This window comes from Ctenocephalides felis, unplaced genomic scaffold (genome assembly GCF_003426905.1).
Source record: "Ctenocephalides felis isolate EL2017-DRISC unplaced genomic scaffold, ASM342690v1 CF-g0.4_SCAFFOLD_01170, whole genome shotgun sequence".
Classification (NCBI taxonomy): Eukaryota; Metazoa; Arthropoda; class Insecta; order Siphonaptera; family Pulicidae; genus Ctenocephalides; species Ctenocephalides felis.
The window spans coordinates 28,397,092-28,469,105 of NW_020537324.1; the positions used below are offsets into that span (position 1 = coordinate 28,397,092).

Sequence of the window (72,014 nt, forward strand, 5' to 3'; positions counted from 1 at the left end):
TACCAAGATTTTTAATTACGGTACGGGAAGTTCCAGCAATTTGAATTAAGGCACGATGCACTCCACTAGTTTTGCTATATTATTGAACTTAATATTATGAAACATGTTTGGATTAATTCTTGGAACACACATTGCTCCTTTTATCTAAAGTATCCAATAAATTATTAAAACAAAAATAATAGGTGGAGGTGTTAGGCATAGACCTTGACCTTGCGTCTGAGAATTCTGTCGGAATTAAAAAAAACCCTCACAGAGTCTCGTTATAAGAAGTAGTTCATAACAACTAAAAGTTTCTAAATAATAATAGAAATGAATAAAACTAATCGACGGCAAAAATCTTGCCGAATTCAATTTTTTCGTTTTAAATAATTAATGTCAAATTTTGTGTCAGACATAGGTAGGTGTCAGTGACCGCCATGTTCCCGCGCTTCAGGGGGGTAATAACTAATAATATTAAAATTAATATTAATATTATAATTAGTAATTTTTGTCATCATTTCTTTAGAAATAAATCTGATTGACTCATACTGTAATTTAACTATAATTCGGTGAATGTAATTGAATGTTTCCTTAGCTGGGAAAAATGGGGGCCTTGCAAGCCCTAATTTCGTTGACAAGTTGTCTAGCGCCGCCATTAGTTATTATTGAATATAAGTAAATAACTAATATTAGTAACTAATATATATTAGATTTGTGGAAGATATGGATCTGTATGCTAATTGCAATTCATTTTTTCTATTGTTTATATAAACAATGAATTCTTATATACTTTCTAATCTCACAAATAGAATAAAAACATAAAGTTTAGATATTTACCAAATTGATGATGCATGATTTGCATCAAGACTATCAATTTAAGGTTATACCGGCGGGATATTGACTAATAAATACATTTTTGAAGATAATATAATTATTTTTTGTGCAAACGTAATCAGTAAATATGTTAAAATTCAAATAGATGTTATCTTGCATATACCGAGTACGTCACTGATAAGTAATACATACCTTTAGCAAGAATCGAGGCGAGGCACGACAAAACCAGTAGGAACGAAGCGAAACGTTCCATTTTTATTACGGGAACTTTTATTCCATATAAGAGCATTAAGATATCCTCGTACTACACTTTCTCATGTTTCAAAAAATAGCACACACAGTCCACAATTTATTTATTGTTAAGTACATAATTCAACAGAAACACATTTAAATCTAACAACACAGAGTCACGTTTACCTGGCGCTGGTACCTCGTATGACACGTAACTTTGAGCGGTTAAGATTGATTTTCAGGTAACCCGCATTGGAAAATTAACTCAATTTGCATTAAAGTAATACGTTAGTTTAATTAATAATAACGAGATCAAATGAAGAAGTCTTTTCCACTAAAACATACTACACTATAAGGCACACAACACAACACGTTCGCGTTTCTCGAGCGATATCAAGCAATCAACAAGTGTACTAGCGGCCGAAGTTTGCGACGCCAATGAGAAAGGTTCGGCCGTTTCCGTGACGAGGTTCGGCTCAGGTGCGTACAATAGTACAGTCCCACCGAGAACAAACAATCGACATGCATTGCTAAACACCGAAAGCGGGGGAATCATGAGGGAGCGTGCTTTTGAGAATAATACAATTTATTCGAGGGTTCTCACGTTAATATGTTATTTCACCTTTTTTACTTAAATACTGCTCTTTGCGAACTGTGCAAAGCTGATTGTAATATTTCAAAATTTAATTTATCAATCAATAGAAAGTAGCAAGCAAAAAATTGAAAATTCAATTTTAATTATTTTGAAACAGGACATAAAGCAACAAACAATTATGTATAAATTTAAGTTATTAATATTATTTTTTAACTTCCCTTAGGGTAAGTTATTGTAATGGGCCGAAAATCGAAATTGAAAATTTTTACATTTCTCGACGTTTTGAAGGTTTCTGAACATTTTGGCATACCTCAGAAAAAATGGATGTGTGTGTGTGTAGGTATGTATGGATACAATTTTACACAGATCAACCGATTTGAATGGTTCAAAAAACATTCGATTCTATTGATAGGGAGATGTGCTGATTAGTTTTTGGCAAAGGCAGGTCCAGCAGTTACGGAGATAAAGAGCAAAGAGTGCAGAAAATAGAAATCGAGTTTTTGAGAGAACGGAGCATTCGATTTGAATGATCTAAAAAACATTCAATTAGTAATGATTGGGAGAAGTGGTTATTAGTTTTTGGCAAAGGCAGGCCTAGCCATTTCGGAGATACAGAGCTAAACGTGCAAAAAATGGCAGTTTTTGAGAGAACTAAGCGTCCGATTTGAATGATTCAAAAAACTTTCTGCTTGTTTTAATAAAATAATCAATTTTGGAAAAAAATTTTTGTTTCAAAATTTTTTTTCAAAAAACATTTATTTTTTTATATCGAAAATAATCCAAATTTTAATCGTAATTCTGACTAAAGTTCTAATGTACTTTAAACAAATATGTTTAACTTTGCAATTCAGTTTATATAATTCTTTTAAATATTAGACAATGTTACAGTATTTATAATAATCAATTTGAAAACATTCAATATTTCTCGAACATTTCGTTATGGTACGGTAAGTTCCAGCAATTTGCCTTGAGGCGTTAATTTTTAATTATATTAGTTTTCTCCTGTTTAGTATTTATTCTACCTTGAAATTTGTAATTTGGTATTAAATAATGTAATTTTTTTAGCTGAATTATGGGACACATCTAGTCTCGAAACGTATAAACCAAAATAAATATTACATTTTATTTCAATAAGTTTCAAAAAAAAAACTTTATAATGTTATATAAATTAAAATATGTATATTAGATCGGGTCGATTTGTATTGGTCAAAAAAATTGCTTAGGCAAATATAATTTTCGGACAATAGGGATCAAAATAAAATACTTCGCTGAAGAAACCATATTTTTAAAATGAATTCTGATGTCCCGTGCGCTGACCCAAAAATAAAGATTAAGATTTGAAAAAAATCCATTTTGACCCATTTAGAGTGCCTCAAATCGCGCCTAAATGTATGACCGACCCCACTAAATTTGGAATGCCCATAGTTCATCCCCTGAGAGGTTTTTCAAATTTTAACCCTTATCTTTTGGTCAATGCACAGGACATCAGAATTAGTTTTAGAAGTATGGTTTCTTCAGCAAAGTATATTATTTTGATCCCTAGAATCCAAAAATCATTTGTGTAAGTGACCTTAATATCGACCCTAATTAGTCAAATTATAGTATAATATAATATTATTTATATTGTACTATTATACTTTATACGTCCAACCTCCAAATTAATTTTAATTTTTAAGTTACATTTTGCATTCCGAAACTATATAGTAGAAAAAAATGTATATAGTATACTATATTTAGTATAGTATATATTTAGCTTGAGATTTTTTTAAACAATGACAAAAAATATTTATAACTGAGAATTATAAACTTTGCCGATTTCTACCAGAAACTGATTGAAACGTTTTCTCTCAAACGACCGAATTTGTTTGTTTGAATTATTATTTTCAGAGAGCATATGGGAAAATAATGCCTGAAGACTTCAGGCTAAAGCAGATTTTCATATACCACTAATGAATTAACAATGTGTAATTGAAAACTGTCGAATGTTCCAGAATTTTTAGAAATCTCAAAACAATTGTAGTCACTTGCAAAGAAAACGTCCTAAATTATTTTTTTTCAAAAAACTAATCTGTACGATTATGAACTCGTAGTGCTTGAATATTCAGATTTACAAAAAAAAAAAAAATAATAAACTCCATTATCACACTATGCTTTCAAAATTTTCATCAAAAGGCAAAATTAGCGTTTACAAATATATTTCGATTTTATTGCTAAAATTCATAAATTTTAATATGTTAAATTAACCGAGACGTTACATTGTTAACTATTAATATTATAACTACTGTTTAAGACATAATTCCAGTTTCCATTACGTTTTCTCACAAAATAGTTTGTAGCCCTCTGTTGAAATTAACAATTAATAATAATGGTAACAATATTACAAACTCCAATAATGTTTTGTTGATAAATTAGACTAATTTTTAAAAATCCGGATGGTCAGACAAATGCCACATTCACCTTGTTTATAGTAAAAAATCTTTAAGTAGATCATCCAACACCGCAGACAAGTTTACATAAAACCTATTTCTCGGGCAAAGAAGAAATGCAAATTTACACAAGACTCTCCCGGGCTTCAAGATTTTTTAGTCTTCTGACAATGAGGCAAAACAAGTTATCAAGCGTTCACGTCCAGCAGATGGTGAGTATGAGTACTCCGCCGTCTCAAGAACCAACGTAGAGATGGAAGAAATTGAGGAAAAGTTCGATGTTATCTTTTACAGTAGTATTGGCCATTGATTAATTGAATCATTTGCTAATATCAAATAAAGTTTCACGTACAAGGCGTTTTTATGCTCATTTTTCTAAAATTAAAATAACTATTTAATTGCAAAAAAATTATCACCCATGACATACTTGTTCTACATATAGATATATCTTAATATACAAATTTTGCCGCCCTGGGCTCTAGCCCCGACTTTAAATCAAGCTCTGCATAATGTAGTAATTAATTTAAAGATATATATACACAATATAATATTTAAATATTTAAATATTTTCCATCTATCCGATATTCCATCATAAATAATTAAGTAACGATATTTGTTATTTAATTTTATTGTAGATAAATTATCTAATTAAATATGTTTTTAAAGCCCTAATATCCTAAATAAAAAACAGCACAGACTCAGAAAAATAAAAGTGAACGATTTGTGAGCCAACCTATTCTTTTCGATCTGTAAAATTTTACAACCATTATCATATCAACAAAAATTTAAAACATTTTCGTGTTTTTTGAGTTCAGAAGGCTTTATTTCAGAAAAATAAAATCTTTTTTATTTTAGTCGGTGATAAATATAATGATAAAACAAAATACTTCTTAAAAATAGCATCCACCCCGATAAAAAAAGAACAAACTAGTGGTGTATGGCATAGTGACTTAAGACAAATTGCTGGAACTTCTCGTACCGTAACGAAATATGTTCGAGAAATATTAAATGTTTTCATATAGATTATTATAAATACTGTAACGTTGTCTAATATTTATAAGAGTTATATAAACTGAATTACAAAGTTAAAATTATTTATTTGAAGTATACAAGTGAGCTTTAGAACTTTAGCCAGAATTAAAATTGAAATCTGAATCGATATGCAAAAACAATTATTTTTTTGAGCAAACAAAATTTGAAATAATTTTTTTCCCAAAGCAATTATTTTGTCAAAACAAGCAGAAAGTTTTTTGAATCATTCAAATCAGATGCTTAGTTCACTCAAAAACTGACATTTTTTGCACATCTAACTCGGTATCTCCGAAACAGCTGGACCTGCCTTTGCCGAAAACTATTCAGCACATCTTCCTATCGATATAGGAATAGAACGTTTTTTGAACCATTCAAATCGGTTGATCCGTGCGCCCGAAAACGAAAAATTGAATTCATACATACATACATACATACATACACACACACACATACACACACATCCATTTTTTCTGAGGTATGCCAAAATTTCAGAAACCTCTGAAACGTGAAAATATGCAAAAAAATTCAATTTCGATTTTCGACGCATTACTATAACTTACTCTACGGGAAGTTAATAAATAATTATTAACTTCCCGTAGGGTAAGTTATTGTTAATAAATAAATATTAACTTCCCGTAGGGTAAGTTATTGTAATCGTCCAAAAATCGAAATTGAAAATTTTTGCATTTCTCGACGTTTTGAAGGTTTCTGAACATTTTGGCATACTTCAGAAAAAATGGATGTGTGTGTGTGTTTTGTGTGTCCGCATTTTTTCGTTCACGTTTTCGGACGCACAGATCAACCGATTTGAATGGTTCAAAAAACATTCAATTCCTTTTGATAGGTAGATGTGCTGATTAGTTTTTGGCAAAGGCAGGTCCAGCAGTTACGAAGATAAAGAGCAAAGAGTGCAGAAAATAGAAATCGAGTTTTTGAGAGAACGGCGCATCCGATTTGAATGATCTAAAAAACATTCAATTAATAATGATTGGGAGAAGTGATTATTAGTTTTTGGCAAAGGCAGGCCCAGCCATTTCAAAGATACGGAGCTAAATGTGCAAAAATGGCAGTTTTTGAGAGAACTAAGCGTCCGATTTGAATGATTTAAGAGCTTGTTTCAACAAAATAATTTATTTTGGAAAAAAAAAAATTTTGTTTCAAAATTTTTTTTTTCAAAAAAAAAAAATTTGTATATCGAAAATAATTCAGATTTTAGTTATAATTCTGACTAAAGTTCTGATATACTTCAAACAAATAATTTCAACTTTGCAATTCAGTTTATATAATTCTTATAAATATTAAACGATATCACAGAATTTATAATAATCTATTTGAAAACATTCAGTATTCCAGCAATTTGCCTTAAAGCACGATGCCATGCGCCCCACTAGTTTTATTTCATCCTTATGCTTTATAGAATGTTTTTTGGTTTGTGTAATTTATAAACCTTATATTAGTTTTACTTTGTATTATAATATTATATTTTTGTTATTATTTTGATAGATTTAACTTTTTTATATTATTTCTAAATACTCAATCTTCGACTCGAAAGGTATGAAAAATTAAAATTATTTTTAGAAACATAATTTAGTTTTCTCTTAAATTTTATTATCTGGTCGCCTGTTCAAGAAGTATTTTGTTTCATCAACACACACACACATATATATATTTGGCACCCATGGCCTTATATTGAAAATTCAACGAGAATGCTTAAAATAAAAACTTCGAATGCAATTTTTCTTCAAAGTTATTTCTTATTTTTCGATATAAGATGCTCAATTCGATGTGCACCTGTCATCTCTAATATCAAGTCTAGTAGCTGAGCAGGTCAAAGAAAACGATGAGAGTCACGAAGAGTGAGAAGGTTCAATGCCATCGCAGTCTTATCGCGAACCGTACGCAAGCCAGGTGTGTTCCGACAAAAAAATCTAAGATCAAAGTTAATCACCTCCTAATTGCACCATGAAGTATCTTATATTCTGTGCTTGTATCCTGGTTTATGTTGCAGCGCGCCCGGACACCTTCACTTACGACAGGCATCAGGAAAATTCTAAAGTAAATGTGCAAGCAGATTTTGATAATATAATGGTGTTGTTTGGATCTTTAGATGATAAAACTCCAAAACCACCGCAGCAGTCCTTAGGAAGCATTCCAACCTTACCGGCCAGCCCATTCGAGTGGCTTTTAACAAAAGCGGGATTTCCGCTTCCGGATCAGAAAAAGGACCTGACCAAATCAGCAAAGGATTCAAGCAACGAAATTGAAGATAGGGAATCACCTTATAGAGTTGATATAACACAAGAAAATTTGAAAAAGGTTTCATTATAACTTACACAACAAGTTTGGAAATATTTGTTATTAAATATGTTTTTGTTAATTGTGTATTTAGAGAAATTAAACTAATATTTTCTAACATAGATTTAAATATGATAAACATTCCAAACGTATTGAACTAAATAAAATTTTCGAAAAATTACAATATAGTCAACAATTTGGCAACAAAGTTCTCCTAGTCTACTATGCAAAATTCCATCTAGGATGTATCAGCTTCCTAATGGAATTGTCACGTGAATCTTCGGTCCTGCTGGATTCTATGCAATGAGATACCGTCAAATAATCCGTAAATTATTGTGAAATTACCAATAACTGAAGAAGAAACTGTATCCAACTATCAAATGGTGTCAATTTATACTTTTTATAACTAAAACGAGTTTTTTCCATGTCAACAGGCAGACAGCGCTCGCTATAGCAAAGTTCAATGCCACATTATACAGTTTCCTCTTGAGCGAAATACACGAGAAGTATATTGAGGACGAACAAATATATTAAATATTAATTTGATTAATTAATTATGGCAAAGTTTAATGCAATATGCATGGTTTGTGCGTGTATTTTTCTATTATCATCGGAGGTTCGAAGTGGTAAAATGATATACGATCGACACCAGGAAGGCGACGTGAACGTGCAAGCGGATCTGCGTAATATTTTGGTAGTTTTTGTACCAACGGCTGCAACTCAGCAATCTTTACCAGGACCTTACACAACTGCTTTATTGTCAATGTTATTGAAAAAATCAAGCAAAAAATCAGCAGATTCAGATATTATAGAAGACAGATCATCTCCATATAGGGTCGACATAACGCAAGAAAGATTGAATAGAGAGCAACAGTGATTTTGAATTAGTTAGTTATATATAAATGGAAACTGTTTTAGTTGTCTAATCATTACTTTCATATACTGTTTGATTATTTATTGTTATATTTATACAACTATATTTATTGGTTTCATGTGTTGATAACTTGGTTAAGATTATTTATTTTGTTAATTTTTTGTATTTGTTTAAAAGTATATTATTTAATAAAAATTTAATAAAAGTTATTTCAAATGTTTCTTTATGTGTAAAAACTAACAAACTGAATTAACGTAATTTATGTCGATTTTTTTTCTCATTGATTGCTGATTCAGCTAAATAAGGCTGTTATCAAGTAATATTGTTGAATAATTAATTATATTAACGTATTTATGTAAATATTAATGGGACATGACACAGTTATTGCAAACCGTTATTCAAGCCACGTTCATAATCAAGAAATGAGGTTTTTCAATGAAAGTTCAAATACATTTACAGTGAAAGATCAAACAACGAAATGGACAGAAGCGACTTATTACGACCACGCGTTTAAGAAATATTTACAAGTGAGTATAATTACCGGTTGCCGCCTATAAGGGGGCAACGTAATAGTAAAAAAAGTGGGAAATCACGTGGAGCAATAAGCAGAGAAACGTACTCGACACCTGCGACAATATTACATATTTTGTCTTTATGCTTCTCCGAAATGGCTTTACCGATTTATATGAAATTGTTTGTTCACATTCTATAGATGAGCGATAAGAATCTGCAATATATCCCTAAGTAGTTGGGTTTTGTACAATCCTTAGATTCATTAAGATTTTTATCTTATTTTATTAAATTTCCAAATTAACAAAAAAAAGAATAAATATTTCTGCTGGAAATTTTCTGTCGTCAATCCGAATCGTTTGAGACCAAATTTGAAGAGCATGCGTACGTGTGTGTGTGTGAGCCAAAATTTTATTGTTCGTCGACGTTTTCTCAAAAAGCGGCTGCACCAAGTTAAAAAAATTAAGAGCTGTTTATTTATAATTAGCAAAAATTTTTCGTCCAACTTTTAGTCAAAAATCCTGAACCAATTTCAAAAATTTAAAAGCCATTCGAAAGATATCAGTTGAGAATCATATGCATATTATTAGTTAAAAGGTAAGAAGTAGTTTCGGCAATTTTACTGAAACATAACATAACAATGAAGTTCTTAGTCTTAACAAATATCCTAAAATATTATAGTCCCACAAAGTGATCTAATTATAAAAATGAATTAAAGTTTGGAAAAGTAACATAGAACATACAGACACGTTTTCGTGCTTTAATATTATTAGTATTAGTTATTAGAATTCTGTTTAAAAATTTTCAACTGAAAATCGTATTACACTTTAGTATTATAATTCAAATTTTTATCTTAATAGCTAAATCTCAATTTATTCATTAAGCCGATTAATTACATGTGCTGGAAAGTTTATGCAACTTCCTTTAAAGAAAAATTACCCTTACTGCTGTTTTTTTTTTATAATGTGGCATAAAAAAATACAGCACCCCTAAATTTTCAATCTTAAACCACAAACCCATAGCTTTCAATAGTTAATTTAGTAATTGAATCATTTCTAAAAAATAAAAAGTGGAATTGGAGAATATATATATATATATATATATATATATATATATATATATATATATACATACATACATACATAATCATTCAAATTGTTTCACTTATCCTCTTGAGATAGTGATGGAAAAGTAGCATTCAAACCTTCAAAGATACAAATTTTGTATATGCGTTTTTACATTTTTTTAGATCTTTTTCAAAATTTGCCCCAATGAATAGAATGCCCAAAAACATATGAGAATAATTTCCACTTAAGTTGAAAACGCACACATCCAATGAAATAAAGTATTTAATAAAATAATATAATAACATTTGTACATTAAAAACTAGTTTAAAAATAAATTGATCACAAAAATTATCAGCCTACTTTTTGAATCAATACATCACATAACTGCAACAATTCTGCATTTTCCTGCTTTTTCTTTTCCACTGCTTCTTCTAGAGAAGTTTTTTGTAGTTCGGCTTTCTTTATTAGAGCAGTCCATCGTATCATTTCAACTTTGTGCTGGTGTTCCGTATTTTCATAATCTGCTTTAGCACTGAAATATTTGTACACTTATATTAAATGCAATATAACAAAATTGTATGTAAACAAAATATATTACTAAGTTACAGTATGACTAAGCATTGCATTACTAATCTATATAATGAGTTTTATTTTGAAATAATAAATCATTATGAAAATGATAAGCTACTTACGTTTCAATTTGTTTAGTCGCATGTTCCTGCAGTGCTGACAAATTTAAATCTTGTTCCCTTGCAATCTCCCTTAATTGTGAATTCAAATTTTGTAGTACAGTTTGATTTGATTTCATAGTTTCAATTGCTTTCTTGCATTGCTCATATTTTCTATATTTTAAAATAGAAATTAAATTTTAAATTATTATTTAGAATTTACTAAAATTATCTTATTTGCACTTACTTATGAAGTGTGGAAAAGGCATTTTCAATAGTTGATAAATTGGTTTGAGAAGAGTCACGTTCCACTTTAATCTGTTCTAATTGTTCTTTACTATTAAGCAAAAGTTGTTCATTTTCTACTCTCATTTCTGTAATACGTTTTTCAAAACCAGTAATAGCCTGTTCTGAAATCTTCTCATTTTCAGACAAGATTTCTAATTCCTTTTCCAGCTTTTTCGTATTCTCTTCTAAATCGGTAGCAGTTTTTTGTTGATCATTTATTTCTTGTTTAATTGATTCTATTTTTTTCTCATTTTCTTTTGCTAGATTTCTTAGTTGCTCAAGCTCTGCTAATAATTCACTATTTTCATCATTTCCTCCACGGGACTAATATGTGGAATAAATAAGATACAGAATATTTCATTGTTGGCATAAAACTATGAAACTATTTTTGAAATTCCTATTACCTTTGACAGAATATGAAGCATTTTTAAATATTATACTAAAAATTTAAAGATCATGTCATAATATCAATCAAAATTTTGTAAAATTATAAAAATATAAAAAGTTAATAAATTTAAAATTTTAAAGTAAAAACAAAAGACGAGTTCATCATTGCTTAGATTTATAACAAGTAAATGATGAGATCAGTCAAAAGTTTAATAATTCTATAAATAAAAATTCAATAATTCAATAAATTTAAAGTATTAAATTTCTATATTAAAAATAATTAATATTAAAAATTAATGAAACAAATCAAAACATTGGTAAAAACATTTACCAGCTCGTTTGCGCTCTGGCACATAAACTCACCTCATTAAATGGTTCAGAAGTTGTTGACACACTCATAAACTCAGCTATAGGTGTTTCATCAGAAAGACATGCAAATTCTCCATCTGTTTTAGAATCATTTATGAAGGACTTCTGTGTTACTGTATTATTTTTATTATCCGAGGAAACAGATACATTATCTTCAACTGCAGGCGGAACATCTTGAGTTATGCCTTTGCCAGGACTAAGTAAGTTTCCAATCCATTTGAATATGCTTGTAGTGCTTGCTTTAGGTGATTTATTCGCTTCTTTTATTGGGGCTATGGTTTCTTCTGAATTGTTGCTAATTGTAGTTGATTCAAAAAATTCATTTTTACAAAAAGTGTTAGGGCTTCCAATTATAGCAGAGGTGTTTCCCATATTAATAGAATCATCTGTAACTGATTCATCAATCTTAACTAATATATTATCACACTTGCTTTCTTGTTCTTTCTGAATGGCAGTCATTGGTTTATTTTGTAGACTTCTTAATTGCATGAGAAAACTATCATCACAATCCATTTTTGATCCATTATTTTCTCCAATATCTTCAAATAGTTTTAAAGTATCTTTAGACATATTGAATTGTAGGTCAGCATAATTTTCAGGTGTTGTATCTAGAATACTTCTTATTGGAGCTTTATCAGAAATATTTTCATTTATTGTATCGTTTATCATAATGGTAATATTTTTATCAACATTTACATCCTTCTTTAATACCTGTGTTTCATTTAAATCAAATTCTTCAGAATCAACTGTCTTGACTTCTGTATCATCATTTATAGTGACAGTTTCATTCAAATTAATAATTCCTTCTTGTGGTGTTTGGAGATTTTCAATTGTAACTGTATCATTCAAGTTTGATCCAGTTTCCATATTATAAATTTCATTTTCATCACGAGGCAAAGGAGAATTTATTATTAATTGATCAGTTGCCTTAAGTATTTCTTTATTCTTTTCATTAGAGTTTTCAATCAAAGTATCGCAAGATATTTGGCTGCTTTCTACCACACTGGTCAATTCTTGTTTAATAATATTGTCCAATGAAGCTTGTTCTGTTTGTAAAAATTCAATACTTAAATTATCATAATTAGGATTATTTTGTATGAAATCTTTGTTCATATCAGAATTATTAGAAATTGCACATTCAGAATTAGCAGACTCTACTAGAACATTCAGTGTTAATTTGTTTTCAATTGTTTGTGAATTTTGTTCTGTTTGTTCAGATATATTATTTGTATTTTTATTTTCGCCATCCATTACATCATTTGATAGCAATTCATTGGTGGTTTTAAAAGTTTCATCATGTGTTTTATTAGTAGTAATAGTATCAATTTGATTTTCTATTACTTTAGATACAATATCAGAACTAATCTTACTTACACTAGCAGCTTCAACAGTATCACAAAAAGTTTTATCTGAAGCCTCAGGCTCATGCAATAATATATTTTGATCTTTATTGTGCATGTCGATTACATTTTTATTTTCTTCATTTATATTAAAAGTATCATGGATTGTGTTTTCAATATTACATGTATTTTCAGGTATATTTTCATCAATATTGCCCATTTTATGATCTAAAGAATCTAGTATTGAACAGCTAATACCCTGTTGCATCATTGTACTTTCTTCAGGATATTTACTTAAAGTAGAATTGTTTAAATTGTCAGTGATATGTGTGTTCACAGGCAAAGGATTTGTGAAGATTTTGGAATCACTTTCTATATTAGAGCCATCCCAAGTTCTATTTAAATCTGAATTAATTGTATGTTCATTTTTGTCAGTTATATCTGTTTCAATAAGTTTGATTGACTCAATTTTATTATTACTTAATTCAGATTGAAGATTAATTGCTATATTCTCCTGAATAATACTACCTTCAAAGGTTTTGTTTAGAGAATTCTCAGTATTTAAATTACTTACACATTTCTTGTCTGAATCTGCAATGTTCCTAGAAGAAATATTTATTTCATGATCAATCACTTTCGATTCTGTAAATGCTTCATTGTTTAATTCACTTTGAGTGTTAAAAGTTGTGCTCAATTGATCAATCTTAATTTCTTCATCAACATCAAAGCATTTCAATGTTTTTTCAGTTGTCGAATTTATAGCATTTTCTGATGTATCCACTGATTTAGCTGCTAAATCACTGTTTGAATATTCAATATTCAGAGTCAAATTATTTTTTGCTAAATCATCCAAGACTGGATTTTCATTTTCTTTATTAATATCTTCATCCCATGTCTCATTTAAATTATATGCTTTCTTGATCTGACCTGCAGATTTAACTTTTGTTTGTATTACATTTTCCTTAATCGTATCAATACCATCCGTGGCTATGTTTGTGAATGCTTCATTGCTGGAATCATTTAATAAAGATGCATATGATTCATCAGCATCCTCAAATTCACTTTTCTTTGGGTTGTTCTGATCTGACCAAATATGATTAGCAATTGTGCATTCATGAGCCAATTGTTGTGATAAGTTTGGATCAATAGTTTTAGTTATATTAAAAGTTTTATGCAATTGAGTTTTCAATTTTTTCGCTGTAAAGGAAATAAAAATTTCTTACCCAATTTTATACTTATATTAAAACAACTAGTTTGTAACAAAAAAACCCAACAGAGTGATTTTCCAAAAACATTAACATATGCTTAAAGAAATATTTGTGATAATATTTTTATAACATATTTCAAAAAATCATTATCATTTTATTATTGAGAAATGACCATTGCTCGCAATTAATAGTACTACATAAAATTATTGAATAATTGAATTAATTTAAGTCTATATCCTGAATATACATAAAAGAATATTAAACAATCTCGAGTGTACCACAAGGGTCGCATATAGGTAAAAATTTCAAATTCGATTACTTGCTATATGCAGACGATTTGAAGATTTACAAAAAGATTACAAGTGAAAACGACGTAATAACTCTACAAGAAGATATCGTGAGATTAAATACATGGTGCCAAAATAACAAGTTAAAATTGAATTCAATCAAATGTGCCGTAATACAATAAAATCTATACAAATATGTGCAATTAATTATTAGATGTTACCAAAGTATTATGCATAAAGTGTACATATATTTTTTATGTTATATGTTAGTATTCAAATTCAATATTAGTAGATTTTTAAGTTATAAAATTATTATTGTGATGTATAAATCTACTGTACATTGTGGATTGGCGTATATAAATATAATTAGTAAAAATAACTGAACAAATAAAAAATCTGCTATATATACTACATACCTTTTGGAGTTAATATATGCACTTTACTAAAACCATTTATTATGGAATCCAGTTTAGAATTGAACTCAACATCATCTTCTTCAGCACTTCGATAATCTTCTGACGAGCTGGATTCGTAACCATCTACAAAAGAATGTTGTTAAGCATAATTCCACACAATTATTTTCTTTTGTATCAATTAAATAGATATATACCTTGCAAATTCTGTGTTTGTCGTTGACCTTCAGCTTTTATTCCAAAAACATTTATATGTGGGGTATTCTGCAATAGAAATATATATTCTTTTATACTCTCTGACATATAGAAATGCATTTCAATCAATAGATATACAATATGAACATGCTTAAATGATTTTTAAATCAGGCTTAGTATTTTATTTAAAGAAGATAGACATTAAAAATAACGCCAAAAACCTTTCAAATTTGGCTGTTAAATCTACACAAGAATTGTCCAAACGTAAAACAATTTATTTATCTAATATCACGCAGTAGTCTTTAAATCAAACGTACCATGTTTTGCTGACTATTCACATCCTTGAGAACACTACGATATTTGTGATCCATTTTTAACCATACAAAAATAGATTCATTAACAAAAATAGAAAACTGATTTAACGTTTCAGGATTACTTGGGACACAAAACAATCATACTTTTAGTATTGCCATATGTCAAAGTTTTCAATTTGAAGCCATTGCTGCCAACATTATCATATAACCTTTGTATACAGCACACTTTTGTTTGAGGTTATCCCACTACTTGTTATTTGACTTTTATATCAATGTATTGTACATGTGCTTAATAGTATTTTTACCTTAAACAATTATCATTTTTGATCAAAAAGCCCCACAAGAAGGTAGTTCATCACGTGCTTCAATAGAAAGAGTGCATAAAATATTGTTTGATCATATTTCGATAATTGAAGGTATTTTGTACTAAAATGGTTTATTTTACCTGTAATAATTGTGGAGACTCTCTACAAAAGCCGAAAGTTCAAAAACACTACCAAACCGCATGTTCAAGAAATCCTATTAATCTCACCTGTGTTGATTGTCACAAGGATTTTGGGTAAGTCCGAATTAATACATTATCTTTTCATTGATGGTAATTTTTCATATTTAATGATTTTATTATCTTTTCATTGATGGTAATTTTTCATATTTAATGATTTCTATAGGGAAAAGGAATATGTAGCTCATGTTAAATGTGTAACAGAAATGGAAAGATACTCTGACAAAAGCTACGTTGCTAAAACCAATAAAGGTGAAGCCAAACAATCTTCTTGGATCGATGCTATTCAGTCTGTCATTAATGAATCGAACGCCAGGCCAGCCGTGAAGGAGGTTTTACAAAAACTAGCAACTTTTGAGAATGTTCCTAGAAAAAAAGCTAAATTTTTTAACTTTATGAAGAACTGTGCTGTAAGTCGAACGAAAGATGATGTACTGGAGGAAGTTTGGTCTCTTTTGGAGAAACAGAAAGATAAAATAAAGAAAGAACCTGAAACAAATAATAAAAATAGTAATGAAGAAGTATCAGAAAAATTAAATGGCTGCGAAGGAGAAAAAATAATAAAAGAAAGTTAGAAAATGATGACTCTGACCATGTTAGCAAAGTGCATAAAATAGAAGAGAATGATACACCTACTAATGTAGATAATAAACTTGAGACTCCTGAAGAAAATTTAGTAGGTGATCAAAATGGCGATACTAAATCAAATGTGAAGTTTGAATGGAAGAAGGAAATTACTAATTGCTTGAATTCTAATGACAACGAGATCAGTATGAAATCATTACGTAAAAAGCTTGTTGAAAGCTATTTATTGACGGTAGATTTTGACAAATATTTTATGAAAAAACTTAACAAAATAAAGGGTGTGACAATTGAAAATAACATTGTGAAACTAAATAAATAATAAATAGGATAATAAAAACTGATAAAACTTTTTATTATTCAGTATTTTGCGTTAGTGAGCAAAAATAAAATTAGTTTTGTAAATAACACTTTAAAAATAATATATTTGTTAATACAGATTTACAAAATTTTATCATACTACCTACCACTCATTCAAATCTTCTTCTACAACTTCAATACATAAATATAAATATGATTGATGCATGATAATCTTGGCAACAACCAAATAATGATTTAAAACAATGTCATATTACATAATATATGTTTTCATATAAAGTCCTATAGTTAAGTCTGATATCACAAAGTGAATTAATTAGTTTTTTATATCTATTTCTTTAGTCGTATTTCTTCTACAGCAGAGTATGATGTACTCCATTGCCCATGCCATGCCACACAGTATTATTAAAAATGTTTGCGAGTGCACACACCATGGGTAACTGCCCGTCATATCTCGAATAACACCTATAAAATAATAAAAAAGTCTTAGTTACAACACTCTTGGCTATAAATATTCACATTTTTTATAGTTTTACTCAAATCATTATTTAATTTTTCATCCAAAAACTTTCATTTCAACAATTTATATTTCATCACAATAAATTTCAAACTCTGGTCAAATTTTCAAAAACCATTTGTGCAGCTGAGTATGTATTAAGAAATTATTTGGATTAAAACTCAGTGTTTATTTACTATCTTGTGCAATTTTTTAGGAGTTAACCATATCTTAGTTATTAAAATCTGAATACAAATAATTATAATTTAATTTAAGCTAATACGCACCTAATAATGGTCCCAAAGCTACAACAAATAAACCCTTAGCCACCATGTGTAGTCCAAAAGCTGCAGGCAGCTTTTCCAATGAACAATGCTCTGATATAGTAAGTGTAAAGTTGCTTAAAGCCGCACCTCTGAAAAACCCGGATACTGATAACCAGGCCATGATTGGAATCCAAGCTGTTTGTTCTGCTAAAACTGTAAGATATGTCTTATTAGCGATATGCCTTGAGATAGTGCTTCATAAAAATATCTAGCATTTATTAAGTGACAAAAAAAAGATTGTATTTTATGATGTCCTGAACAAAGAGTCTCGAAGGACATGCAGAAGTGTTCGCACAAGATTTAATGTACGCTCACTCGCGATTTTTGTTAAATTGATTGCAAAAATAATCTATATACTTAACCATATAAATATTAAATCAAGTTTTGATTTTGAACTGATTTTATGTTGTACATTAATTGAATAAAATATTTGATTTTACTTGTTCGAGATCTGCTTTGTTTATAGCCTAAAGATAATTTATTGTTTAAAAAATAAAAAAAATGGCTAAATTCTGCTTTTGTATTCCGCGACGATAAACAAGCTGCTTCGTTAATAGAGAAGCAAACTTTCTCAACGTAACACTTAATTTCTATATCTAATTAACAATAAATGATGTAGTACTAACTTGTTCTGATAAGTCCTAGTCCCAAGGATGAAATTAGGAAAACAAGTCGCCTGGACACGTTCAGCTTATCGAATATGGGTGGCAATGCAACTCGCGCTAATATATCAGATATAGCGGTCATAGATAGGCAATAGGCAACATCATTCTTATCGTAACCCAGGCTGTGCAGAAAGAACGGGGTAACCATTTTGAAGTTCTGCTCTGCGACGTAGAACAAGGATAGTCCCAGCAATATATTAAGAAAAACCCCATCTCTCAGCAGATTAAGATCCATCATTGACATGACCTTCTGCCAGACAGTGATCTGGTTGAGCGACTCTTGTGGTGGTTTAGTGGGCTGTTTTGTGATCACAGGTCGTGTTATCGTTTTCGGGTTGAAATAATTCACCGGTAGCCGCTGGTCTGACATATTTCGTTTGATGGAGGGCTGCTCTTTGGACATGGTCGTTAGGTGGCCTGCATGACTATAGACTCGGCGCATGATTTGGATTCCTTGATCGTCGTCATCGCTTTCGTTCACCTGAGAATTGCAAGGCGCCAATCGTTTCATGTTTTTCTCAGCGCTAACGAACGTGTGTTAGATGTACTAAATGCTTTTATAAGCCCGATTATTTATTTATATAAGATTCCTATTGAGATATCATAGTAGAAAAATTAGAAATATGGTGATAATAAATACGTTTTGGCTACGTTCTCACCTCGGACGTGATGTGCAGTGAGCTTCCAGTAAAATCCATGTGCGCGCTCAAGTTGGACATGACGGACGCTTTGCGGCGGCGAGGGGGCACATTTCCTGCTATAGAAATCGCCGTTGGAATATTTCGCAGACCTCGTGATTCAGCTGAATGCGGCAACAGTGGAGATTGTAACGGTTTGTTCAGATCTTGTCCGGGGCTTAATGCCTGATCGCAGGATTCGTCGTCACTTTCTCTGATGGTGCACATCTCCTGATGTACAATAGAAATAAATCTGATTATCTTAACAATAAAATAAGTACTTTTTCATGACTTCAATAATCGTTAATTGAGAAATTTGTACTACCAATAACATTGGGCCAAATGCTTAACAGCAACAATTTAACTCTTACCTGAGCTCTAGCTTCTGGGTCTACTGGAGCGATTTTTAAATATCTTTTAACAGGCTGCAAAAGAGCGGACCCTACAACTGCGTGAAGCGCTACTCCACCCAAAATCAGAAGCGCTCCGCTAAAACCATAGGCTTCTAGAAGTAATCTCACTGCCTAATAGAAAAATTATGTTTTAGTATGCATATACAATTAAGAACACGATCAATCATTTGATCACTTGTGCAGAATCAAAACAAAGGTAAATGGGGAAAGAACTTGGGATCTTCTATTTTCTAGATTCATAATATTACACCATTTTGTTCCAACCTATCAATATTTTGAAACTACTATTGTAATATAATACCTGTGGCATAGCCAACATTCCAACAGCCGCGCCAGCCATCGACAATCCTACAGCTTGTCCTCGTTTCTTTTGAAAGTAATGATTTAAAGCTACAAAAGTGGCAGATGAAGATAAACCAACACCTAGTCCTAAAATAAAACAAATATATAATTTTTTTCTGCTGTTATGAAGTTTTATAATATTTTGCTGCTCAAGACATTAGGTGCTTAAAACAATGGATGAGAAAATCAGCAAGAAGACAAACAACAGTACAAAGCTGATAATATAAGATAATCAAGCTTCGTCTATATTTATGTAGATCTATTAATTACTCACCTCCAATAATACTGTATGTGGTAAGTATGTGTCCCATACTGGCGGCCGGCGCCGTTGCCATCAGTCCCAGAGCATAGAGAGCAGATCCCACAAGAGACACTTTTCGGAAGGAAAAACTCTGAATAAGTGGACCAACAAATATTCCAGAAAAATTGACGATAGAATCCAAAGTGCTGTTGATGATCGCAGCACCCGTTGTCTCAACGTTAAGGCGTTCTAGTAGATCACCAAATAGAAGACCGAATGAAGGCTCCAGTGCTCTGGTCGCTAGCTATAAAATGATAAAATTCTCTCAATGTTTTATTTTTGTCAAGAACTCTTCGTACAATAATCTACTAGAATGGTAGTAACACTCATAAAGCAACAATCGAGTAATCTTTTAAATTCTGTACCTGCCAACATAAATCTCAGCAAAATTGAAATTATCATTAACTTGTGACAATGATGTATCATTATTTTTTTATATAAACAAATTATGACTAGAATACATGATGCTTAAAATAGGGTATTTTTTGCAATTAGCATTAAAGAAATATTAATACAGCTAGTGGGGTATGGCATCGTGCCTCAAGGCAAATTGCTGGAACTTCCCGTACCAAAAATAATTTTTTTTTAAGAAAGATTAAACTTGTTCTAAACTTTGAAAAAATTAGATTTTTGAGAAATTTTAAATTTTTGAAAAATAATGACTTTTTTGGAAAAAAATGTTTTTTTATTTTGATATATTTTGGCAATTTTGAACTTTTGTTAGAAACGCTCTTAAAAGTTGAGTTACCGTTTTTAGAACTTTTTGCCCCGTATCATCGAAACGGCTAGACCTGCCTATGCCAAAATCTAATCAGCACATCTCCTTATTAATAGGAATCGAATGTTTTTTGAATAATTGAAATCGGTTGAACCGTGTTTCCGAAATCGTCGACGAAAATTTGTATCCGCACACACACACATACACCCATTTTTTCTAAAAATAAGGTATGCCAAAATATTCAGAAATTCTGAAGCGTAAAGATATATAAAAACTTTTATTTTCGATTTTTTTGCGATTACTATAACTTTTGCCCTACGTGAAGTTAAAAATGTTAATTCGATATAATATTAAAATATTTTTATAAACTTTTGTCAGAAAATCTGACCTTATTGAGAAAGCATGATGAAACTAATTTGGAACTGAGATAACAAAACTCTCAATGATATGTTAAAGATGATTATTATTAAAATATTAATTAAATCAATATTTATTAGAAAAAAATTGAATATGCCTTCAAGTTTGTCTCAAAATTCGTTTTTCTCGAAACTATAGCACGACTCCGGAATCAAAAAATTCTTGACCATTTTGAAAGAACAAAAAATTGTATTGTGACACTAAGCTTTTATTACTTAATTCTCTTTGTATTTTTATTGCAACTCTCTTTCATTATTTATTAGTTTGAATTTGTCAAAAGAATTGAACAGCAAGCGAGCGAACTAGTAGGTAAGAGTTGCTCAATAGCTTTCCAGATAATTAATCAAATTATTTATTATCTATAGTATTTCAAAATACCTATAATGGATTTTTTATCAGAACACATGCTGACAATGACTTATAAAGTACTTATCTTAAAATATTTACTACTCATCGATATCTATACAAACTGACACGATTCTACAAGGTCATTATTTATTACAAATATGGATTTTTCTACATTTGCAGTGATAACACGTTCGACATTTACCGGCAACTCAACAATAAAACAAACTAAAAATTTGCTTCAAACATCAATGATTCTCGAAAGAAGAAAGTGTGCAATATACGTCGGAATACAATTCAAAGTATATATTACCATGCCAATCCAGTTTGAAAGCTAAATTTGCTTACATGACTAATAAATAAATCTGACATTTACTAAAATAGGTCGATAACCTCATTACCTTGGACTTGTGATAGATTTATTTATCATTTATTATTTAGTGAAGAAAAATCAATAGAAGAAAAAATACAGAAAATAGAAAGTGATTACCATTTCCATGGTCCCATAATTATTTATTATTGCTCATTTCGTGAACTTCTCAATATTTCTGTACATGAATTTAAACTTTTCTTTTTAAGAAAGGTTCATTAGCTGATTCGACAAATTAGAAAATCTCCATAAAACCCATCAATATGTATATCGATTTACATTTATAGTATGATTATTAATCAATGTTATTCATAAAATTTTATATATTTTTATTCAAGTAATAATTATTGAAAACTAACGGTGTATTTAATTATATCTCAAGATATAAGTCAAATATTCACAAACGAATTTAAACCACAAAGCTTATTTACAATAATATTATTTGTATTGATATATTTTTTTATTTAGAAATTTTTTTAAGCTAATTCACATTTTTAAATTTAGATTTTGAACTCATCCTCAAATCTTAAACACTAACAATAAGATAGAAAATTCAATAAGAAAATTTTTTATAATCGGAAGGAAATTGAAACAAATAAATAAATTAATATAACTTGAAAAATGCAATGCAAATACAAATAGATAACACCGTTCATTTACATATTATATTTTAGCTAATTCTTTCTACATATTTGTACTATAGAATTATTACAAACTTTTATGCCTATTATAGAAAAACTGATTTTTATAAATATTTCTTCCTCAAATTACTTGAAGTTGAAAGTCACTAGTTGAAGGTTAAGAAATCTGCATTTTCTACTAATTCTAAAGAAACGACACGACCGATCGTCGTAAAAATCTAGCAATGCAAGTCTTCCTCGACTCTACATTGAATAACTTTTAAATTTTTATAATAATATTTACCCCGCCTATGGGGTAAAAATTTTGTAACCACCGGTTACAAAATTTTATACAAAACAATTATACTATGATGAATTAGCAGAGATTTTTTCTGAACATGGTCAGATAGTGGTTTGTTCGTTATGTGTTATTTGCTGGTTTGGTTTGGTTTTCGCAATATAATCGCTCAAAGTCAAATTGGGCCTTTGTGCCCCGCTCTACTCTACCTACTAAATCTAAAAATGTTTTTTAACTTCCCGTAGGGCAAGTTATAGTAATCGCAAAAAAAAATCACAAAAAAATTGTTATATATCTTTACGTTTCAAAGGTTTCTGAATATTTTGGCATACCTTAAAAAAATTGATGTACGTGTGTGTGTGTGCGCGCGGATACAAATTTTCGTTGACGATATCGGGAACACCGATCAACGGATTTGAATAATTCAAAAAACATCCGATTCATATTGATAAGGAGGTGATTAGTTTTTGGCAAAGGCTGGTCTAGCCATTCCGAACATACGGGGCAACAAGTGCCAGAAGTGGTAACTCAGTTTTTAAGAGAACGGAGCGTCCGATTTTAATAATTCAAAAAACATTTTACTTGTATTGACAAGATAAAGAACTGATTGAATTTTTGGAAAAGCAGGTCTAGCGGTTTCGGATATCTAGTAAAAAAAGTGAAAAAATGCCATTTGGCGGTCAAAAATGATCATAGACATATGCACATAAAATTATCAGATATTTTATGGATATTTTAATAATGTGTATCAATTTTGTTTATATTTCTATGGGAAACATCGTTTGTCCGTTAGACAGCGACGCGGCGCTTACGCGCTTCGATATTTCGTCTGCATGCAGGTAAAGCAGTGCTATTGCTTTGTTAAACAGTTCAAAATAAAAAAAAACATTTTTTGTACAAAAAAATTTAATCTTTTTTTAAAAAAAATAATTTTTGGCCCGAACAGTTTCTGCAATTTGCCTTTAGGCACGATGCCATACAGCCCTAGTTAGTTTAGTCTTCTGATAGTTATCACCTACATCAGTGGCTTGGCCAGATTATTATTTTAATTGTGAAAATTCTTACCGTGACCATGGCCGATCCTAGGACCACCATCCAGCCCCAGCCGCCGTCGGGTGCGACCGGCTTGCGCGCCTTTGTATTGCTCACAGATTTCATGTTGGATTTGTGTCACGCTGTTATTCTGAAAACAAAGAAAGTCAACTTCGTGAGCAAATAACTTGATTAAAGATATAGTAAAACATTAAGCATGTAGCACAAGAACTTCTATAATATTATATCTACAACAACAATCAAAATGCCTGGGTAGTACCCTGAGGTGTTTGTGAGCCGGAAAACGCGCCGGAACTAGAGATGATTTTTTTTTGTTTTCATATATTTGCACCTATTACATAATAAAATATAAGCAAATTTTTTGATAATCCTTTGTAGAATGTCTAAATCGAATGCCAATCAATTAATTGTACATCCGGGTAATGATGGTAACGTATTTGCTGTTATAGGTCTGAGAGTGGTCTTTTCCTTTCATTCCTGTGGACCATCAAAAGGTGTTTTTACGCATAAATTTGGGTGGTTTACAAGTCTGTTTTTATAATTGTTGCTATGGATCTGGAATGTACTTATTAATGTTGAAGTCTTTATGTATGAGCCAATTTGATACATATTTTAGGGGCATTTACTATTTCTTTCAGGTGTTTATTTTGGAATCTTCGGATGATTGTGATGTTTGATTTCTTTAAAGATGATTTTTATTTATTTATTTATTTTTTTACTGTTTCAACTCTTCCAATTTTACTCTTCTTCAACTCTGCAATCAGAACTCTTACATCATATGTTCTATAAGCTGTTTTGTTTAAGACTTATGACCTAAGCTATACTTATGAGAGGCAACCCATTGGTTTACCAATCTCCTATGTGAGGGGTTTATATATTAGCTCTTACTTCTAATAGTTTACATATGATTGAATGATGCAATTATATTTTGATCTATAATCCCAAGTGGAAATTTGACATCAAAGTTACTTAATGCCAGGCTTGGCGGTAGCGGGAATCGAACCAGCGAACCTGGGACTAGTTGGTTCTAGCCCACGCTCTAACCGATATCGCCACCGCTAGCCCAAAGATGATTTTTGATATCAAAAATTGGCTGAAGTACTGATTTTTTTGTAAATTGCTGAATATTTTTTTTTAGTTTTTAACTTATTTGTATATGTATTATTATAAACAAGGGTTTGATCCAAACCGAAACAGGGACGAACCGGCTTGTTTTTTCGAACCATAAACCGGAGTCTGAAACGTTTTTTTTTTTAACGAACCGAAATAAATACAAAATCCGGTTTTTGAATCGGTTTTTTAATTTTAGCGTTCTGGTAAAATAATATTAGCACAACACCAGTGGCAGTACCTAAAAGTAAGAAACGTTATTTGGAAGGACAATATTTCCATTTCATACTAAAGCGCTCAATAATATTTTGATCATTTCGTGCGACGCTAATAATGTACACGAGGTCAAAAATAGTACACAAAAGTATTTTGTACACTTGTTATTTTTCTTGGTTGAAAATTATTTTTTCAAATATTATTGAATCTACACAAAATTCTTGAACGACATATAACATTAATTTCTAAAGAAAGGCTAAATATTAAAAGCATTTTACGTCGTATAACATTTTTAGCATTAATGAGCTTTTAAACTAGTCACATGAATACATTTTTGTGCTTTAAAAATATATTGTTCAGTTTTATGACTAGTTTATTTATTAAATGCACATATATATTTTACATATATTCAGACACGTGTCTAAATGGTTGACATTTTTATCATTTTAATTTTAAAGTGATAAATTATTATTGTTAATAACAATTTGTTACAATAACAATCTATAACAATTTGTTATAGAATATAAACTGCAGTAGCAATATTTTATGATTATATTATTTTAACTATAAGTGAATCATAAAATCAATAACTGGAAGCATTAAATATAATTCATTTCGTGACATAAAACGTAATATAAATTTGATTTCTTAGAAACTAATTATAAGTATAGATTCAAGTGCAGCAAATGCATGTAATTATAATCATAAATTTTCATTTGATTAGTATGAAAAATTAAAAACCACAAATTAAATTTCGTAACCTATCATTTAATCTTAATCGTAAATCAATTTAAATTTTAAAGCCTATTTAATTTAAAAAATAAAACAGAATAAGTGAAGTGATTGGAATAGACTTGGAACATCTATTACCAAAAACTCTATGTATAATTATTTTGAGCCGTTGAAAAATAGAATAACAAATGCCTAAAATTTACCTTGTGCATAAAAATTAATTAATTAATTAATATAAATATACAATATCATAATATTATATATTAAAAAATTACGGCAAAGGCGTAATAATCATAAATGAATACTAATAATAAAGGTATATCTTGTAGACCAAGAAACAAAAACGGATTTTAACACAATTTCAAATTAATAAGAAAACTATTGGGATGCATGGCATCGTGCCTTAAGGCAAATTGCTGGAACTTCCCGTACCGTAATTAAAAATCTAGGTACGGAACCCAAAAAAAAAAAATACACAAAATGTGTACACATTATGAAAATCTCTATAAAATATCTGATAATTTGATGTACATATGTCCAATAAAACATTTTTGACTGCTAAATGACATTTTTTAAAATTATTTTTATTGAGAGTCCATAACCGCAGAACCTGCCTCCCAAAAAATTAATCAGTTCTTCATCTTGTCAATACAAATAATGTTTTTAAATTATTAAAATCGGACGCTCTGTTCCCTTAGAAACTGAATTACCGTTTTTGGCATTTTTTGCCCCTTATCTTCGGAACGTCTAGGCCTGCCTTCGCCAAAAACTAATTAGCACGTCTCCTTATAAATACGAATGTTTTTTGAATTATTCAATTCGGTTGATCCGTGTTCCCGAAATCGTCGACAAATTTTGTATCCGCACACACAGACATACACGCACACACACATCATCCATTTTTTCTGAAGTATGCCAAAATGTTCAAAATTCTTTGAAACGTGGAACGGGAAGTTAATATTATTCAAATCAAATCTAACGTAAAAGTACGTTTTATATAAGTTCGAATAACATAAAAATTAAAATAAATGATTATTAAAAATGATTTTAAATATTTTTATATAGATATGAATGATACCACATGTCAATACTTCCCACTTCCTCCCTTGAAGTTAATAAATTAATTAATGTTATATTAATATATTTAATATGTTATATTAAAATTATCTTATAAAAGCATCAACAATAACTGGCACGAATTTACTGTTATCAATCTAGTCAAATTAATAACCATAAAAAATAACAATTAAATATTAATTCTAAATATTTCAAAAAGGCAGACATTTTTCAGTCTCATGCTTCTGTTATTTTTTGTCTAAATTATTGATTGTTTTCACTTTTGTTTAATTACATCTTAGCTCTATATATTTAATCATCCGAAAATAAAGAAATTCTGAATAGTTCCTGCAGAAAGCTGCATAAAAAACATAAATAAATATTTTTTTGAAAAAGGCTTGAGTTAAAAAAAAATTAATTATAAACATCAACTTTAATTGATTAGCTTTTATACCCATAGGCATCAGTTACCAGTGACTCTTTTCTTAAAACCGATTTAATGTGGAGCGAACAAAAAATGTTTACAGTTGATTCATTCAAGGAATTTGACTTTTGATTATGGTTACAAAGCAAAGAATGAATGTAAACATAAGCAAATTCTGATTACTCATAAGTTAATGACAAGGAAAAGAATGCGGTTTGGTGATAACGAAGCATGTCCTGTCGATCTATCTGACGAATGAATCATTACACCAGAAGAGAAATAGGGCCAGACATTTCCTTATCTATGGGGCCAGATATAATTTTAACAATTCGGCTCAGTTTACTCAGTTGTTTGTACTAATTTTGGTTTTTACTCATTTTGTAAATTAGGAGTTGACTTTTATATATATATTAGAACAACAGTCAGAAGTATGCGTTCTATAAGCCTAAAACTTCTGGAAGGCACCCCAGTGGCTGACCATTTTCATTCTGATGAGAATATATTAGATATATTTACAACAGCTATATTGCACTATTGCTTCAGGATATTTTCACTTATCATATTTCAGATCTACAACCTTAAGTAAAAATCAGATATCACTACTGCTTGATTTCAAGCTGATTATGGAAGATATTGACTTTTAGAGTAGTACATTGATCTACAGGGCGAATCGAACTCATTCCCGAAGAAGCTGCCTCATCATAATAATATTGGTAATAAAGTGTCGCTTTTATTTTATTGGCTTAGTAACTTCCCGTAAGGTAAATTATAGTGATAGCAAAAAGATCTAAAATGAAAATTTTTGCATATCTTCAGGTTTTGAAGGTATGCAAACCTCTTGGCATACCTTAGAAAAAATTATGTATGTGTGTGTATATGTTTGGATACAATTATTCATCCACGATTTCGGGCGCACGAATCAACCGATTTGAATGATTCAAAAAACATTGAATTTCTATTGATGACAATTCCACCGTTTCAAAGATACTAGGCAAAAAGTGCCAAAAACGGTAATTCAGTTTTTGAGGGAACGGAGTACCAGATTTGAATGATTCAAAAAACATTTTATTTGTATTAAAATGAAGAATTGGTGAAATTTTTGGTAAGAGAGGTCTAGCGGTTTCAGAAGAGAAAGTAAAAACAATTGATATTTGGCGCTCAAAAATGATCATTATACATATGTAAATCAAATTATCAGATATTTGATAAAATTTTTAAATATGAATATTAATTTTGTTGGTTTCCGTACCAAGATTGTTAATTTTTAAAGTTTACTTAAAAGCAAATTTCAAAATTTTCAGAAATGTTTTTTTTTAAATTATTGATTACTGTTTTTTTCCTCGAATATTGAATTCTGGTACGGGAAGTTCCAGCAATTTGCCTTAAGGCACGACTAGTTTTGTAAATGGTTAATTCTCATTTACTTTATATTTTTATAAATGAGGCTTTATTATGGAAAGTGATTATGGTACGTTTCTTCACATATTTTACAGAATTTTATAATTATTATCTCGCAAACATTGCTATTTGAGGACTTGCAAGTATTTTAATCCGATAATCTCTAATATTTCAAACTTCGACAGCTAAGTAATTAGTTCAAGTATTGATTATTGTAATAACAAATAATTAGATATATTGATTTCTTTTTAAAAAATGTCTGATGATTTTTGAATCGTCATTATATATCTGACAACATTTAAATTTCTAATGTTAGAGTTGTGAAACACCAAAAAGTCAAATTGGTGGACGATTCCTCCAAACTTTTTGAAGTGAGATTTTAAAAAAAATATTTCCAAACAATGTTAAGTGGATGTCCACAATCGATAAAGTTTAGAAAAATATCATTATATTACAGATCTTTACTATCAATAAAATATTTATATTTATATTTTTCATACATTTATGGTGGTGCTAGAATGAGTACATTATTTTATGATGTGTAGTATGTTAAGAAAAAACCAATGAAAAGAGCTTTATCCAATTTTTACACATCATAAAAATATTATAATAATAAAAAGGTATTATGTTTATAGATATATCGATACTATATCTAACATCAATACAGTAAGTAGGTGGACATCAATCAATAATTATATAATTAGTATCTTAGATGTTCTTACAAGATTAGTCATCATAATTAACAGTCGCGGAAAAGTACTCGGCTAAAATGAAATTAGCACAAACTGCATAAGCAAAACTAATAAAAACAAAGTTCAAGGATTAAAAAGCATGAATCATTATTGATATCACAAACTATAAAAGCTATATATTTAAAAATATAGCTGTATATTTAAAATCAATTCAAAAACTAGTGGTGTATGGCATCATTCCTTAAGGCATATTGTTGAAACTTCCCGTACCTTAATGAAATATTCGAGTATTATTAAATGTTTTCAAATTGATTATTATAATTATTTGAATTATTACATATAAGTGATGTTTAGAACTTTAGCTAGAATTAGAATTAGAAACCGAAAAATTTTTCGATATTAAAAAAAACATTTTTTTTGTAAATTAACAAAAAGTTAAAAGCAGTCGTTTCGTCAACACAAGCTTTTCAAATCATTCAAATCCGATTTTCAGTTCTCTCAAAAACTGCAATTTTTTTACACATTCAGCTCCGTATCTCCAAAACAGCTGGACCTGCCTTTTCCAAAATCCAATCACCACTTCTCCCCATCCTTACAAATCGAATGATTTTTGGATCATTTAAATCGGTTGATCCGTTCTCTTTTCAGCACTTTCCAAAACCGCTAGACCAAAAACTAATCAGCACATCTCCTTATCAATAGAAATCGATTGCTTTTTGAAATTTTCAAATCGGTTCATCCATTCGCCTACACAAAATTTTCTCCACACACACATCAATTTTTTCTGAGGTATGCCAAAATGTTCAGAAACCGCTCAAATGTGAAGATATGCAAAAATTTTCATTTTCGATTTTTGGCCCATTGATTTTTATATAATACACATGAGTTATTATTTCATAATACAAACTAAGCATTTCACCGCAAATTGAACATTTTTTGTTAAAATTGATAAGTGGATATATTATAATGGACTCAATCCATATTTTCAAGTTACATTGTTCGAGTTAATGGATCTGAATATTGCTTGTTAATAGAAAAGATAAACAGTTTTGCGGAATTTAAATAACGTGTAAATTAAATATTTGTAATTAGTATTTACTTTTAAAGATAAAATTATTTAAATGGTAAACAGGAAGTAGTATGAAGTTTGAATAAAAAAAATTGTCCGTGTGTAATTGTTTAAAAAACCTAGAATAATAAATTTTAAAATTAGTAATTACTTTTAAAAAACTAAAAACATAAAACAATAAATTTGGTGGATAGTCGCTGGTTCCGGGTTCTGGGTTTGATAACCACTTAGGCTATCTCACTATCAAGCTGTAGTGATATCAGATTTTGATTTGAGATGGTTGTGCTTTACAACCCCTTTAACATTGTTTAGATATGATTTGATTTCGCTAATTGGACAGCGATGATTTTATTATACATCGATATTATTTGTACACTTTTTTGTTTTTGTATGTAAAATCATGACATACCTTATCTAACTTAGGGTTAATTTGCTTGGTTTACCATTTTACCCCGTCCATGGGTTAAGAAAGACCAGATGACAAAAATAAAAAAAAACAGCAAAAAAAACACTTTTCTATAATGATTATTAATTAGTTGTGGGCTTTACTGAACATAGTCAGATAGTTGTTTGTTTGATATGTGTTATTTGTTGTGATATAATAGTTTGGTTGGTTTTCACAATATAATTGCTCAAATTCAAATGGAGCTTTGTGCCCCGCCATACCCTATAAGTATACAAAATATTCATATTAATTGTTTAATTTTTATTAGTTTCCTTATTTATTAACTTCTCGTAGGGTATGTTATTGTAATGGGCCGAAAATCGAAATTGAAAATTTTTACATATCTGGACGTTTTGAAGGTTTCTGTACATTTAGGCATACCTCAGAAAAAATGGATGTGTGTGTGTGTATGTATGTATGGATACAATTATTCGTCCACGTTTTCGGGCGCACGGATCAACCGATTTGACAAAGTCAGGTTCAGCCGTTATGGAGATACGGAGCAAAGAGTGCATAAAATAGAAATGGAGTTTTTGAGTGAACGGAGCATCCGATTTGAATGATCTAAAAAACATTCAATTAGTAATGATTGGGAGAAGTGATTAGTAGTTTTTGGCAAAGGCAGGTCCAGCGGTTTCGGAGATACATAGCTAAATATGCAAAAAATGGCAGTTTTTAAGAGAACTAAGCGTCCGATTTGAATGATTTAAAGAACTTTCAGCTTGTTTTAACAAAATAATAGATTTTGGAAAAAAAAATTGTATCATTTTTTTTGTATATCGAAAATAATTCAGATTTTATTTTTAATTCTGACTAAAGATCTAATATACTTTAAACAATAATATACTTTTTTGCAATTCAGTTTATATCATTCTTATGAATATTAGACAATGTTACAATATTTATAATAATCTATTTGAAAACATTCAGTATTCCTCGAACATTTCATAGATTGCAGAATGAAAATAAAAAAAAAATAAAAAAATTCGTTACGGTACGGGAAGTTCCAGCAATTTGCCTTAAGGCACGATGCTATACACCACTATAGTTATATAAACCACTGTGTATGCATACATTCATACATACATCATAAGCCTACACTCTTATTAATAAAAGATATTAAATAATCAATATGAATATATTAAATGTTTAACATATCTTATCTCAAATAATATAATCAAAAGATAATAGAATATCAATTTATAATCAATAGCATTAGTGATAATTTTATAACAATTGAAATTAGCATACCTGCATAAATAATATATCCACAAAACCAAACAAAAATCACCTCACAATATTTTTATGCATATCTACAAACAAATTAAGCACATATTGAAATTTCTTGTAATTCACGTTTACGAGATGACTCAATTAAAATAAGTTTCGAACTAGATTGAATGTGGCACACATTAAACGAAATGCAGCTGTTCGGTGTCACGATGAAGATATATTAGCCGATTTCATTGTCAATGCGAGAAAAGCTTGGGAAATCATTTTAGAAAACGTGTTACATGAGGAATATAGAACAAACGTCTTGTTCCGAGTTCTGACTTGAGACCGCGCGGTGTGCTCAGCCAGACGAATTGGCAATGAAATCGTATGAAATCCGTGATCGTCAAAACTCAAAAGCGAAGCATTGGCACATGTGATTCGGACTTCGGCTAATCAGCACGTAATTACCGATCGGCAAACTCCCTTCCCTCTTCTCTGCCGGGCAGAAATTAAAGCACGCACGGCGATCGTTTCTATTTCATTTATAGTTACTTCATTTCAATATAGATCAAACTGATGAAATTAGCGAGTTGCTATGTAAACAATAACACGAGTGGTGCATGGCATCGTGTTTTAGAGCAGATTGCTGGAACTTCCCGTACCGAAACTTATATTTTTTAAAAAAACTTTAAATTTTTTTTGAAAATTTGAGATTTTTTTATTGAAAACAATTGACGTTTTAACTTTCCGTAGGGTAAGTTAGAGCAATGAGCCAAAATCGGAAATGAACATTTTTGCGTACCTTCACATTTCAAAGGCTTTTGAACATTTTGGCATACCTCAGAAAAAATTAATGTGTGTATTAGCTAAGTAAACTAGTCGGGCGCATGGCATTGTGCCTTAAGGCAAATTGCTGGAACTTCCCGTACCAAAAATTATTTTTTTTAAAAAGATTAACATTTTTGAAAAAAAATTAAATTTAGATTAAAAAATTTGAAAAAAATTAGATTTTTGACAAACTATAAATTTTTGACAAAAACTTCTTTTTTTGAAAAAAAAAGACTTTCTGAAGAAAAATTTATTTTGAAATATTTTGGAAATTCTGTACTTTTTTTCAAAGCAACTGCTTTAACTGCATAGAGACGATATAAAGAAGCGCGTAAGCGCCGCGTCGCCGTCTAACAGATAAACACTGGTACGAAGCCCATAGAAATGTAAACAAAATTTATATTCATTGTTAAAATCTCTATAAAATCTGATAATTTGATGTGCATATGTCTAATGATCATTTTTGACCGCCAAATGGCATTTTTTTTTACTTTTTTTACTAGATCTCCGAAACCGCTAGACTTACATGAAAATTTGATCAGTTCGTCATCTTGTTAATACAAATTTTTTGAATTATTTAATTCGGACGCTCCGTTCTCTTAAAAACTGAGTTACCGTTTTTGGCACTTTGCCCCATATCTTAGGAACGGCTAGACCTGCCTTTGCCAAAATCTAATCAGCACGTCTCCTTATCAATACGAATCGAATGCTTTTGAATTACTCAAATCGCTTCATCCGTGTTCCCGAAATCGTCAACGAAAATTTGTATCCGAACACACACACACACGCACACACACACATACAAAATTTCTAAGGTATGCCAAAATATTCAGAAACCTTTCTTTATGCCAAAAAGCGAAACTTAGAATAAGGCTATGAGTAAAAATTTTTTTTTAATTATATTTCATTTAATATAGTATATGTATTATTATCTATTAATTTAAGTTATGTGCCATTAATATATACAATTGTATAATTGTGTTGTATAAATATAAATGTGTCTGTGTATGTGTAGAGACAATTTTTCGTCGGTGATTTCGGGCGCACAGATTATCCGATTTGAATGGTTCAATAAATTCCTATTGATGAGGAGACGTGCTGATTAGCTTTTGACGAGGACAGATCCAGCGGGGATATGGAGCAAATAGTGCTAAAAATGTCAATTTTTAAAAGAACGGATCAGCCGATTATAATTATCCAAAAAAATATTCGATTCGTAATGATGGAGAGAAGTGGTGATTAGATTTTGGCAAAGTCAGGTCCAGCCGTTTCGGAGATGTAGAGCTAAATATGCAAAAAATGGCAGTTTTTGAGAGACCTGAGAATCCGATTTGAATGATTTAAAAAACTTTCTGCTTGTTTGACCAAACGATTGCTTTTGAAGAAAGATTTTTTTTTATTTTATTTTTTTTTATTTTCAATTTTTTTTTGAATATCGAAAAATAATTTGGATTTTAATTCTAATTCTAGCTAAAGTTCTAAACTTCACTTATATACTACAAATAAATAATTTTAACTTTGCAATTCAGTTTATATAATACTTAGAAATAAAGAACACTAAGAATTTTTATTATATTTCATTATAAATTGGTGTAATTTGTAATATTTTAGACTAAATAATAAAATAATAGAAAAGTATAAATATTTATAAAATATTAGACAATGTTCTTCATTTTAAATCCGATTGATTAAGGTCGGTTTATTTAATTTAATAAAATAAAAATAATTAAAGTTACATTATTTATAATAATCTATTTAAAAACATTTAATATTCCTCGAATGTTTCATTAAGGTACGGGAAGTTACAGCAATTTGCCTTAAGGCACAATGCCATGCATTACCAGTTTCATACTTTTTTTTTACAACTTTTTGAAAATTTTGAATTTTTTTTAAAGTAATCGTGCTGCGTTAGATGCGTAGAGATTAAATATCGAAGCGCGTAAGCGCCTCTTAGCAGTGTAACAGATAAACGTTGGTTTTGAACCCGTAAACGTAAAGTAAACAAAATTTGCACTTATTATTAAAATCTTTATAAAATATCTGATAATTTTATGTACATATATAATTACTTTACTTTAATTACCGCCAAATTACTTTTTTTATTGAATCTCCGAAACCGGTAGACCTGCCTTTCTAGAAATTTAATCAGTTCTTCATTTTATCTTCAAATCCGATGCTCCATTCTCTCAAAAACTTAATTACTATTTTTTGCATTTTTCCCGGCATCTTCAAAACGCCTAGACCTGCCTTTGCCAAAAACTAATCAGCACGCTTCCTTATTAATAGCAATCGAAAGTTTTTTGAACCATTGAAATCGGTTGATCCGTGTTCTCAAAATTGTCGACGAAAAATTGTATTCGCACATACATACGCGCCACACATACATACATACACACACATTATATCGATTTTTCTGCAATTACCATAACTTACCCTGTGATACAAATTAGTATTTTTCAGTCAACATTTTCGGTATTCAAAATAAAAAACCGAAACACAAATATTGGAAAATTTGATAGCAGCATTTTTAATAGTTTTAATTATTTAAATTATTAAGTATTTATTTATTATATATGAATTTATAGTGTTCATTCATTCAATGTATTCATTCCAAATTGCATACAATTTATGAGAGTACAACAGAACTCTATGATATTTAATTGGCACTTATCTACTGAAACAAAGTAATTATTTCTGAAACGCTTAAGAAACAAAGAAATTATGTCTGAATGGAAATCATTTTAAGATTAATGTTGCAATATAATTTATATTAGTTAAACTTTTGTGGAAGGCTCTTCACAAAGAAAATTAAATCAGATTTCACTTATGTACAATCAATAAGGAAGGAACTTTAACTCATTGCTTAAAGTCCAATAAAATATAATAGGATATAATAAAATATATTTTTTGAATGCTCACAATGAAATCAGGAAACTAATTAAAAATAGAATGAAATTTTATTTAATCGGCAATTTTAAATAATAATTCATTATTATCTAGTATATTCACGGTTCCAGAATAAAAACCGGCAGTAAATAACTTGATGTTATTTTTTTAACTTTTGAAGTTCACTGTTTCATTCATGCAAATAATTTAATTTCGACGTGACATAGTATTTTTTACTTAATAAGCAATTAAAAATCCTTTAACACGTTCTAGTTTTTAGTAAACAAGTATATTGTTAAAAACAAAGCAATGCCAAAGCGACAAGGTAATTTTTTTAACAATGAGATCTTTAATGACTGTACATTTATGTGCCATAGTGTGTTATGTAAATTGTTATTAAATTTTACGTATGCTTATGTATTATTGTTTTGAAAAGCTGCTTTTATATGAGGCGGTTAATACCTCATACATATAATAGTTAAAAATTCCAAAACAGTAATTGCAATTCATATACAATTCATTTCATTTCAACCAAACATGTCGCACATAATTTATATTGATAATTGTGAAATTAACAATGTTAATTAAAAATTATTTTTTATTTTTATTTTTGAAACGTTTAAAGATATTATTAATGTTAAATTTTTAATTAAATTATTTTTTTGTATCATTACTTAAAATTTTTTAACATTGTTAATAAGTTATAGTAATTGCAATTGGAAATGCTTTTTTTATATCATTACGTTTCATAGATTTCTGAACATTTTGGCATACCTTAGAAAAAATGGATGTATGTGTGTGTGTATGTTCGGATACAATTTTTTGACGCCGATTTTGGGAACCGATTTCAATGATTCAAAAAACACTCGATTCCTATTGATAAGGAGACGTACTGATTAGTTTTTGGTGAACATCGGCCAGACCCTTTCTTCGTAATTATTTAAATTTAGATTTGTTTGTTAAGAATATTATGTTTCTACGACAAGTCCTCTTCCTCCTTAAGATAATGTCTTTAGGACAATCTTTTTAGGACAATCATAATTATTTTTATAAATAATGTTAAAATATTATAATTTTTACTAAATGAGCTTTTTAATATAAATAAATGTTACATGATATTTCCAACTGTTTTTTAAGCTGAAAATAATATTTAATTTATATATTATGTTAATAATTTGTTTAAAAGCAATTGGAAATTCCTGAAGACAATAGTTCGTTACAAGACACGTTTGAGGTCATTAAATTTTTAAAATTTGTTAAAGTTTGGAATAATGACAATAGTCAAGTACATAATATTATGATTGACGTGTTAAAGTATTAAACATTTTAACAAACAAATTATTCAATTACATGATATTAAATGACTCATTTAGATAATAAAATCAATGAATTATTTATCGCAGTATTTATTGCTATAATATCTAATTCCTATTTTCTTGTCAATTAATCTGCTCGTCACATTATATGTTAATCATAATATGTATATAAAATGAAAATTTCATAAAAAATAGGATAAATCGTTCAAACAAACAGTTGATCAACAGCAGCACAATTAATTATTTAATAAATTAAATTAATAATTTATATTGAGATGCATAAGAACGAAACTTTTACTACAAGTTATGCATGTTACATAGAGAAGAGAATCCACATCCTAGTATGATTTACAAGTTTTTTTAAAATCATAATATATTTGAACAACATCACGTGTAATTATGTTTTACCTGATTTGAAAAAAAAACAAATATTTTACAATTTTTCTCGTAACTATCACGGTGGGGAAAGGGGGGCTAATTTTGATATCACCACGAATCACCAAGGGGGAGTCCAAAAATCCTTAAAAAATTGATCATGTGTATAATGAACGCCACCATCCACAAGGGTTATGAAATAAAAAAAAAATTATATACAAATATATAAGTTCTATTCTATATTATAGGAGTTTTGAGATCGTATTCTTATAATAGAAATTCTTCTATTATCTTTCCATATATTTTTCTGTTTTCAAAAGAATCATAAATTGTAATCCAATTTTTCGCAATTCTATAGATGTACTTCAACAAAAGTTTTGTTTCTAGGCTACTAGATATCGATTAGCGGATCATGAAGTATGTATATAGAAAGTTCTCAAAGTTTCCAATACCTGGCACCTTATATAACATTTCATTAACTACATATATAACACGAGTTTTTTTTTAATATTACAAACGTCAATAGCAACGTGAAACGCTTTTATTATCAGGAAATTTGTTAGTTATCAGTTTAAAATTATAAGCAAACGCGAACTCTATTACTTCAATTACGGTATATGTGCTAATATGAATAACAGTCTTGTAAATATTGTTGCTATTTCTTTATCTAGAATGAATAATGATAATAAGGTAGCACTTCGACGAAGAAACACGTTTTCGAATTTAAATTTATATTAATAAATAATATATGTACATTTTTAAACAATAAAAATATACAATTTATTTACAATAAATAATTTATTTAAATGCATAATTTAATTTAATTTAAAAATGCTTTATGTAAAGAACAATATTGATGGGCGTTTAAGTCACATAATTAGAGATATTTATTTATGATCTGTGCATTTGTTTTGATTTATAAAAAATATATTTCTGGTTCATTCTTAATATACTTTTTTAGAATTTACGTCTGTGGTAGGAAAGACTGGGTACGGTTGTGCCAGGGTTCGGTTGTGACAATCGTCACAACAGCTAAACTATACTGATTCTGAGATAGGGTCCAAAGCGAGAAAGATGAAGTATGTTTGTTCGAACAAGTTTCTCATTATTGTTTTCGCTTTTAAAGTGTCAAAAGAAAGTTTTCTTATAAGTTTTTTCACATGGACAGTTGTTCAAATTACCATTTATTTTACTTTTCTCCCATTTAGCAGGTATATAAACAAAATTATTGCAGATCAAAAAAAAATTGGACAACCTATATATTATTAACTTTCCGTAGGGTAAATTATAGTAATCGCAAAAAATCGAAAATGAAAATTTTTGCATATCTTTACGTTTCAAAGGTTTCTGAACATTTTAGCATACGTCAGACAAAATGGATGTATGTGTGTGTTTAGTATGTATGTATGTTTGGATACAATTTTTCGTCTACGATTTCGGGCGCACAAATAAACCGATTTCAATGATTAAAAAAGCATTCCATTACTACTGATAAGGAGACGTACAGATTAGTTTTTGGCAAAAGCGGATTCAGTCGTTCGGAAGATACGGGACAAAAAGTGCCAAAAATGGTAATTCAATTTTTGAGAAACCGAGCGCCCGATTTGAATGATTTAAAAAACATTTTATTTGTGTTGGCAAAATGAAGAACTGATAAAATTTTTGGGAAGGCAGGTCTATCGGTTTGGGAGATCCAATAAAAAAAGTGAAAAAATGCCATTTGGCGGATAAAAATGATGATTAGACATATGAACATCAAACTATCACATATTTTCTAAATATTTTAATAATAGGGACAGATTTTATTTACTTTTCTATGGGTAACGCACCAATAATTATCAATTACCAATTTTCGAACTAGTTCGTTTCTGCCGTTTAACTGCGTCGCAGCGCCCACGCGCTTTAATATTTCGTTTCTACGCAGCTGAAGTATCACAATTGCTTTGAAAAAAAGTTCAAAATTTCCAAAATATTTCAAAGTATATAAATGAAATTTTTCAGAAAGGTCAATTATTTTCAAAAATTTTAAAAATGTCAAAAATCGATTTTTTGAGGGTTCTAAAGGAGCCAGTGGGTCAGAGACATGAGTTTTCACTTAGAAATATAGATAAAAATATGGCTCCGAGTGCAAATAGTCCTTACCTGGCACTGCTGCATCAAAAAAATTTCATCACTATTTCAAAAATTGTAATATGTAATAAAAAAACATCACATAAAGATGAAAACATTTCATTTTTGGTACGGGAAGTTCCAGCGATTTGTCTTAAGGCACGATGCCATGCAATACTAGTTTGGAATATTAATTATAAATATACAGCGGCATTGGTTTTGTATAAAATTTATTGGTTTAAATTTTATTTATGACTATGGAATGCTTTCTAATTTTTTTATTATATGCAGCAATTAACAGCAAATGCGCACGTTAATGGTATTTCTGAGTTTTAACTCACGGCAATGTGCGTTTTTTATATTTATAGACATATCTATCATTAAACTGTTACATCAGTTAAAATTATTTATATTATAAAGCTCATTTGTCAAGCAGGAGGTAAAATGCAAGGAACACCCGCAACTAAAATTAGCCGTACCTTAAAATAGTTAAAGATACCTCTACGATGACTATTTATATTGTATTTAACAATGATAATTCTATTTTCGAACTAGTTCGTTCTGCCGTCAAAGTGCTAATGAATAATAAACATAAAATCTAACAAATATTGAAATATAGTCCGACAAACATCGCTTCGTTTGACGCAGATCAAATTAACTTTTCCATTTGAATGATTAAGCGGTGTTTGCAATCTAATCATTCCGAGTTTGTTTTACAAATAAACATAAAATCAGCGAGCACTTATTAAATACAATTGAAAAGCAATAATTCCATTGTTTAAAAAATTCGATATTGATGACGAGGGAGCACCAATGGCGACTGTCGCATCGATTGCTATACTGACAAAACAATGCCGTTTTAGTTATAAATATCCGAACACGAAAGGATTGCTAGGAAATCGATAACAAAACATTTGTTCTTTATTGTCAAGAAGACAATGATAAGTTACCGGTGACTGGGTCTATAATATATTTTTACTTTGAAAACTTTGCATGTCTTTTAATGAGCTCGCCTGCAGGCTGGTGGTTAGATCTATGAGATTTGAAATAGAGGTTCCAGGTTCTATGCCCGCCTCGATATCAAGAAGTAAAGACATCAGTTTTCACTTGAAAATACAGTTAGAAATATGTCTCTAAGTGAAAATAGTCCTTACCTGGCATTGCTGCATTAACAAATAAATTTTATCACCGTTTCAAAAATTGTAATAATAAAAAAAATAACATGAAGATGAGACAACTGTTAGGATTGCCATCTATAAAACCAAAATATAGTTAGTTAAGGAGTCAGGGGTACTTGGAATTTTTAAAAAATCTATTTTTATTTTTTTGCATTTTCATTAAGTGTAATATCTTGAAAATGTTCTCTGAAAATTTCAAGTTGATCCGATGATTACTTTTTGAGTTATTGGATTCTAATCAGCGCGCTGACGCAAGTGGAGAGCTCGATACTTATACTCAAGATTATTCTCCCTCACCTCCTGATGTTTTAAAAGCTTTTAAACCGATTTACGACGATCTCAGCAATGATAATTTACTTTCAAGATGTGTAGTTCAAGATTGAATCCATAATCAGAAAAAATTAAAAGCTTCAACCAACTAGTGTAAAAAATATGCCTAAAAACCGTGAATACTAGTTCTACTATCGTACAAATTGCTGAATACATATACATAATCATTATTATTGATTATGAATATCCTAGGACGTAATTGTGGGTATAATTCCCATTGGTATGCTGAAAAATTGGATGCTGCACGTGTGAAAGTGGCAGATCAGCGCGCCAACGAAAACATTCAGGAGGCCAGAATGCTTCGTAGGCAACAGCAAATGGAAATTTTGGAAACTTGCACAATGACTTATGAACTATTATTTGGCCCTGAAATAGATGGCATGGTTTAAGTAATTCAATAATTCGAATTTCTGTACGTAAATCCAATGTGAAACCTTAAACGCGTTTTTCTCAAAACTACGTTTTTGAACCTGTGACCACTGTAACTCAAAAACCGCTTAGTATATTTTATTGAAATTTATACATAAATAAACTCGGGCCTGATCGAAGTATTTTTATTTTTTCAAAAAATTCAATTTTTTGTTGTACAAAAAATGGCAGGTTTTGAAAGAACTAAGCATCAGATTTAAATGATTCAAAAAACTTTTTGCTTGTTTTGACAAAATAATTGCTTTTGGAAAAAACAATATTTCAAAATTCTTTGGGTCAATGTACGGGACATCAGAATTCACTTTAGAGGTATGGTTTCTTCAGTAAAGTATCTTATTTTGATCCCTAGTATCCGAAAATCATATGTGCCTAAGTGACCTTAAAATCGACCCGCCCTAATATATGTATATACATGTGTGTGTGTGTGTGTGTGTGAATGTGAAACCGTACCTTGATTTGCAAAATTGATAAAAAAATGATTGTTACATAGCTGTTTGGATGAAAGATATGTACTTTAAAGAAAAGCCGACGAAAGCTGTCTAGAGTGTTTTGAATTGTGACATAGAGAAAAATTGATAAGACAAAAGTGTTTGACAAAGTCATGTATGAAGAAATAATTCAAAGAATCCGAGAACAAAGAGCTCGAATAGATTCGATCATGAAACGCCAAAAATTTGACGAATTGCAAAAAGAGGGTTTACAAGACAATGTAAAAGGTAAAAGCAAATGACTAAAAGAGCTGATAAAAATAGAGAACTTAGATATGATATGTCAGAAGAAGGTATCTTCCTGCAATAAATCGTACATAATAATGAAACTCGGTATTATGTTATATTACGTTAGGTACGCAAAAACTCAAAAACGGCTAAACCGATTTGTCCAGTTTTAGTCTTGAAATATTTGTGCTAATCTAGAGATTGTGGAAAAGGTGAGAAATTATTTCAAAACTGCATAGAAACTTTACATTTTTAATTTAATTTTTTTGTAAAAGCTTAATTTAAAATGAAACAATGGACGGCGACTCATACGTCAAATGTCAAATGATTTTGAAAAATTATGTACAAGTAAATTTAATAGAATGTTTTAGATGTATATGATTTAATTGTAGTAAGATCTATTTATACACAAAAACATTATTAAATAGGTCACAAGTGCTATTAGAAACTCAAGATATGAACTTATTTCAAGGGTTAATAAATGTCCTTTTTTAAAAATCTTTTCTTTTCAAAGTCTGTACTCTGAAAAAAGTCATATGTATAATTTTGTACTCATTTAATATTTTCTAGATTATATTATTATTTTATTTAGGTTATTTAAATTAAGATCCTAAATTTGGAATCGATCGAGGAGACATTTTGCCGAATTGTTGTCTATTATAACTTATTTCGAGTTATAATACACAACAATTTAAATAAGAAAATTCTGCTGATCTTCTGGAATAAAATATTTTGAAACCTGGTTATATAGCTCGCATTACATCAAATATATCAATAATTCCATAATTTTTTTTGGATATTCTAGAAAGTGTTTACAAATATCTTATTGTACCACGCCGTTTGCCGAATCAGCTAGTTCAAAATAAAAATAGAGATCGAAATTAAATTAAAATATAATATAAAAGACTAATTTGTAATAATAATTTATATGTATTTTGTACATACATGCACACTGCACAGGTATGTATAGATGTGTATGAACATATATAAAATAAATTATCATGAGGTAAATTCCTGCTATTGATTCCGGTCACGATATAATATGCAAATAGAAGTTGGACTTAATATAATGCTATCAAACATCATTTTATGGGCGCTATATAGAGACAAGATAGATTAAATTTTAGTTTTTTATTCCACACGATAGGCGACGTTCCAATGCCTATCTCATTGACCTCGTCCTTAATATGGTTTATTTCTTATTTATTCGAATTTAGCAATAAAATCTAAATAACATTTTGAAATCGCAAAATCATGAATTTGAACAAAAATTACGTGAAGTAGACGTACCCGACGACTGAAATGAGATGAAATTGACGGTGATGTTGCTAAAAATATCAATGAGTAATTTGTAGTACATAACAGTATGATAAAATATGCGAATGTAGAGATGCATCACAATATTTTAAAACTTTGTGATGTTTTACAAAATGATTTCAACTTTATATTTTTCAATGGTCATTATTATAAAAAAATAGTTTATATTACACATACAAAACATTTTAACTGAATAGAACCGCAATGCTGAACAAACATTATAACGTTTTTTAAAGAAAAACATTACTATAGGCAAAAAACTGGTACAGGACTGGATAAAGTTATGGATGATACAAAACAAGAGGTCACAGGGTCGAAAAACTAAAATTAAGATAACAAGATATTCATGAATATATAATAAACTACTTTTACATAACATTTTAACGCTGTTTTTTCTTCTTCCTTTGTTGACAAAATTTCTGCATTAAAAAAACTATGTTTAAAATTTTATGTTCGCAAAATTAAAAGTCACCGGTGAAGAATCCTAGTATTAAAAATATTTTTTTTTTACATTTGTGAATTACAATCTGTCGTTCTTATACAACATTCAGTAATTTTGATGTAGTATTCAAAATATGTTCATGGAAGATGCAGATAAATCGTACCACATGATTTGAATAACAAAATTTGAAAACATATTTTTGTCTAGCCAAATGGAGTACGTGTTTCATTTACCTAAAAGATAGCACCACACCTCAAGGTAGAACATAGCCTTCAGATATATGATCTATCTGATTCCTTGCAACTAATAATTAACTTGTAAAAGCAAAACCATTTTCAAAATAAACAGTAGAATATGTTCTTTCAATAGGTACATTTTAATTTTTCTTAATTAAGTAATACAATATTTTGGAAAGTTCATGCAACTTGCCTTAAGATAAAATGCCACTTACAACTACCTATTTTATACAGTCATATAGCCTCAAATTATTCTAAATTACAGAACATTTTAGAATATAACTTTGTTGGACTGTTGGACTCTGAACCCAGAAGACTGAAGAAGCAACCACCAGATCTTTTTTTAGTAATTAGTGATCCTCATTGGAGGTTATCTACCATGCCAACTTTTTATACTCAAGTAAAATACTTGAGTTAATATTGAACCAAACAGCCATAGAACAACAATAAATTCTGATTACTGTTAACAATGTTAACATACATAGCAATGTTAAAATACATAGTAATTTCGGATTCGCGAGTGGAAAGGGTTAAAAAAAATATTGTAACAAATTCGAATGAAAAGATTATTGAAAGCTGTTGGAGTTGGAGTAGGTTGTGAGCTTGGGGCTAAGTTCGAAATTAAAACAAAAAAACAAAAAAAATATTTTAAGATTCAGCTGTTATATTTCTATTTTCAAGCTAAAAAGTTTCATAAAGATTTTTCGAATTGTTTACAAAAATAAATCCTCCCCGGCGGGGAATCGAACCCCGGTCTCCCGCGTGACAGGCGGGGATACTGACCACTATACTACCGAGGACATGGAGAAATGAAAGAAACAATTTTAGTATTTTAGAATAGATTTCCACACTTAATTCGTCTAAATTCTGAATGTTTTATAATGCACAATGAACCAATTAATAAATCTTGATAAAAATAATATTTAAAATCGATGATAGGCGAAGGCTGTGTGATCCCTTAAGGTACGGGACTATCTTCTAAGTAAATGAATCACGTACTCCATTTGGCTAGACCACGGCTTCTTAAACTATGGGTAACTTGGGAAAATCGTGGGGTCACGGGAGATTTTAATGTCAAATATTTATATCATTTTATAACATCACGTATGACATTTTATAACTTTATGTATGTTCTCAATGAATTGTCAAAGAATGTAGTTTCAAATGTATATGTAGATTGTTACAAACTAATGAATTATTCAAAAATATTAATTTTTTTTATATGTGTGACGTCGTCAAAAAACTCTCAATCATAAACGGTGTCGCCCAGAAACACGCAATCGTAAATCGGGTTGAGAAGGACATAAGTTTAAAAAGGTCTGGGCTAGACCATAAGTTTTCCAAACTTTTTTATCCACTTGTACTTTGCCATGAACCCCCTATTTACTCTATATCGATTTTTTTATAAATTTATAACTTCAATATTCAATATTTAAATAAAAATACGTGATACTTGTGCACAAAAATTGAATTTAAAATAATAACAAAAAAATGAAACAATCGAAAAGTAAATTTACAACCGAAACAATCAAAAAGTAATTAACAACATTTGGCAACAACTTTTTAAGGTTTAATATGGGTTTAATCTTACATGACCCGGCTAATGATGTCCAGTCTATATCTTTTTCTGTTAAGAGATCACTATTTTACTAACTATTAAATTGCTTTTAATCATTTTTTTATATTGAAATTTTGTCAACAAAAGAACTGTATAAAATGTTATGTAAAAGTAGTTTATTACGAATTCTTGAATATTTGTTGTTATTTGTATAATTTAAGTTTTTTGACCTTGTGACCTCTTGTTTTATATCAACCATAATTATACCAGTCCTGTACCAGTTTTTTGCCTATAGTAATGTTTTTTCTTTAAAAAAATTTTACTATGTTTGTTTAACCTTCGGATTCTATTTAGTTAAGATATTTTACATGTCTATATGTAAAATATTTGTTTATAATACAAAATTATTCGTTGAAACAATGACCATTGTAAAATGTGGAAAATTTTAGATTAATTTATAAATCTTAGTCTTAGAAGAACTTACTCAAATATCTCAACATCAAAGTTAACTATTCTAACATATATATATATATATATATATATATATATATTTGTTTATATAAAAAACATAATTGACAAACCTTGTTGTGCGCCAGTTTGGCCGCGTAAGCGTCGCCACTGTTGGCGGCTTCGAAATCAGCTGGGAAGTTGTTTGAGAAGATAATTGTGAAAAGTCCGTTGGCATAGTATTTACTACGCCACACTCACACTCCGGGAAATTCGTAAAAAAGCTCTAGAAAATGAAAACAAAATATATGTCTGAGTTTTACATTATACACATTAACACTGAAGTACAGTGTAGTTAATTTTGAGGCAATATTTTCTAAATAATAAAGAATATACATAATTTACTCCGTCTTTTCGTATTATTAACCATTTTATTATGAGTATTTGTTATACTAATACTTTCAGATTTTCCAATCATTATCGATTAAATTGCGCTCGCTCATAGGTAAGCGGCTAGAACGTCTAAACCTAAATCTAAGGTGTCTCGGGTTCGATCCCACTTCGAGCAGCATGTTGTCCAGCAGTAGTGACGATGGTTTTCATTTGGAAATACAGATAGCAATATGTTTCCAAATGAAAATAACCCTGATCCGGAATTGGTGCATCGATAAATATTGGCCCTATTACAGGCATTGTAATAATAATATGTTACTGAGAGATGGGACATGGGACAACTGTTTGGGTTACCATCTGTAGAACCGAATAGTATTACGTCAAAATTATCCCAACATCTTATAGGACTCTTAAATTCTGACTGCTGAATTATGACAAAAAAATCGATAAAATTGTATTCGAAAATATAAAATTACTCTTAACAATCACAATTTACAACTTAACTCTGACTTGTGAGTGATAAATTGGCAAATTTCGTCACACTCAGTGAATCGTATGTCGACTATAGATGACGCTCGTAGCAAAAGGGTTAATTATTGCTTATTAATTCTGAGATTTTTTAAATATATATTTTGGATACTAAAATAGAAAATTTATGTTAAGTAAAAATAAATACATCATATAACAATTTTGAATAATGTTTATTGGTAATATGGTAACACTCGCGATGCACACTTTTATTAGTGTCGACCATTATACACATTTATATAATAATAAATAATTTATAATAGCATTAAAAATATGTGTAATATTTAAAAGCAATAATGTAATTAAAGTCATACTTCAAATATGACATGATCGGTTTGTCATTGTAATTAGCATTAAAAATATAATTATTATGAAGAATCAAAAAACTATGAAATAATATTTGTTTCTATTTAATCTTTCCTTAAGGATATTAAACATGCTTATAATGAAGATAATATTATCTAGTCTGCTATTGTATATAAAGCTGTAAAATAATATTTGTTTCTATTTAGTCTTTGTTTAAATGTATTAGCCATGCATAATATAATGAAGATAATATTATCTAGTCAGTCTGATAAATTTTGTATTCACTTATAATTAAATGTAATTAAATATTTAACCGTAAATATTTATATTTCACAGTTGAGAGTTATTTAATTATAAACAAATATTTAAATAGATCAAAACATCTAGCAAAATATTCAGGTAATTACTAGTATAGTTAACGAGTATGTAAAGATCATATATGCTACATATTGAAGTCACGGTTATATTAAAAATAGACTGAAACCTGTAAAAAGACGTTCGGACAAATCTACAAAAATATACTCATTGTCAGATTCAATTATATTTTAGAAATGAACGTGTTATACGTGTTTCGCATTAGAAATTCTCAAGTCGCAATGGTAAATAAAAACTTCTGCAAATAAAAATAATGTAGTTGCTCATTCACATAATTGGAATTAAATAATTTTAAATATCACCACGTATCACCAAGGAGGAGAGGAAGTCCAAAAATCCTTAAAAAAATCGATCACGTGATTAATGGACGCCCCCTGAGTGCATACAAAATAATATAACAAACAACAAAATACTATCTTATTTTTATAAGACGGAGTACAAAGCTCCAGTTTGACTTATTTAAGCAATTAAACGGTGAAAACCAAACCTACTGCATCACAACAAATAACACATATCAAACAAACAACTTCTCCTAACAACTAATTGAAAAACTATGTTTTTTCTATTTTTCAAAAAATTGTCACTTGGTTTTTACCCCAAAGGTGAAGTTTATTGAAATACAATTATTATAAATAAAGTGAAAATAACTTCTGTTTGAAATATTTTATGGCCACATTTTTACATAAAGATCGCATTGCATACAACCATCATATGGAAAGTCAGAAGAAGAGTTGGAATTCCTTTTAATTTAATTTATCTTTTGTAAAGTTGCTTATTTTACATTTTTATTTACTACTTTTTTATTGTTTACACCTCGCCAGTATAAATGTTTAAATGGTACCTTTTTACCACAACCACATGTAAGATATAATAGAGGTTATGTAAAAATTGAAATTGAATCTAACTTAAAAATAACAATAAATCTTAGAAAACAATTAACAAATATTTAAAAATCATATTCAGGTATCGTAAATTAACCCTTTGGACTCGGATGCCGCCACTCCGGCTACAAAATACATATAAATTCCAGAATTCCCGAGTGGAAAGGGTTGACTATCAAAAAAAAAAAACTTACGTTACCAAATTGACAATGTGGCCGTTATTTCTCGCGGTAGCCTGATTTAAGGCTGGTTACATATTTTTTGACCTTTACATTCAAATAACGTTGTTAAAAATTCCTGACTTTACTCGTTTTTGAGATAATAGTAGTGGGTCTTTTTACCCGCCCAGCTCTGTCCTACTAAAAGAAAGCGCTATTGCTAAATAGTTACAATAAATTGAAATATTATATTACAATTTTTATTATTCAAAAAAAAAATCAAATTTATCAACGATTTACCACAAAACCGCAGATTTTTTAGTTCAGATGCAAAAATAATGACGAATGACAGTGTAGTTGTATACAATGCTTGTGTATAAGAATCATTAATTAACACATAAAATATATTATAAATAATAATCAGACAAGCGTCATAATTTGTCAAACAATATGTAATTAATTACACATACAATATATGTAATATATATATATGTATGTATATATAATATATTGTATATATCAATTAGCACATGGAGTTGTTTTATCTTAATTGAATTCGAGTTAAAACGGGCAGCACGCACGTTTCGATAAAAACATGTTGTAACAATTAATAACATGTTTAATATTACATCGCGTGCATATGAAAGCATTTGCACTCATTTAAATAATTATAATTATTCTTAAGCTTTATCTATACTGCTGTGGTGTATTCGGATTTTTTCGCTAAACTTTTTTTCAACATAAAAAAATCCGATTTGCTAATTAAATTAGCAAATTTAAAATTTGCTGCATGAAATTTAAAAAATTTTCGTCCACGTTTTAGCCAAAAGTACTGACTCGATTTTGAAAATTCTAAAGAATTATTTGGGAAACGTGCTAATTAGTTTTGGACAAAGATCGGCCGAGCTGTTCCTTCGTAATTAACTTTTGAAAACTTTTTTCGATGAAATTATTTATGTTGATAGACATCGTGCAGTTGAAAATTTCATATAAATATCTAAATCTCAATTTCGGTTGATTAAGTCAATTTTTACAATATTTCAACAAGTTCATGCAACTTGTCTTAACGCAAAATACCACTTTCAACTAGTTAAATATTGAGTTATGATATAATTTTTAAAAGTATTTTAACATATTAACATATAATCATATCATATAACATATAATCAAGTAATTGTGAATATTTTCTTTGAATTGTGTTTCACAATATAATAATTCATAAATAGAATACAAATAAATTAATATTACTATATAAAGGGATATAATATTGAAAGCACAATTCAATTTAAACAATTATATAAAAATATAAGTGTTGGTTTGTTTATATCTAATCAAGATCATATTTCTTGATAGATATTCTGAAGATTGAAAGTTCTTATTTTCGAAACGCCAATAAAAAATAAAAATCTTTTTGCTTTTTTACTACTATTGGCATCTTTGTTCCAATATATATATATATATATATATATATATATATATATATATAATATATATTTACATATTATATGAATATGGTTCAAAATTTAAGAACCACAATATCATGATTTAATGATGTCCCAAAATAACAAATCTGTTCTACACATGGCCATTTCTCTACAAACCAGAATAAAATTTACGAATGGATGCATTGAAAATATTTATAATCGCAGAAACTGATGCAAATATAGATCAAATATCATGAAAAATATTATACGTGAGAAAATTTATTAAACTAAAAAAAAATCTTTAGAATAAAGAGTTTTAGGAATAAGGCTCAAATCCTTGCATTTACTTATTGAAAAAATAATGAACAGTTTAAAATTTGTATTATAAATATAAACAACAGATGGATATTTCAAGAATGGATGTATTGAAAATATTTATAAACTCAGTAATTATTGCAAATATGTTTTAAATATCGTACAAAATATTACATGTCATATATATTTTATAAATACAAAAAATATTAAATTAATAAAGATTTCAAACAAGAAATTACAAGTCCTTTCATTCACTCATTGGAACACAGTTTGAAATTAGCATTACAAATAAAAATTTATATACAAATTTGATCTGTATACAAGTTTTGTTATATAAATACAAAGAAAATTCTTTTTGTTATGCATAAAATTTAATATACTGAATTATTAACTTCCCGCAGGGTAAGTTATAGTAATGAGTCAAAAATTAAAAATAAAAATTTTCGCATATCTTCACGTTTCAGAGGTTTCTCAACATTTTGGTATATCTAAAAAAAATGGATGTGTGTCTGCATTTTTTCGTCCACATTTTGTGTGTCTGCATTTTTTCGTCCACGTTTTCAGGCGCATGGATCAACCGATTTGAATAGTTCAAAAAACATTCGATTCCTATTGATAGGAAAATGTGCTGATTAATTTTTGGCAAAGGTAGGTTCAGCCGTTACGGAGATACCGAGGAAAGAACAAAGAAAATAGAAATCGAATTTTTGAGGGAACGGACCATCAAATTTGAATGATCTAAAAACATTCAATTAGTAATGATTGGGAGAAGTGGTTATTAGTTTTTGGCAAAGGCAGGTCCAGCCATTTCGAAGATACAGAGCTAAATGTGCAAAAAATGACAGTTTTTGAGAGAACTAAGTGTCCGATTTAAATGATTCGAAAAACTTTCTGCTCGTTTTAACAAAATAATTGATTTTGGAAAAAAAATTTTTTTTTGTATATCGAAAATAATTCAGATTTCCTTTTTATTTCTGACTATAGTTCTAATATACTTTAAACAAATAATTTCAACTTTGCAATTCAGTTTATATAATTCTTATAAATATTATTTAAATTTTTAAATAAAATATATATTTTATTTATATTTTTAAATATTATACAATGTTACAATATTTATAATAATCTATTCGAAAACATTTAATATTCCTCGAACATTTCGTTACGGTACAGGAAGTTCCAGCAATTTGCCTTAAGGCGTGATGCCACACACGACACTAGTTTACAACTAAAATTGTGTATATGTACTAGGTTTGGTATACAAATAAGAGAAGATATTTGTAGAATTTAAATAATGAATCATTTTCTTATTTTTGTGAGATTGTAAACAAAAAATTTTAGTTCCTTATTTTGAAAAAAAATCATAAAAAATGATAATTTTTTTTATTTATAATAGATTATTTTATAAAATATATGATAAAATGCTTACTATTCAAAAATATCCTGTCTAATTGATATGCATGAAGATATAGATAAAACTCGCAACCGTCCGAAGAATTTTCATACTATTTCTGTCGCAGCACTGGCAATGACAACATCGTGCGAGCACATGAAATTTATTCAAAGGCAACGGAGCACAAACACTTTTTTACAAATTTACATGACACCCGAATAAAATTAATATCACAACGACTTTGAGCACTAAAAGTCTAAACTAAATTGTTCGATGTACAGTTCGTGAATGTTTTGATTCGATGAACAAAAGCGAGTTAGTCGTCGAATCGACTTGCCATCCCTGTATGAGCGTCGAATGACAGACATAATGTTCTCTGCCATCTGCTGAATATTCGATCACTCACTCGAGGCGTGATTCGAACATTACGAGGAGGCATAGACACACTATCCACACATGCATTTCAGTAATAATAAATATTTACAATTATTTCACATTCCTTCGTACATTGCACACATTGTGCAATCCAATCGTTTCTTTAGATCAATGGATTATATTTAAACGATGAAGACATTAAATGCACACATTGCGAATGCGATCGGAGGCCCGATCAAATGCGCAAGTGCAATGGACAATTTAGCTTCTGCAAGAGATAGATAGGTATTTTAAAACCTTCGATTTGATTTGGTTTTATTAGAAATTATCAATGAAACTAGTGGTGTATGAAATCGTGATTTAAGGCAAATTGCTGGAACTTTTCATACCGAAAACTAAACTAGTGGGGTGTATGGCATCGTGCCTTTAAGGCAAATTACTGGAACTTTCCGTACCAAAAATTTTTTTTTAAAAGATTAACATTTCTTAAAAAAATTTACTCTGAAAAATTAGATTTTTGAGAAACTATAAATTTTTGACAAAAATTTACTTTTTTTGAAAAAAAGACTTTTTGAAGAAAAGTGTATTTTGAAATATTAGGTTGTCAAATATCTCCCTTCCGCCTTTTTGTATTATAAACCAAGAGCAAAAAAAAGCGGAAGGGAGATATTTGACAACCTAATATTTTGGAAATTCTGAACTTTTTTTCAAAGCAATCGTATTGCTTTATCTGCATAGAGATGAAATATCGAAGCGCGTAAGCGCCGCGTAGTCGTCTAACGTGTAAACATTGGTACAGAACCCATATAAATGTACACAATATTTCTACTTATTATCATAATCGTTATAAACTATCTGGTAATACAGTGTACACATACTAATGTTCATTTTTGACCGCTAAATGGCACTCTTTTTCACTTTTTTTATTGGATCTCCAGAGACGCTGGACCTGCCTTTGCAATAATTTTACCAGTTCGTCAATACAAGTAAAATGTTTTTTTAAATTATTTAAATCAGACGCTCCGTTATCTCAAAAACTGAAATACCATTTTTGGCACTTTTTGCCCCGTATCTCCAAAACGGCTAGACCTGCCTTTGCCAAAAACTAATCAGCACGTCTTCTTATCAGCAGGAATTGAATGTTTTTTTAATTATTTAAATCGGTTGATCCGTGTTCGCAAAATTGTCGACGAAAATTTGTATCCGCATAGACACACATATATCAAATTTTTCTAAGGTATGACAAATTGTTCAGAAACCTCTGAAACGTAAAGATATATCAAAATTTTCCTTTTTGTTTTTTTGCGATTACTATAATTACACTACGAGAAGTTTATTAAAAAAACTCAATGATCTCCTTCCAAGAGGAGTTAGAATGAAGGATCTTATCTCATATTTCTAAATATTATATAAACTGAATTGCTAATTTAAAATTATTTATTTCAAGTATATAAGTGAGCTTTAGAATTTTGGCTAGAATTAAAATTAAAATCAGAATTATTTTCGATATTCGAAAAAATATATATTTGTGAAATAAAAAAAAAATCAAAAGATTTTTTGAGTCATTCAAATCGGATGTTTCGTTCTCTCGAAAATTGCAATTTTTTGCACATTTAGCTTAGTATCTCTAAAACGACTAGACCTGTTTTTTCCCAATAACTAATCACCACTTCTTCCCAAAACTTTCAATTTCAATTTTTGGACGATTTCAATAACTTACCCTACGGGAAGTTAATCAATAAAAATTGATCAATGATTAATAACATTTGTTTTCAATATTTTCAAATAGATAATAATAAAAAAATAAAACATAAAATTTGCAATTCGGATTTTCGGACTAAAAACTAAAAAATGTCATGAAAGAGTTTCAAATTCACTCTAAATTTTATTCATAATTATCAGAGTTACACTACAAGTCGTAAGATGAAAATATTTTTTGGATTACAAATAAAAATCCAAATTATTATTAAAAAAATAAAGCTTTTTTATGTTGAATACATACAGCAATAAAAATCAATTTCAGTTGACTAATTCTGCAGATGTTAATTGAAAACGTTTTAAGTTTTTTATCGCACAAACTTTATCAAGTTTTTTTCACTTTTAATTAAATTTGAGACTACCACATTTATTTTGCTGTTGGGATCAAAGATTGTAGTCAATTCACAATTGATAAAAAATTGTATTTCACAATTTGATGATAAAAAAACTGAGGAAAATGTATACTTCATCGCAATGTAAATTTTGTTTAATTATACTTCAGTTTAATTGGAATTTATAACTTGCCAGAGGGCATAAACCAACCATAACCATGGGTTACTAAAAAAATACTGTAGAGTACTAAAATAAGAAAAGGATGAGGTTGGAAGTGTATTTTGTAGTAGTTCTTCTGCAGTTCAAAGGAAATGTTTAAAAGCCTTAATACATGCAAGCTCTTAATCTTTTGCTGTAATGGTTGTTTTTATAAAGTCCAAGATTTGGAAAAAAAGATGAAAAGAAAGTACAGAAGTTTTCAAAATTGTACTGTCTGGTCGTGGCCTTACGTTAACAATATAGTTGAGCAATCAATTGCTTTTATTAATGTGACTCATATGAATTGAATAAGACGCAAAGCTGTTTATATATTTTATATATGTAAGTGGAATTAAGAGTGACGACTTTAAATGAAATGCATTTGCATTGGAAAATAAATCCGAAACATAAATATGATAAGCAATAAGCGAACGATAATTTAAAACTGAACGAAATCTTTACTACTTTAAATTTAATACTTCATTAGATTTATTTCCAATATTAAAAATCAGTTTTTCAGCAATTACGGATTTTTACAAAATCATACTAATTGCATAGTAAATCATATCATTTGTTTAAATTATCAAAATTATCTATGCCATTTGCCACAAAGTGAAATTAATGTCAAGTAGTCATTTCAATGTAGTATTAACCCTTTCCACTCGCAAATTGCAAGATTTATATGTATTTACTCGCCGGAGCGGCGGCATCCGAGTGGAAAGTGTTAAACTGCATAAATTAAAGATTATTAATTACATTATGCAATTTACATAATTGCTTATATGTAGATCTATAATTTAACCTTTTCCACTCGTGAATTGCGAGAACTATATGAATTTTCCGCCGGAGCGGCGGCATCCGATTTGAAAGGGTTAAGATAGATAGTGCTTCTTCCGTGGATTAGTGATTAGAACTATGGGCTTTAAGTCGTGGATCCCAGGTACGATACCCGCGTCGAGCAGTCTGATGTCAAGTAGAAGTGGTATCGATTTTCACTTGGAAATAAAATTAGCAATATGTTTCCAAGAGAAAATTTCTCTTAACCAGCATTGCTGCATCAATAAAAATTAATCACTATTACCCAACCGTTTATGGAACCCACAAATTCTATGAAAACGTTATTTTTATTGATTATAATATTATTTTATATATGTGTCCAAGTGAAAATAGCCTTTTTTGGGCATTGCTGCATCAAATTAAAAATCATCAGTATTAGAGAATCTGTAATAAACGCCTAAAACATTTGTTAGTTCTAGTTTCTGTAAAAAATATAAAAAAAAATCACGACTTGACTATACTCGTAAATAGTGAGTTAAATTTATTATTATATTTTTTTTAATTTCTTGTAAGTATAAAGGGGTACGTATAAAGTTATAGTAATGGACCAAAAATCGAAAATGAAAATTTTTGTATATCTTCACGTTTTAGAGATTTCTGAACATATAGTCAAACCCCAGGAAAAATGGATGTATGTGTGTATCTGTGGATTATCCGATTTGAATGGTTTGAAAATCATTCGATTCTTATTGATGAGCAGACATGCTGATTAGTTTTTGACGCAGGCACGCCCAGCAGCTTCGGAGATATGAAAAAAAAGTGATAAAAATGTCAGTTCTTAAGAACGGATCAACCGATTTATGTGATCCACAAAACATTCGATTCGGAATGATGGGGAGAAGTAGTGGATTATCCTATTTGAATGATTTATAAAACATTCGATTCCTATTGATGAGTAGACGTGCTGATTAGTTTTTGGCAAAGGCAGGTCCAGCTGTTTCGGAGATATAGAGCTAAATGTGCAAAAAAATGCAGTATTTAAAAGAATTAAGTGTCCAATTTGAATGATTTAAAAAAACTTTCTGCTTGTGTTGACAAAACGATTGATTTTGGGTAGAGAAATTTTTTTGAATATAAAAAAATAATTCGGATTTTAAATCTAATTCTAGCTAAAGTTTTAAACACCACTTATATACTTCAAATAAATAATTTTCACTTATAGTCATTTATTCATTTGTCAGTTTATAGAGTACTTAGAAATATTAGACAATCTTTTTCATTCTAAATTCGGTTGATTAAGTATTTTGAATGAAAGTTACATTATTTATATTAATCACCAATTCACCTGTAACCACTTTGTCTGTCCAATAGTTTTCCTGTCGCCTAATATACTTGTCCACGAATAGACATGTTCATCAATATACCTGTCCACCTGTTTATCAATCTACCATTTTACTTGTCCACCAATTTACCTGTTCAACAATCTACCTGCCCACTAGTTTACCTCTCCACCAATATACCTGTCTATTAATTTACCTAACAACCTGTGTATCAATACACCAATTTACCTGGCTACCAATTTACCTGGCTACCAATTTACCTGTCTACCAGTTTACCTATTTACCAATCTTTCTGTCTACCAGTTTACCTGTCTACCAATCTTCCTGTCTACCAGTTTACCTGCCAACCTTTTCATCACTCAACGTGATATTGAAAACATTTAATATTTCATTTACATTATTAAAGTACGAGAAGTTCCAGCAATTTACCTTAAGGCACGATGCCATACACCACTAGTTTATATTTCCTATATATCAGTCAGGCGGAAGTGTTTAGTGTCTGGTATAATAGATCTTACAAGATACTTACACATATCATATATCTACATGTTATTATTATACATAATAGATATATGATCATGATGTTTACGTTTTTATTAAATTATTCATTGATGTATTTTTTTATTTTTAAAATTGTGTTTCACAATACCGGATAGGATTGCTATTTTCCAAACCGATGTCACTACAGACTACAGCTTGAAATCAGTTTTCTCAAGCCGGGCATCAGATCTGGTTCCTCTGATTCAAATCTCACATCTTTAACCACTAACCCGCGAGTCCAAAAATAACAAATTGTATGCCACATTTGGGACTTTCCAACATCGCTATATTATTTTGTTAATTTTCGATACCCTACTTGCGTTTAATCATCATTTAATGATTCTATCTCGACCATCACGTCATTATCGATTAAATATTCAGATAAGCGCATTTCGGAATACCAGAGGCAAATTTATCTTTTGTGATTTAGTTTACATACATATTGCGAAGGCGACTTACGACATTTGTAATTAAACATTGTGGTAAATACAAAAATACAAGTGCTTCAATTTGAATACTCCATTATCACGTTAAACTGTTTTGTGTACTATAAGACGCTAAATATTATTCCTAATGACATACTACGAACCAATAAGGTCAGTTTAATAATTGAATTAGGACTTATTTTTATATTTAATATTAAGTTTGTTCAACAACTTAAGATATAGCAAATTCGACATTGGAAAGCCGCTTTTGATATCAATCGACGATGGATAAAAAAACTGAACATGAATATACATATTCTAAACTACCAGGTCCTGGTTTTATTGCACCAGATGGTGGTTGGGGATGGATGGTTGTATTGGCTTCCGGAGTATCAACGGTATGCAGAAATATATAAAAAATATTACATTTAATTATTCTGAATAATTTCTTTGAAGTAATGATATTTATCAAAAATTTCCATTCCTGGTTTAATGTATATCTGAACATGAAAACAAATAATACAAAGATAGTTTTGGAATATTTTGCAATTTACTTATTAACCCTTTTGCCGCGAGAGAGTTTCACTACTATACAGGACAGCGAGCCGCTCAGTACTGAACGAACCAGTCACAACAACATATTTAATTTTTTTTTTATTATTCTATCAATGAAAATGTATTTAAAATTTAAAAATTAAACTTCTAAAGAACTAAAAATTTAGTATAAAAGTTAGAATTCTCATTAATTTATCTCATAATCATAAATCTTGAAGCAAAAGTCGACAAATTGGATGTCGTCTAAAGGGGACACTGGTCATTCTGAAGGTTGAAGTCACAAGTTGGACCTATCGCAATCAAAAACATATTAGCAGATAATTTTCGTAGATTTTTGATTAGATTAAAATAAATTTCAATTAGTAGAATGTGTGGTAGAATTATCTGGCTAATGACAATAAGTTAACGAAATGATACCGCGCAAAAATTAATTATATTATAAATTAACTATATTACAAATTAAATTAAAAAAATATAATTTTGACTTTACAATCATTCACTTTCTTAATTAGGAAAATATTCATCCAAATTATGTTTATTTTGAACTGTTTTTTATATCATCAATTAATTGATAAAAAATTATTCCACTGTAGAGCAGTAGCATTAAGCATTTTGAATACTAACGAAAACAACACTAATACTGTGTAAATATTTTGTTTGCTTGTAATTAACAGATACGAAAACAAACTCTCTGATGGCAAATATTATAAATTAATTAAATGTATGAAAGAGATAAACTTATAAGGCTGGAAGGCTTACTGCAAAACCATTTTATGTTTAATTATTAATTTATCACAATTATCAAAATATAATAAACTTGATATAAGTAACATTATTCAAAATTAAAATGGATTTTTATAATTAAACCACTTTTTGTAGAACTGAACTATGAGCTGTTGGGCTGAAACTTCTCACTTCGTATTTTTAGATGGTAACCCAATCCATCCATATTTGATGATATTTGTTATTAGAATTAATCTAATAGGGATGACTTTTTTTATCGGTGCTGCGATGCCGGGCAAGGGCTATTTTCACTTGGAAACATATTGCTATCTATATTTCCAAGTGAAAATCGTTGTCACTGTTGCCTGACAACAGGCTGCTCAAAGCGGGTATCGAACCCGGGACCTCTGAAACAAGTCCCGTCGCTCTTAACCGCTTACCTACGGGCGAGCCCTCAAAATTGTGAAAAAAAATCGTCAAAATCGTGGAGAAATTGGTTAAGGATTTTTGGCTAAAACGTGTACGAAACATTTTGCACATTTCTGCTAAATATCAAGAAATTTCGGCTGGTCGTAACAAACAATCAACGTGATACTCTATCAAGTTTCGTCGAATGGTTTTTAAATTTTTGCAATCGGTGCAGCCGTTTTCGAAAAAACGTCGAAGAAAGTTCAAATTTTGGTTCATATATGCACTCAAGCACAAAACCACATAAATTTTCCAATTCAGAAACGTGGCAAAAAATATAAAATTATCAAATCGGATTTTCTGACAAAAACAGAAACTTCATCTTCGAGAAGATGATAAGATTTGGTGTTCAATTTTTGAGTAATTGCGTAAATTAAACTTTTCAGCTATCTGTTTTACCAGTAATACAACTTTTTGGACTTATTTTTCGTGAACGATTTGAACATTTAGGGATGACAAATTCGGAAATGACAACTATCATAAATGTTAACATAGCCCTGACATCGTGCGTAGGTAACATGTGATTTAATGTAAAAAAATGTAGAAACTTTTCTAATATGTGATTCTTATAGGTTTAGCAAATGGCCCAATGTTTCGAAAATTTAACTACAGACCAATTGCAATATTTGGAAGTATTTTGGTAATTTGCGGTTTGTTATTTGTCTCAGTAGCCAATTCCTTCATTACGTATTTACTTTCATTTTCCGTATTATATGGTAAGTAAAATATCAAAATATACCATATTTCGATTTTGCATTTAGTGTTAAACAGTTTTAATTTTGACAATTTCAGGCTCTGGCGTTGGGATTTGCTTTTCTGCTAATTCATTAGCCTTAAATACATATTTCAATAAACGACGTCGGCGTGCCGTGTCTCTTTCCTGGACAGTGGCAGCTTTAGGACCAATAGTGACACCATATTTGATCACAATGCTTTTACCACAATATGGTGTCCAGGGCACAGTACTTTTGGCAGCTGGACTTTCCATGCATGCGTTGGTATCCGCTCTGATACTTCAACCAGCTCAGAGGCATGCTAAGCAAAATGTAAGAATAGATCTACCATGATTATATACAAATTAAGTATTTGTTATATTTATTTACTTTCTGCAGTAAAAATTATTCAGGGTGTAAAATGTAATCAATGATCTTGTATGAGATAAAACGTTTTCTTCCATTTTTTTATTAATCAACAGGTTCACATCACTGAAGAAGGATTGAAAAATGAACAATTATCAGAAAGCTATTATAAAGATAATTCAAATGGCTGCAACACCCCTCTGGCAAGTCGAGCAAGTAAGAGCAACTTCTCGAGTCAATATTTTTCAAACGATTTCGTAGAAAGCACTACCCCAATGCTGTCAAGAGCAAATGATGGCTGGTATTCTTCTTTATCAAGTTCGAGGCTATCATTGGCATCTAAAAAATATGCTAACGATGTAGATTCAGGTGGAACTTTGATTCCAAAATCATCATTTAACAATCTCACTGAGAACAGATCTAAGAAAGCATCAATGAACAATTTAGCCGAATTGCGGTTGGAAAAAAGTCGAGATACATTGACAATGCCTGATCACAAACTGAAACTGCAGAGATCTTACAGTGGAACTTCAACAACTAACGAGGAAGATAATGTCAGATCATCTACAAATCCTGTTAATAATAAAAATAATATTCCAGAACAGAGATCAAGAAAAAGTAGCTTTAGTTCAGAACATAAACCTAAAAGACAAAAACGCCATAGCGTGACAATCAAGATAGAAGAATCTGAGGTAGAAGATTGTCCTAGCAATAAAGCTCCACAAGATTTACAAGATAATGAAAAGTTAGCATTGTCTATAATTCAGAACAGCGAATCGGAAAAACATCAATATGAAAACAAGTTAAAACCTAACGGTTATAAAAATAAAAATAACTTTAATGATGGTACTACGTTAGACACGAAGAGTTCGTGTGTATCGAAACATAATAAATCAGAGGAAAAAGAAGTTCTAATAGAAGCATCTAAAAGGTTAGAGATATATGCATCAGATTTCAATTCTAGCAAGAAAAATACTTCGCCATATGAAGAACGTCTTATAAAAAATGAAGAAGATGATTTAAAAGTAGTAAAAGTGCACCACACTTTGTGGCAAAAAATTAAGATATTTTTTGATTTAGATCTTTTGAAGGATTTCACATATGTAAATCTAATGATTGGCATCAACATTGCTAACTTTGCTGAGATCAATTTTTCAATATTAACGCCATTCATTCTTGCCGACTTCGGATTAGAAAAAGGACAAATTGCAATAGTCATGTCTCTATTAGGAGGGATGGACATATTAGTGAGGTTTCTAATACCATTTGCAACCGAGCGCATTCCATGGCAAAACAAAAGTTTCTTTCTATTTGGAGTTTTGGGAATGGCGTTTGGAAGATTAGGTAAGTCAGAAATAAAGAGAATCGCAATAAACAAAAAACAACAAATATCTTGCATATACTCTTGGATTTAGTGTTGGCATATGTGTTAACAACGTAAACATCAATAAAAAATATTTTTATGAAAGATAATGTTAAACACCATACGTTTCGCCTATAGTCCTGACCTGCATTCAGGAGCAAAAATATAAATACTATCCTAATAGTCCGATCAATTTACGCATTCAACGTTACAAAAATTCATAATGAGCTGAAACTTGATAAAATTGCTTAAAATACAATTATTATTCCTCGTCGTTCTGTTGCGAGTTAAAAAATTGGCACAAGGTCAAAGGCGAAAAAAATGTTTTATTCGCAATTTTCAGCTAAATGATCAGCCTTAACGCAAAATTACTTCAGGCGAAATAGAAGAGCATAAAATTATCTACAAAACATGTCCATTTAGCTGAAAATCGCAAAAAATTATTTTGCGACCTTGTGCAATTTTTTTAGCTCGCACCGGAACTAGAAGGACTTTTAAGATTTTTTTTATAATTGTCTTTTAAGCAATATTGCCAAGTTACAGCCCATTATGAATTAGTGTACCCTTCACCCTGATTTTAGGTCTAAACCGGGCTATAATGAGAAAAAACATTTAACCGACTTGATGATATATGCCATTCATCACTGATTCCGTATAATTTATTTCAGTGTTAATATATTTCCACTCGTATCCTGTGATTTTGTGTGCATGCGCATGGATTGGCCTAAACAAGGCCTTGCGGACAGTCTTCACCTACCTCGTTATTGCTAGTCATGTTCCTTTGCAGAGGCTGCCTGCTGCTACCGGTATACAATTATTATTCGCTGGTCTGATGTATACAATTGCTGGTCCAGTCGTTGGTAAGTAAACAGACTCCACGAGCAAAAAAGGGAGTAGAGTAAATTAACGTGCCTGAAATTATGCGAGAATCTAGTTAATGTTGATTAAATAAGACAAAATTTTAATTTTTTGTGAATGATAATTACCGTTATCTTAGTATCTAAATTAAAAAATTAAAAGCTCTAGTTGTTTTCAGAATTAATTTAGAAATTACAAGTTCAAGTTTAAACTTGAATTTAACTGCTTCCAAAATTAATCTTAAGCCCGGTGCACACGACGCCAGATTTCCTGATTAGTGCATGCCGGACAGTTTGTTACCTAGCAACGATATGATAAATCATAATTTACGATATGATAAATCATAATTTACTATCTTGCCCGACATATTTTACGATCTTGCCAGACAGATTTCACGTTTAAGCTCTCTATTCACAACGGCAGCATCCCTAACATATTTTCTGTCTATAACCGTTGCCTAGTAACGTCGGAAACTGATTTCACAACAACTTCTGTCCTCGAAAATTCCTGCCGTAAGTATTTTACGCATAGAGCAAATCCTATTCGGCGATGGATGAACTGTTTTTTGGCCGATAGTTTCAGTGTTCAATGAGAAAGTTGTATTTTGTCACGTAAATATCAAAGTGTACGTGATTCATGTGTTTTGAAAGCGTTCAGTTTTTATTTTGTGAATAGCTATTGTGTATATATAGCAATGTGAAAAAATGATTAGTTTTTGGGAAACGAAGTTCAGTATATTTAAAATATTCAAATTTCCGAAAAAATTCAAATATGCATTTTTTTCAAATTTTCGTAATTTTATCTGAAATATCATAAAATATGAATTGTGAAATTTACAGAATATATTCATAATAATCTATTTGAAAATACACAAAATTATTATTAATCATAAAATAAGTGAAAATCTAGCCCAAAATTCTTGCTCACCTTACCAGAAAGCTTGACAGAAATCCTGTATAAAGAAATACTGGCGTCGTGGGCACTGGAATTTACTTAAAACCTGAATATAAAGTATATCACAGTTTCAAAACCTAGATTTTTTTATTCTATTTAGAATTTTTTTCTGAAACCAATAAATATATCAATAATTTCAAACATATATGTTCTTTCATACACAAACAGAGACCAAAACTTCGAAATTACTCATTTGGTAGAACAAAATTCTCGTATCATAACTGAGAGTTGTAACAATTAGGAAATGAGACTGAGTCCATAAAGTTTTCGGATCAGTATTTACACAAAACAATTTTGAGTTCAGAAACTAAGTGTCCAGTTGCAAATACTTCCCGATATGTGTAACTAAACGACTTGATCAATAAGAATTGAGATTTAGTTACTTTTACTTTGTGACAGAATAATTTTGTAAATTTGACGCTGTCCATTATTCGAATCTATGATGGATTTTGATATTTAAACCCTATTTTGCATACCTATAATATTTTAGTATATTCACTAACAATAAGACTGCCCTACATCACAAGACTAAAACTTTTTTTTTATAGACATAATATTTTCATATTCCAGTCAGACAGGAGTGCCTGGTGTAAAAGATTATAAGCCTTGCATTTAGTCAGCTACTTTCTAAGCTATCTCTTCAAACACCTTCATCTTCAATTTCTTTATAATATTTTATTTTTATTTTTTTTTAATAATTGTTATCACTAGTCATCTTGATATTGCTCCGAAGATCATAATAAATTTATGTTGCGCTCCATATGACATTATCTCTCATTTTCTATCTTCTATTGCGTTCAATATGAAAATTTTCGTGTTGTCTAGTGTAATTTTCATGTATATCTTGATTTATGTCTGATGTTGTACTAGTTTTTATTCTGTTATATTTCATTAAAATCATTATATAATTTTATTACCCACTAATCACAGAATTCTCGACTGATATTTTTCAAACGGTTTTTGAATTTTCGAAGACTTTTTTCAAGATTTTTTGCGAAAATTTTTGCATTTTTCAGCTGATAACGGTTCGGCGCAAAGTTGGCAGAATGACTTGTAACGATAGAAATACATAAAATTAACGAATTGGATTATCCGACGAAAACATAATTTCCTGCCTTTGAAATGCCCAGAAAGGCAACTTTCAGCATTCCATATGCATTTGTAACTATTCGTAATAAATGTGTTGACCAATGCGCTTGTGATGATCAATAATTATGTGTGATAAATTGTTTTCCGAATTAAAATAATAAGAGATATTTTCTATACAGTTTTAAAAATTTCAGGATGGATTCGCGATACGACTGATTACCCAACGACATTGCACTGTCTCAATATTCTAACATATGCAACTGCAATCTCTTGGATAGGCGAGTCTTGGTACAGAAAACGTTCTGCATCCTCCAGTTGTAAATAAATTATATTTATATATTTATATATATATTAGGTTAAAGTTAGTCTCTTAACGTGATTCCATTAAAAGTTGTACAAATAGAATCTAAGTTTTGTACTAAAATCATTATATTTCAGGTGATTCTTGATAACAATATATTATAAATATATAATATTTATATACTATGTATATTAAACAAAACTTCATTTCATCGCCGAAATTGTTATATCATATCTAAATAAATATTTTATTCAGCGGAACGATGTTTTATTTAATATGGAATTCAAATTATATCATTTTATATTTTAAATAACAATAAATACTGTACAGTGAATTGTTTACCATAACCTTAAATATTTATACTCATTCAAATTGATATTAAACATTTATATATAAATATATATGCATGAATACACTCATGCATATTTATACAACATATTACACTAATATATTTCTTTAATAAATTATAACTGACAAATATATTGTTTTACCTTATATGTAAAAAAAGACCCTTTTATATAATTATCTTAACACACAACATTATATAAAACAGTTTTTATATTGTAAATAACTTAGAAATAGATATTTAATTTTTACATTCATTTTCCTATAAATTAATAAATTAATATATTTTCATTTTTTCGAAAATAAATTATATTTTGCATGTACGATTAATTTTATATTTCTTTATAATACAAGGGTTATCACTTATTATCCAAAATTTATTTAGGGAAATTGGTATTTGGTTCACAAAGTAAACCAAAACCTAGCGTTTTATTAAAAAAATATATTGAATTTTAAATTATTTTCGTTGGAATAAAATCAAATTATTTTATTATTATTCTTAACGCAGCGGTTTCCAAGCCGTGGGGCTCTAGACTGTTATAAGGGGGGCGCAACTGTTTCCCAATCTGTTTCCAAAATACTATTTTCGAAAATAAACCAAAATTTTTGAATTGATATAAATAAGAAACAAAATTAAAATTAGTTTTTATGCATATTTTTACATAATATAGCATATTAATTTGAAGTCTAATAATATCAGTTGAGACTTTATAAAATTTAATTTTTGATAAATTTTGAAGAAAGGGGGGTCAAAAAAATTCTTATTAGAGCGGGGGGAGGGGTGTGGAGCGGTGCTTAAAAGGTTAGAAACTGAACGTATTCCATGTCCAAAATTTAGACTTTATCAATACCTTGGTTAATTTATTTTTTTAAATTCCATCGAAGTTTTTATCAAAGTATATTTATTATTATTTATGGAATTATTTTATAGAATAAAAAACAAAAAGAAAATTAGTTTTTATACATAATATGGCATATCAATTTATAATCTGATAATATCAGTGGGGTGGGGTGTGGCGCGGTGCGAAAAAGGTTGGAAACCACTGAACGTGTATCAAGTCCGAAATTTAGACTTTACCAATACCTTGGTTAATTTATTTTTTAAATTCCATCGAAGTTTTTCTCAAAGAATATTTATTTAACATACAAATGCATACAATGTGGAATGTGATAAATGCTTGATCACAACATACATATAGGTAATACTAATATATTGTTAAGGCCATAACGAACGAGAAAAAAATTAAATATGTACATAGTTTTGTACTTATGCATTTCAAATTCAAATTGAAGTATTTGTGAACTTGAAGATAATGTATTTTTTTCGCCTAAAAAATGAAATCAAAAATCGTTTCTACATACACTATATTTCCATTGATTTCAATTCTCAAAATTGAAACGTTGGAGATATAGATCATAGATACATCAAATCAGATAATCGAATATCAAGCTCTGTGTGAAATAAGTTATTTAAAAAAGATTGAAAAAATGGAATACATACATGGAAAATAAAAGCAAACAAATTGATTGAATTAAATGAAATGAAATTTTTAAGATGAATATAACATTAAGCATATATTATCGAAATTTTCCAAAAAAAAATAATCTAAATAAATTAAGTTTCCAAATAAATCTGTGTCATATGAATATTAATATTATATTATATAATTAGATTTCTGTATCATACATATGAATATTGATATTCATATGTATGACACAAAAACCTAATTTAATTAGATTATTTTTATTATTTTGGAAAATTTGAATAATATATGCCTAATGTTCTTCATCTTAATTAAGATGTTTCCGAATTAAATAGCAAAAAAGAGACCTCTGATTAATCTACTTTTAGCATGTTAAAAACAATCAAGTAATATTTAAAAATTATGTGATATTACGCCTCAGCATACACTAAGAAAATTAGCCTAACAATATAATAGTACTAGTAAGTATGATCATATTTTTTCAAAATAGAAGACTTGAAAGTTTCTTAGATTGTTTTCAATGAATATTAATCACAACATGAACAAGATGTCTTTCACAACTATGCATATGTAAATATTTTACATCATATATAATGAATATTGAATATTGTTTATTCAATATTTATTATATGTGATGTAAAACATTGCGAATAAATAGCTAATATATTTAACAAAAGCTTTTCGTGAAACCGAATATGATTATAGTAGGAGTCATACCACGGTTTTGTAAATTTGAAAACATTGACCATTAACGCAGTTGGGTATGTATAATTTTAATATACATATACAAAACACTTCAACCCTATATATATATATATATATATATATATATATATATATTCTAATAGATTTTTAATATGATGTGTTTTTTACTAAAAATATATTAATGTTGAGTAGATATCTTTCATGTTGAAAAGAAGCTTGTCAAAAGCTTTAGATAAAGCTAGATAACTCATGAGGCTAATAGAATTAAATATTATCGTTTAAACAATTATTATTATTAGTATTATTTAACAACACTCAGTCACACATTTTATATCATAACACCATTACTATCCGATAATGAAAACAATGTTAACTATACCGTATAATTCCCATTAAAATGTAAACGAGACTTCCTATTAATGTAGTTATATAAATAAATTGAACAAATAATCAAGTAAATTTTCAAATAATAGACCAGTCACATATACACGCATTTATGTGATATTTCATAAATTTTACTAAATACCTTATAAGAATACAATAACTATCCATTTATCAAGAATAAAATATTTTATGTCCCTATTTAAAATCTATGATTTTGAATCTCTACCCTTACAATTAACAAGTGCACTGTGAGCACAGAATTATGTGGTCCTAAACAACGCCTTGAGTGGATTTCATTAATTTGTGATTTGCGATCATTAATAATTCGATTACGCATTCATTCATTCAAAATTTGCCACAAATTTATGTTCCAAATAAATAACATTATCAATTCAATGTTGAAATAATTGAGCGTCTTTTCAATTTCATAACACTAATATCAAAAAATGTTTCAAATTATTATATGAAAAAACATAATACATTACTAGAAGGCAGTGAATTTAGTCTGAAAAGTGATCATTTTTTATTGCACATGCTTAATAAATAAAGTTATTTTATTAAACATAACCCAGTACAAACCATAACAAAGAATTGCTTGCATATTATTAAAAAAGTAGATAACAAATAAACAGTGTTAGTTGTTAATGGCAATAAAAATAAAAATGATAATTACAGATATAATAAAAAAAAAGCTATCATCCATAGCAATAAACTCGCATTATGGAATAAACGTACGTATTAATTTCACAGATTACTTTCAAAAAGTTCAAATACTTTCAAATCATTAATACTATCACATATTCAAAATATATTTTTAGAAATACAAATTAAATGAACTGATTTGCATATTAAAAACATGCAAGAAGTCTTTGCTATATGTATCTGTGTATAAACTTCACTTTTATTTAAATCATGTAAGGAAATTTATATATCGCAAATTTATAATTCAGAACAACTTATCCATGCTTCTTTATAACTTAGCAGTTAAACATATTTTTTAAAGATATTTGTACATAATTATCTGTAATTGGTCCATTTATTAACAGACATTTAATAAATATGCCAATAATAGCCATAATGTATGATTTTAATAAATTGGAAATATAAATAAAAAATTGTGTTAGTAGCTTTGCTATTTCCATTATATCTATGCTTTGAGTTCATATTTAAAATGTATTTTTTATCCTTTCTGGATATTTTCTTTTATAAAAATATTTATGGACGGAGAACATGAAACTTCATATTTTACAATTAATGTGCATGTCTATAATTATAAAAATACTTTCTATATAATAAATTTACTGTGCCCCAGAGCCAAAATATTTTAATGAATGCTTCACTAGCAAAGATTTTTCTCAAATTCTAATATTTGAACTGACAGATTTAAATATCTGCAAGCAATACTATAAAATGAGTTCTATTTATTACTCAATCAGAATTTATTATTTTTTATTATAATATATATTTTTGTTTATTATTTTCAATAATTAATTAATGAGCAACATGTTTTAAGAATATATTAGACGTGTGAAATATTTTAACATGATTTTCTGGAGCAGTTCCTTGAAGTTTAATCATCTCCATTTATAATACAAATTTATCCCATTAAATGTCGATAAATATATAATCTTACTTATAAAAAAACAGGAATTGGTGCAAATTATATTTGCAATAATAAAGTTTTTTAAACTCTCATTTTTTATCACCGACCTTTCAGGTTTATAATAAATAACGGAATGTTGAATCACTGTAGACTTATTAGTATAAGGCCCATCACTTAATAAAGGTTTTACTCGATTATAAAAAACAATTTTAATAATTAATGGAATTAGATTTTTCTTAATATGGAATGCAGTAAATAAAATGAAATTTGTACAAATTATCACAAATTATTAGTTGCACAGTTGATTGAGAATTGATGAAAATTGTTGTTCATTACAATTAGTATTACATATGTATTGAATCATATGTAATACAAGATCATCAAATCAATATGTAATACTGTAGCATCAAATGTAACTGGTGATATAACACATAATATTAGTGATGCAAAAATAATCAAGAAACAAGTTTCTACTCACCCCTTCAGAGCACTTAGGTATCTTTGCCAGATAATTATTAATTTTACTGATTCTTCATACAACACTTGTTAAGCTAAAGAATTATTCTAAACATTAGAATTTCAATTTTAAAAATTTGAATCTATAATTTGCTAATCCAGTTACTGGTGACTTTTGCTTAACAAATGTGAATTGAACTCATAAACATTATTACACTGTTCACCGCATATATTGCATTTCCAAGGATTACTCTCAGAATGGCATCCTTTGTGCAGAAAATATAGAGTTTGATCTGGAAAATTTATGTTACAAAACAAACACATCAAACCTGAACTGGAACCTTGTGACATCCATTGTGTGTTTAATGTGTCCTCATGCTCATTTATTGCCGCCGAACTGCTGTTATTGACTATTTCCATAGATCGGTTAGCATTTCGACTGTGAACACGAGCCGATATTCTCCGTTTTAGATCTTCACGCAACAATGATTTCAAAGGAGATACCTAAAAAATCAAACAAAATATGCTGAATTTAGCACATAATAGTCCAAGCATTATTTAGCTATAGATAGTTAATAACAAAATCCACAAATTATCAAACTGTAGGATAACTTTTAACTTCATGACAAGGTTGTAAATGAAAATAGTAAATCCACACAACATGCATTAATTATAAGTAATTTCTGCTTGAATTATGAAAATTTCTTCATAATTCATAAGATTAATTTTCTTGCTAAAATTCATCAAGATATTCATATGATAAAAATAATGTATCCTAAATAATAGTAAATTTTAAACTCAGATAATGATTGGGTTAAAAAAATCCCATTAATATTATATCAGTAATGCATGTAAAATAATATGATAACACATCCAGATACACATTATATGTATGTAAATATAATTTATATTAATATATCTTATCGAATTAAAATCATATAATCCAAATAATTTATTGGTGAAATGTAAATAATATTAATTACCTTTACTGTTTTGTGTCAGAGTTGGTAGAACTTTGGATATTGCATCCATAGATGTTGAAGTTCCACTAAGAGAGGCAATTTTTGATCAGAATCATCAGTACCGGCTTCCTATTCAATTACAAGCATAGATATATTTAATATATATGTAAATTATACAATAATCTTATGTAAAAATTAGATTATACCTGTTTAATAGGTATTAAACTTATTGAAGGAGTAATGATTTCATTATTATTAATAGCTCCATGTTCCTGATTAACTGAAATTGTAGCCGCATTATTATTAAATCAGCTGATTGTGGTGATTCTGGTGTTTCATTACTCAAGTTAGGCAAACAAGTTGGTAATTCCTGCTGTATTGAAGAACGCTGTAAAAAATGTTTACAAAATATTACACTTATTATACAATATTAATTAAAAAACAGAAGAAAATGTTAATGTGGTACAAATAAAATTATGTAATGCAATTAAAAATATAATTTAAATAATTCATTTTAAGAATTGTACTGTTGTACAGAAAGAGCAAGGTTCTATAAGTCAAGTTTTGCAATGAAAGAGATTTTGCAAATCCAAGCCAGTAAAATTCTTTTATTGTGTTCATAACAAAGTAAAAAAAAAATTAGAAAATAACCAGTGCAAACTATTAGTAAAATTATTATTATTATTATATTCTTACTCCGGGATTATAAGCTGTTTCAGCCATGCTGATTTCAACATGTGGTGTTAAATAATGCATTGGTGGTGTAGCATTATCAGTTGATCTATCATCAGCGGAATCACCACTTTCACTAGCTTGGCCCGCTTCATTGTTATCTATGCTGCCCGTTAGCAATGTCATAGTAGCTGGCCCAGGATTATCTAAATCTA

General features: G+C 29.2%; 4 protein-coding genes and 1 non-coding gene across 5 annotated transcripts; 2 read left to right on the top strand and 3 right to left on the bottom strand.

Moving 5' to 3' along the window:
* Positions 1–10,194: 10,194 nt before the first annotated feature.
* LOC113367042 (MATH and LRR domain-containing protein PFE0570w-like) lies at positions 10,195–15,435 on the bottom strand. The gene is made up of 7 exons (XM_026608672.1): positions 15,316–15,435; positions 15,001–15,067; positions 14,807–14,929; positions 11,550–14,092; positions 10,759–11,123; positions 10,536–10,685; positions 10,195–10,375 (listed from the first exon to the last, which is right to left on the bottom strand). The coding sequence occupies exons 1-7, from the start codon at positions 15,367–15,369 to the stop codon at positions 10,195–10,197; spliced, it is 3,483 nt and encodes a 1,160-aa protein (XP_026464457.1). The 5' UTR covers positions 15,370–15,435.
* A 108-nt stretch (positions 15,436–15,543) lies between these two features.
* LOC113366747 (cell growth-regulating nucleolar protein-like) lies at positions 15,544–16,721 on the top strand. The gene is made up of 2 exons (XM_026608405.1): positions 15,544–15,871; positions 15,981–16,721. Exons 1-2 carry the CDS (start codon positions 15,744–15,746, stop codon positions 16,387–16,389), a joined length of 537 nt encoding a protein of 178 aa, XP_026464190.1. The 5' UTR covers positions 15,544–15,743; the 3' UTR covers positions 16,390–16,721.
* Positions 16,722–16,867: 146 nt separating this feature from the next.
* On the bottom strand, positions 16,868–52,310 carry LOC113366311. Its single transcript, XM_026607900.1, has 10 exons — positions 52,089–52,310; positions 46,414–46,565; positions 23,768–23,885; positions 19,908–20,178; positions 19,593–19,720; positions 19,250–19,402; positions 18,861–19,109; positions 18,163–18,682; positions 17,498–17,689; positions 16,868–17,179 (listed from the first exon to the last, which is right to left on the bottom strand). Exons 3-10 carry the CDS (start codon positions 23,858–23,860, stop codon positions 17,031–17,033), a joined length of 1,755 nt encoding a protein of 584 aa, XP_026463685.1. The 5' UTR covers positions 23,861–23,885; positions 46,414–46,565; positions 52,089–52,310; the 3' UTR covers positions 16,868–17,030.
* On the bottom strand, positions 45,003–45,074 carry Trnad-guc. The gene has a single exon. It is a non-coding gene; the product is annotated as a tRNA-Asp (tRNA).
* Positions 52,311–58,082: 5,772 nt separating the features above from the next.
* On the top strand, positions 58,083–65,336 carry LOC113367043. Its single transcript, XM_026608673.1, has 8 exons — positions 58,083–58,196; positions 59,931–60,057; positions 60,117–60,260; positions 60,337–60,590; positions 60,740–61,967; positions 62,655–62,846; positions 65,082–65,204; positions 65,326–65,336. Exons 1-8 carry the CDS (start codon positions 58,083–58,085, stop codon positions 65,334–65,336), a joined length of 2,193 nt encoding a protein of 730 aa, XP_026464458.1.
* The last annotated feature ends 6,678 nt before the right edge of the window (positions 65,337–72,014 follow it).

Excerpts from the sequence above, each read along its gene's own strand:
- LOC113366747 (XM_026608405.1), top strand. The coding sequence starts at position 15,744 with ATGGTTTATTTTACCTGTAATAATTGTGGAGACTCTCTACAAAAGCCG. Across the intron at positions 15,872-15,980 it reads GATTGTCACAAGGATTTTGG|GGAAAAGGAATATGTAGCTC; the intron begins GTAAGTCCGAAT and ends TGATTTCTATAG.
- LOC113367042 (XM_026608672.1), bottom strand. The coding sequence starts at position 15,369 with ATGGATCACAAATATCGTAGTGTTCTCAAGGATGTGAATAGTCAGCAA. Across the intron at positions 14,930-15,000 it reads ACAAACACAGAATTTGCAAG|ATGGTTACGAATCCAGCTCG; the intron begins GTATATATCTAT and ends ATTCTTTTGTAG. Across the intron at positions 11,124-11,549 it reads CTTCTGAACCATTTAATGAG|TCCCGTGGAGGAAATGATGA; the intron begins GTGAGTTTATGT and ends TCCACATATTAG.
- LOC113366311 (XM_026607900.1), bottom strand. The coding sequence starts at position 23,860 with ATGAAATCTGTGAGCAATACAAAGGCGCGCAAGCCGGTCGCACCCGAC. Across the intron at positions 19,110-19,249 it reads ACCCAGAAGCTAGAGCTCAG|GAGATGTGCACCATCAGAGA; the intron begins GTAAGAGTTAAA and ends ATTGTACATCAG. Across the intron at positions 17,690-18,162 it reads ACTAGGACTTATCAGAACAA|TTTTAGCAGAACAAACAGCT; the intron begins GTTAGTACTACA and ends CATATCTTACAG.
- LOC113367043 (XM_026608673.1), top strand. The coding sequence starts at position 58,083 with ATGGATAAAAAAACTGAACATGAATATACATATTCTAAACTACCAGGT. Across the intron at positions 60,058-60,116 it reads AGCCCTGACATCGTGCGTAG|GTTTAGCAAATGGCCCAATG; the intron begins GTAACATGTGAT and ends TGATTCTTATAG. Across the intron at positions 61,968-62,654 it reads AATGGCGTTTGGAAGATTAG|TGTTAATATATTTCCACTCG; the intron begins GTAAGTCAGAAA and ends AATTTATTTCAG.